The sequence below is a fragment of the Argentina silus genome (assembly GCF_951799395.1).
Source record: "Argentina silus genome assembly, chromosome: 18".
Classification (NCBI taxonomy): domain Eukaryota; kingdom Metazoa; phylum Chordata; class Actinopteri; order Argentiniformes; family Argentinidae; genus Argentina; species Argentina silus.
In genome coordinates, this window is record NC_139672.1 from 6,060,049 (window position 1) to 6,132,137 (window position 72,089).

The window sequence follows — 72,089 nt, forward strand, 5'->3', positions numbered from 1 at the left end:
ACAAAGTCAAGGAACACCTCTTAGTCTAACAGCCACAATGCATCCTGGGATATAGAGTTGAGATCAAATTACCTTAGACAGTAAGTAAAGTTGTTCTTCAAAGTACTAATATTGTTCATGTTCTATTATGTTTTTGGGAATCTAAACAATCAATATCATTGTTGAGTTTCAAGCTAGATTTTTGCTGCCTTTTCAGTTCTCTTGTAGCTTAGCTTGTTACACATACTGTACAGGAAACAAAACAAAAACACATCAGTTCCCGCTGGGATCATATATACTGAAAAATGTATGCACTCACTGCAATGTAAGTCGCTTTGGAGAAAAGCGTCAGCTAAATAGCATATATTATTATATTATATTAAAAGAAATGCCCAACACAGCTCCTCCATGTAAAACCATGGCCTTGGTACTACACCATTATAGAACCTCATTAGAGTCTGATTTATGGCCCTCCCGTGACACCGTAGGGTTTGGCTCCCAGCAGGAAGCCTGAGTGCTCCATCCGTAGTTTGACCACATAAACATGAAGGCACACATTAAAACTCTGGTCACATGACGGACCATACTATTGAACCACGGCTTGACCAGGACTCAGAGACAGGGAGGTCTATCTCTCACAATCCACTGGTGCTCCACTTCAAAGTGTCCCTGCGTCTCACATACCACTGGTGTTCCACTTCAAAGTGTCCCCGCGTCTCATAGACCACTGGTGTTCCACTTCAAAGTGTTCCAGTGTCTCTCTGCATCCCATGCTTCACCATGATATGTGTCTGAGGCAGGGTGGATGAAAGGTCATCCGTATGAAGAGGAATGATGTCAGTGTTTCCATGTCTTTGCGAGGGAGAATATCTGGTTGGACAACATTGTTTATGTTGTAAACCAAAGGACAGCACTACAATGTATTGATATGAAATTCTGAAACCTATGTAATTCAAAAAGACATAAATACACAGTTTAATGGAATATAACGTTAACTGAATGGCAAACAGAATATGAAGCATGGCATTTTCTTTCACAAAAAACAATTGAGAGCATTTATAAATGATCTTGTTTTCTGAAAGCAATTTTCTTGGAATCCATTATTAACATCAAACAATACTCAACATCACACAATGTATATATTCCATTTCTAGATTACTGTAATAGCTTTTCAAAAAGATTCCTAGTTAATATGCGGTTAATGCAGTTTCCTATGATCATCAAACAGAGTTTCTCCCCTAATTTAAGTGCTTTAGTTCTTGTGGTTAAGTAATGCTCCATAGGACCCTCCCCAGTCTCCCCCTCAGTGATCAAAAGATCTGGGTTAATCTATGTGACTAGGTCTTGGCTGTCTCCACGACAACATGATCTGAGAAAGACAGGCCTGTCCTTCCTTCATGGACTCTTATCATCAACAATGCAACCACTCATCAGTGTCTGATTCTCCTATAGAGGTCACTGTGTGTGTGTGTGTGTGTGTGTGTGTGTGTGTGTGTGTGTGTGTGTGTGTGTGTATGTGTGTGTGTGTGCATGCATGCCTGTGTGCATGCATGTGTGTGCGTGTGCATGCATGTATGCGCACGCATTCATGTGTGTGTGTATGTGTGTGTGTGTGTGTGTGTGTGTGTGTGTGTTTGTGTGTGCATGTGTGTGTGTGTGTATGTGTGTCATTCGGCTCCACAGTAATACACAATCCCTCAGCATTTCCCATCTGTGTGTGTGTCTGTGTGTTGAGTTCAGCTCCAGTGATCCAGAATGTGGCACTTTAAAACGCCACTGTCTCAGGTCACTGACGGCCCCGCCGTGTTTGTTCAACAGTGGAGGGTCCAACGGAAGTGTTCAGAGGAGACAATGAACAAACCGATGATGGTTTGAACACCAAAATGTTTGTTTGTCCATGCTAACCCTCTTATTGGATTGAGAGATTATCATAAGCAACCTTTATTTCTTTTTAGGAATATGGACCTGCAACAGTGTTATTCAATAGAAGTATTATTATACATTGCTGAAACCCCCACTACAAATGTCACCTTTCCTCACTATAAAAAAGTAGTTTCATCATTTGCATAGATATTCTAAGCTTAATTGTGTTTGGCTATTCCAAAGTGTCCAAGGGGGTCAACTATGAACTCAAAGCACATTTACATCAACACTTCATAAACATAAACCCGTCCACAAGTCTCACTGAAAACATGCAATCATCGAGGGAGCACTGCATCAACATCACAACAACAACACAGAATAATAACAGTGTGTGCAAATCACCCCATCTAGGCCATCCCTTGATGAGAACAATGTGTGTGCAGCAGCGTTCTGCAGTCAGAGGGACTGTTGTCATCTTCAGAATGTTTCAGGTCGAATGTGAACAATATGTTTCGGCGCCTGAAGGCTCTTTATGGACATGAGGAATGTCAAGTCTGTGTCCTATTAAGAATCTGTTATAAACTTATTATGGAGAGATAGAATGAGCTTATGAAAGCAGGAGGAGATCATCTGCAGTGGATTAGACCTGACAGCCTGACAGATCGCTCCCCCTCGGTCCCCACGCTACAGATTCCATAATGGCCAGGTTATTCCTTCTGTCAATGTAGTTGTCATCATTAATATTTTATCAAATTGAATAGATAGATACACTGCATATGTACTGTATATGTGTAGAGGCTGTTCAGTGAATAACCTGTATGCTAACATGATGAGAAGTCTTGCCTGAGACTCCCAGTTGAGGCTTTAGCTTAGTAGGCTAATGCTGCCTTGAGTCATGCATTGCTATACACCCAGGTTTGATTCCCCAGTTAATTACACAACCAGGTTTGAAGATGAAAGCTTCCAAAATCATCTTTCATGATCTAGGTTTAACAGCCCTCTTCTGATAATAAATAGTCATGCCAAAGTGTTGTATGATGATTGACACTGTTAAGGACTGTAGAGATTAGCTGATCTGCTTGAAGTTGTGTCTCCTTCAGCCCTCCACACCCTCGCCGTGTCAAACACTTCATTACTGATGAGTTGTGAGGCAACAGGTTTTCAAACATTTCACTGACTCCATCTCTTGGCTCTTCCTGCCTGGTTCTAAATCAGGCTTGAAACAGATGGAGGAGGACCAAAGAGAAACTCTATGACATTATCTAAACTTCATGGGACTCAGTCTTCCCTTGGCTTGTCTTCACAGAACACTCATTGCACTGTCCACATTTTAAATTGCTAGTACGTGGAGAGGGAACATACAGTAGACTAAACTTATGAGAGGTTCTGTACAGTACTGTAAGCCATGTGGCCCAGCAATTCATCTATAATAAACATTTGGTTAACATTTTGAAAATGCAACTCGAGATAAAGAGATATATGACGACAAATCAGCCACCAACTCCTCTCAATACCAATCTGTTTCTCTAGCAGGCTATTTCACAGTTCTTTACGACTGCATGAGCACAATTCTGGCTACAACCAGCGTTGCCTAATGTCAGGTCTATATTCCCCCCCTGTGTAATCCTCAAACGTCATGATATTTAGATATTTCCCCTGGATATATGCCATTTTAGGTTGTTTTTTTTTGCATGAAATACAGTGCTTTACCAGAGCTCATTATAACACAGTCATATTAACCGGTCTGGACAGAAATAGACATATTAAAGATGGAGTATTGAACAGTTGCTGCAATAGCCGTATTTGTATCTAGACTAGACCTCCACAGCAGGGGAGGCCAGTGGAGGCAGATATCGAAAGACAGACTCATTGTAATTTATGGAATGGAATGAGGAATGGTATCAAACACACGTGTGTCTGATACCATTCCTCATTCCATGCCATGCATTACAATGACCCTGTGCTTGTGATTCCATGCCATGCATTACAATGACCCTGTGGATTTCTGCCTCCACCGGCCTCCCCTGCTCGACAGCTTTTAAATGAGGGAGAGAATGCAACCAAGCTGCTTACGAAACAGACAACAGTATCATCACTGCCAGATGTTTCCAAACATAATCTCTTCAGAGTGATCCAGAGGGCAGATTAAATCTTTTTAAGCCGTGAACCCCACAAGCAGTGGAATTACCATGCTCACCTCCCTTACCATGCTTGATACTCTCTGTGGCTATGTGGCCATTTATGAATGTAATGTTCATTGCCATACCAAAACCAAAGAGTTCCAAACGACACTCATAGCTAATTCACTAACCAATTGTTACAGTATACTTACTGCATTTATGAAAAACATCAGTGTGCATGGTAACTAACTAGTCTTCCGTAGATACAACACACTACATTATGGTACAAATATGCATAACAAATGACCAGTGTTTGGGACATCATTCACTTCTTCTTCTTCTGGAGCAGCAGCAGTCACATGAAGTTAAAGTTTGTTGGCTGTGTGTGACGGTGGTGCTGACAGTGTAGTGATAGCATCACAGTAACACTGAAGGGGTCTCTGTGTCGCTCTGCCTTATTCAACCCAGACACACACTGGCTGCTGCTGCCGCTCCAGATATTCAATACAATCCAAAGCAGGATTAAACATGTCATATTTCAGGGGTGTTTGTCATCAACTTGTGGCAGCTTTCCTACCAAAGAAACCGTTAAGTGATGGGATTAGCCTGTAAGGAAGCCTCAGGGAGAGAGAGAGAGAGAGAGAGAGAGAGAGAGAGAGAGAGAGAGAGAGAGAGATGGTTCCACCTAGGGCATGGCACACTTCTGAGGAACAATAGTAAACTATACTTTAGTAGAGGACACAGGTTACTCCCAGGAGGACACAGGTTACTCCCAGGAGGACACAGGTTACTCCCAGGAGGCTCTGTCCACTCAGCCAAAAGATAAATCAATATTTTAAGAAGTTAAGCTTATTTTAAGAAGTACATCTGCTCTTGATATGCTCATTATTACACATGATATGTCTAGTAACAAAACAGAAAACATTTATGCACATATAACGCACAAGCAGATTGTTTTAATGCAAACAGTCTGTTCAACAGTAATTACATTAATGTGCAAGGAGTAAGGACAGAGATCTGAAGACCGGCCCATGTTTTGAGGCAGTAACTGGGCTGTTTTGAGGGGCATATCAGATACTGTGTGACAGAGCAATCTGTATGAGCTTAGAGGCAAACCTCCAGCATTCCTCATCCTGAACAGACCACCCAAAAAGAGCCCCACGCCCCCCCCCCCCCCCCCCCCACCCCCCCACCCCTTCCTCCGTCTCGGGTTACAAGGCACTGCTGGTCTCCTAAAGAAAATGTCACAAAAAAGGAACTTGAACTTCAAAAGGCGACTAATCTGAAGTAGCCTGAGTTAATCGTGTGCATCTGTTCCACAGCTCCGAGGGTTTGTGACCTGGCGTAGTCTCACTCCACTGGCTGCTTTACCAAGCAGTAAACAGAAATGCACAAGTAGAATGATTATAAAAATGGATGTCTGGAGCAAGAGTCCCTCTTTAAATTTGGTTGATAAAGCCACATTGAAAGACATAATGTCATTCTGAGGTTTTTAGATGTTAATGTTCCTTCCTGAGTTCCAAGATGCGAGTTTGCGATCAAGCTATCAAACTAATTCAGCCAGAGTCATTTTATACTCAGTTAAGTTTTTGTAGACTTTGATCATTCTCCTACTCAAGTCCCACTTCTAAGAACGCTATCATTGGTAGACAGCTCCAATAAAAGTAGGGAAAAGAAGGAAAAAAAAGATTTACAATAACCTTTCTTGGTGGTAAACCAAGGAAAAACAAACAAATGTTGTCTTTACACTGCTGCCATATAACACATGTCAGTCTTGTGTGTATGTCTGATAGGGACTGGATCAGTTTTGGCACCGTCTCGATCCGGCAGGGAGTCAACGGACCCAGATGGTGTCCCAGCGGCGGTCTTCAGGTTGTAGACAAGTGTTGTGCCAACACCCAGCAGGAGAGCACTCCTCTCAGGGGATGACTTGTGTTGTTTATGCCTCTGGTTTAGGCTGTTAGTCTTACATGGAGACTTCTGTCATAGCCCAGGCCGCAGGAATAGTTACTTTCTGTTTTCTATGACATCAGTTGTTCAGTTGTGGCACATTTAATCTATAAATGGCCCGTGTCATTTGTAAATTCTTCAATTGAATGTACAATACAGTGTATGTGACTGTATAACCGAAACACGTCATACCCACATAAATCGTCATAAACAAATAAACAAATAAATCGTACCCCCTCTGTATAACTGCACACACAGCACTCAACCCAACACTGTCTGCATTCCTCAGGGAACGGCAGGGGGAGAAAAACATTGACTATCACGTTTCGTCTCCAGCACCAACTTGCCAGGCAGATAGTAGTCCTGCAACATGTGGCTTGCCCTTGAACGCTACCCAAAACCACATGTGTGAATCCCCCCTCCCCCCTCCCGTCCACACACACACACACACACACACACACACACACACACACACACACACACACACACACAGACTTGCTGGTGTTACTGCTTGAGAGGGGCGATTAGGGGGGAAGCCAAAATCAAAGGTACAAATCTTGGAAATTAAAGGACTGTGGAGCAGCCATCTTTTTCCTCTGCCGGTCAGGAATGCTTCTCATTACAGGCTGGGGCTCAACGTGAACCAGTTACCACAGATGCAGATTGGAGTGGGCGTACATGCCTTTCATAGTCTCTTTAGAAAATTGAAACAAAAAAGGATCAAACCTTAATGTTTTCAGTGTGTCAGATCAGTGGGTTATAGATGTCACAGGATGCATTCTGGGATTCATACAGCACGTTGTACAGGATGCATTACCCCCGATCAGTGTAGTAGGGTCATTACTGTAAGGCTACAACAACCTATTGACATGCTTACTGGCTTATTGTCATTTGAAAAAAAAAGAAGCTCACCAAGTCCTTCAACCTGGGTTTGTGTATTTGAAGTGCTTCATACAATACTGAGCGATGAGCTGGACAGTGGTGAGTAATAGAGAGTGCTAGTGTAATGTGTGTGATGGTCAGTCGCCCCTCTTACACCCACAGAGGCACACAGGAGGCAGACGTTTCAAAGTAATGAAAGTAACCCTTCCCTGGGGGATTCCAAACGTCTTTGAAAGAGTAAGCGGATTTGGTGCAATCACCTCCAGATCAGTGGTTTCTGTCAGCTCGCCTGAGGGAAAAAAAAACCCAGGGTAACATTTGAACTGGTGTAGGTGTGGAGAGCCATGCTGGGGTCAGACATAAATCATCGCTCCTGTCGATGACAGACAGGAAACATTTGAGAGATCACAAGCCTGCTATCGCATGTGTGTGTGTTTAAAATGCCCCAAATATACATTCTGATCTCTTCTACAACACCTTTATGCACATGTTTAACGTGTGTGTGTGTGTGTGTGGGTGTGTGTGTGTGTGTGTGTGTGTGTGGGTGTGTGTGTGTGTGTGTGCGTGTGTGCGTGGGTGTGTGGGTGTGTGTGTATGTGTGTTTTGTGTGCGCGCACACAGTTTTGTCTCTACTCAAATCTCTCTTATCAGGCTGGCCAATGATTAACAGAAGAAAATACGTTTAATCATTTTAGTTTCTTTACCTTTCAAAACCCCCGGCTGACAGCCGACGGGGTCGTGTCATTGGTGTGTGTACATTTGAGGGAAAGGCATGTGATAAGTGAGTGTGTGTAGATAGAATTAAAGTCAACACCATATCCTGTTTAGTTTCACACACTCCCTCGTATAAGCTGTTAACGTTTTGGATTCACTTCCAAGCATTAAGTCATGATACGGTTTCCTCCTGGCCTGTGTTGCCATTATGAGTGATTAATTTTAGCAATAGACCTTTAACACATGTCTCTGTTGCTCATAAGGATAAGGATAAGGATGGCCTGCAGAAGTAGGTCAAAGCCCGAAACGTTTTCGGGCCCCTCTTGTGTCTCGCGGACGCTCCCTCCTCCTTTGCATCCATCCTATATGGAGTGTAAGCACACCTGTTCTCTCCGCAGTCTCTCCTTTTTCCTGCAAAAACAGCAACTGCTTCGTTGGAGGGGAGTGAAATCCCTCTGAAAGCGGCCGGCTGACCTTCTGCCTATGAGGTGTTTACGACCGCAAGTTGTGTTATAGGCACTTGAGCTATGTGACCCCCTGACCACGCTCTCTAATGTAAAAACAGTCCCCTCGTTCCTCCGCCGAAATCCCTCATTCGCTAAGCCATCGCCTGTAATACTAGATTGTGAGAATACGATGACGAAATGTCAACTTTTCATCCCCACTCCGAGTTCCAAAAGTTCTCGCATCAAGTATGAAGGCTTCAAAGTCACCTCGGCATTGTAACGGACAAAATAGCCATTAAAGAAACTGCAGACATGCTCTTAACACCTAAACCACAGTAAACACTATATTAAATTTCTCTAACTATCAAGTGTAATCGTACATTGTACTCTGTTAGTTCTACTCAGTGGTTATGATGGAGCATGGTGCTTGCACCAGGGTTGAAGGTTTGACTCCCGGGACAAACATACAGAATACGTGCAGAAGTTACTGTGAATAAAAGGGTCTGCTGAATGGCTAAAAACACATGACTAGCTCCAGTGAGATCGACATACATTTAGTGTGTAAGTGAGTTCAAAGCTGTGTGTGCCCCAGTCCCCGTTGGCATTGAGCAGTTGTGATGCTCCAGGGACAAGGCGTCTACTGTTCCAGGATCTCTCCTGTTCAGAGGGCTGTGAAGAGGAGGCAGCTGCAGATAAAACGCTCCCTGGCCTGATCTGAGTCATGCGTGAGGGGGCGAGATGGACAGAGAGGGAGAGAGAGGGAGAGAGAGGGAGAGAGAGGGAGAGAGAGGGAGAGAGAGGGAGAGAGAGAGGAGGTGGTGGACTGGTGTTTGAAGGCCAGAGTCCTGTGACTTTTATCATGTGTCTCAGCTGAAATGACCTGCTCAAGATCTGTTTGACTGTTTTTGTTAAAAGTGGAACTGGTAAAAATGTTAACATGTTTATTACTGTCTATAAACTAGTCATTATACAGTGTATTAACTAAACCCTTTACAAATCCCTTGTAAACCATCTATAAAAGGTACCTCTACCATGTCCAACTGACCCAGACAATCCAATGAAGATGGAAACCTTTCACACTTCACTTTCCTTTTAAAAGATAGTGATTAGATTGGCATTTTTTCAAGCATCTTCAAACTCAGCACTTTTTACCTTCATATTTGAGATTGCCTCAAACTGTCAAAGGTGTGAGCTATCGGCTTTGATGTCCTGATATCAAATTCCACATGACACATGCGTCCAATGATCAGTCAATATTTTCCGGGACTCACCGGTTGTCTTTAGTGCACACAGAAGGTCTTCTAGCCCTGGATGGAACAGAGGCCCCAGTCATAAACCCAGACCTCTGTCTGGTTCGCTGACTTCAGAACTGACCTCCACATTCGCAGGCAGACAGGAGGAAACAAGCAGAGCGGGGAGAGACAGAACCGATACCTTTTATCATTTATTTTCCCTCAGCAGGAGAGAGAGACAGGGCCCTCTGCAGATTAAACACCAAAAAAGGCACTCCCGGAATCACGGATTAAAGAAACAACCAACCGTTAATTGATATTTGAACACCTGTGGTGGAAGGCTCTGAACTTCGGGTTCAGTTTGATTTATATAAAGAGACATTTCAACAAGTTTCGTTGAAGAGCACCGCACCGATCATAGCCGCCATTGTTCTCAGTGTTGACTCTGACAACCATGGAAGATCCCCTTATTATTAATATTGAATGTTTTCCCCTCTGAACACTTTGTGCAGCTCCATCTCTCTTTGACAGGCCGTTATGATAACATTGTCACAGACTCTTCTCTCCATGTTGACGTATTCCTGGCGAGAGCTGAGATCTGGTCTGCATAACAAATTGGAAGGCAGAGAATCTCCAGAGAGCCCACTTTTTGAACATTAATCATTGGCTTTACTTACATTTCTGCTGTCCTAATAAACTATGGCCTCTTCCCTCTGTTTGACAATATGACAACAGAACGCGATGACACTGGTTGTTAAGCCCCCAAGGAAAAGAGTCGAGGGGTCGTGCCCACTCCAGGGTAGGTCTGGAGCTGATTACTAAGATGATGATTTGACTATTTAGAAATGGATCCGACTCTTCCAAGATTCTTTCAAGTTAAACGCAATTAGGATAATCGTGTGTGTCAGGACAGTTAATCAGGGTTGTCTACACAAAGCATGTGAATCTTCAAGAACTAATATAATCACGCTAATCATGAACATAAATGGATGTAAGAAATTAATTATGTTGCATGCCAACTGCTCATTAGCAATTTACATATAAACCCTATCAAATTAAAAGCTCAATCTCTGCCTTTCGAGCCCTCAACATGATCACTGCGGGAATTTCATTAGGTTGAGTCTTGCATGAGTGAACCTGATAATGGCTATGGGCAGGAGGAAGGGAGGGAGGGAGGGGAGGAGGAAGAGAGGGAGGGGCGGGGTGGGATGGATAACAGTGTGTGCTGTGTTTTACCAGGGACAGGCCCTACTCATTATCTCTGCTGGATGGCGAGGGACGAGAGGGCCTGTGAAGAGAGCCACTCTGATGAGGACGACTGATCTGATGGCAATCGCTCAGCTGGAACATCTGGCCCAGTCCTGAACAATGGCGAGTCCAGATACCAGGTCCTGGTTAGCTAGCTGTAAGCCCAGGCTCTCAGGGCTGCAGAGATGGCCTGATAACCCAGCCCAGTCAGGGGGGGAGAGGCTGGCTATAGGGAGGTCTTTTAACCAAGGCTGACCAGGGAGGTCAACACCATGTTGCTCAATAAAGACATACCTTGTCTATGGACGCACTCTGGGTCATGGTTAATAAACGTGCTACTATGTGGTCTAATGGGGAAAAAAGGAAGCCCTGGACTTGAGATACAGGAGTTCCTGTGTTAAAAGTGACCCGTGAGACCCCTTTGAATTGCTTTATCATTAAAGAAAGATCAATGTTTGCCTTCCATTAATTTGAGATTTACTGAAGGTCTATAATGACATGACACGGTGAAGTTGATCATTTATTCACATGGTAAACTATAAGTGGACTAAATAGATACACAGTTCATATATAAAAAGGGTAATATGATAGACAGTTGGCAATGGAAGAGGAACCATTATCCAACAGTAAAGTCCTCACTAGTCAACTGCACAAATCCAGATGTTGCAGACGGGAGGACATCACAGGAGCCTATGTGACTTATGAATGTCAGCAACTTTGATTAAAGCTTTACATATGGAAAAAAAGGGCATTAGATTTGCCTTTCATGCCCAATTTTTACATTAAATTGTTTGTGTACAGTTGTCGCCCCCCCCCCCCCCCCACCCCCCCCCCTATGAGTGTGTGATGAGATGAATGTAATTAAAGTGTTTTAATTAGACGCTGCTCTTTTCTGGGAAGCCTGTGGCAGCGCTGGGTGGAGCCTGAGTGGAGACAGGAGGTTTGTGGTCTGGCTGAGGGAACCACGCCGTGGTAATGGAAACCGGCTGTTCACCATACACATACACATATACACACAACATACACACACACACACACACACTCTCTCTCTCTCTCTCTCTCTCTCAGTATAGCCCCCCAACTATACACAGTACACATACACAATATACACACACACAATCCTCCAAACACACACACACACACACACACACACACACACACACACACACACACACACACACACACACACACACATACACACACACACACGCCACACACACACACACACACACACACACACACACACACACTCATACTCAATACACTGAAGCCAAGCATTCTCTGGTACACATGCCAATACTGTACATTTCAGACACTCCCACACCTACATAAAGTGCACACACAACACACACACACACACACACTCTCTCTCTCTCTCTCAGTATAGCCCCCCAAATATACACAGTACACATACACAATATACACACACACAATCCTCCAAACACACACACACACACACACACACACACACACACACACACGCCACACACACACACACACACACACACACACACACACACACACACATACACACACACACACACACACACACACACAATACACTGAAGCCAAGCATTCTCTGGTACACATGCCAATACTGTACATTTCAGACACTCCCACACCTACATAAAGTGCACACACAACACACACACACACACACACACACACACACACACACACACACACACACACACACACACACACACACACACACACACACACACACACACACACACACACACACAATAAAATATACACATTTGCACAGACACTTATGCTTCCACCATCCAATCAGTCCAACAAACACTCTCTGATACAAAAGCCAGAGCCTGCATCATTCACTGGGCTGTATGTTCAAACACCAGGGCCAGAAAATGCAGAAAACAGATCTTGGGCATCCACTGACATCAGTGAGGCAAGGCCCGCCTTTTCCATTAGACGTTGACGTCATTTTTCCACAGAGCCATTTCACCCGAAATTATAGGAGATCAAACCCTTCCTCTGTTAATAGTTAAGAATAGATCAATCTTGCATATTACATACAGTACTGGCTTAAGCATGAGGTACTTATTTGTAAGGATGGTTTCCTTTGGATTGCATTATGATGTGTTGTGCTATTTAATGAGACAGTGGATTTAGTTCAATAACTAGATACTGTATTCGCTAAACACAAAGTCTTACCCAAGGGACATATGTATTGAATTTATTGAAATAATGGCATTTTGCCATAACGTGATTTATCCTTGCTACTTCTCATCTGATACACATCAAAATAAAACTCAAATACCTTCAGCTCAATTAAACCGTTGTTCCTGTATGCTCATTATTGATTTCCTTGGACCCGGAATATCTACATAACAAGTGTAAATTGGTTAGCAGGACTAGAGTCAATGGCTGTGAGCAGGGCACCATCTAGTGTTTAACACTGAGTAGAGAAGGACGTTTGACTGTCCCATGATATCACTGCATTGTAAACATTCACATTCAGGTTAGATGAAAATACTTGCTCAGTAGATGTGTAATGTTAACATGAAATATACACTCACCGGCCACTTTATTAGGTACACCTTGCTCGTACCGGGTTGGACCCCCTTTTGCCTTCAGAACTGCATTAATTATTTGTGGCATAGATTCAACAAGGTGCTGGAAACATTCCTCAGAGATGTTGGTCCATATTGACATGATAGCATCATGGCTGCAGATTTGTCGGTTGCACATCCATGATGCGAATCTCCCGTTCCACCACATCTCAAAGGTGCTCTATTGGATTGAGATCTGGTGACTGTGGAGGCCATTGGAGTACAGTGAACTCATTGTCATGTTCAAGAAACCAGTTTGAGATGATGTGAGCTTTGTGACATGGTGCGTTATCCTGCTGGAAGTAGCCATCAGAAGATGGGTACACTGTGGTCATAAAGGGATGGACATGGTCAGCAACAATACTCAGGTAGGCTGTGGCATTTAAACGATGCTCAATTGGTACTAAGGGGCCCAAAGTGTGCCATATCCCCCATTCTGGTGCTATGATAACTACCCTGCCCCACTGATGTACTATTGCCTACTGTATGTTGTGGGGAATTTTTAGATGACAGCAGTTTGTGTTTAGACTTGTAGAACCATCATGTGTGATCATATCAGGGGAGGCTGGTGGAGGCAGGAATCTGAAGACGGGCTCATTGTAATGCATGGAATGGAATTCTGTCTCAGGCATTACAATGAGCATGTCCTCTGATTTCTACCTCCACCAGCCTCCCCTGGATCATGTGTAGAGTGTAAATGTACTATTAAATAATTGTTTGGCTAATCAAATAAATCATTTTTAGCGTTATGAACATGAATTTGTGAATCTCTAGCTGACTAGCTGATGTTCAGGGCCAGAATGTCCCTGACAACAGTGAGTCCGGTGGCACCACAAGGCCTGATTAAGTGAAATGTTACGTACATGATCTCTCTGTCGTATCTGTATGTTCTGTCTTAATCAATTGATAGTAACTGACATACAACATGTATCATCGCATGCACAAACAAACAGTCATTGTGTTTGTCACCTAGCTGATTATAGGGTATATAAGATGTGTCCTTCCTTTTGGAGGTTGAACAATTTCTCTGTTCTGATGCTGGATATTGTTTCCTTGTTTCAACTCGATTGTAATGCACCTGAGATTCAACGGGAACTATCTAGTGACATCCAAACCCTTATTTTGCTATGTTCATCCAAGACTGTTACTGAATTCCAAATTGGTCTCAGTCCCTTACAGTAGATCTGAGGAGATTGGATAGATATAAGTACTATGGCAATTGCTTCACCTTGTATTCTGACAGACTAGGTACAGATCAATTAAAAGCATAGGTTTGGTATAAACATGGCCTTTTATACCAATCCAATTCATATGTTTGGTGTAAACATGGGATTTTATACCAATCCAATTCACATGTTTGGTGTAAACATGGCCATGTTTGCTGTGAGTGGACCTCCCTGAGGTGACTTTAATCCTTCCTTAATGTAGGATCTTCATGATTGGGCTCAATAGAAACTTCCCTAGGGAGATCAACTTTATCTGGAGTTAACCACATAATTATGTAATATTTCTCAGGAGACATCTTTTGAAGAAATTGACACTAAGCACGTCCCGAATTGACAAACATTAACAAAAAAGGCAAAGATTCAACTCAAATGCGGTTTATTTTCAAATTGTGTAGGCGGACAATGTTATATGTGCATATATCATAATTGTGTCTGCTAATTAGTTAATTGTGCAACAAACTAAGCTACAGTATATACAGACGTCTATCATTACTGACGATAGCTTGATGATGGTTATACTGTATAACAGTAAATCTAGCCGGACGTATGCTTGGGCAAAACAGCCTCACAGACTGCCAGTCAAAGGCCCAAGACTTTGGTATAATCTGTGACTCATACTCTTACAGTGTAATATCAATCAATACAACTAAACACCCATTTAAAACACCAACATGAATATACTGAACGCAACAAATGTTATGCAGAGAATCACTTTTTTTTTTTTTTTTCCATCTTAAAAATCCAGTAAGGTTAAAGAAAAACATTTAAATGTTACATATTCCATAAAGTAAAGAGAAATAATGTTATGAGGACCCCTGTCTAAATAGCAACAATGCCTTGTGAAAAATATACTTATAGCAGAGAGAGTGAACTAAACATTTACATGATTTTACAAATGAAGAAAAAAAACAACATTATTGAACATAATTCAAAAGTATAATACAGTCCACGGAGTCTTATGAACATGCTATGATCTCCTGCTGCTCTCTCTAATCATTGTCCATGTGACAATAGGCTATATCACAGGACTGTGTATGTGTGCGTGTGTGTGTGTACGTATGAGTACGTGTGTGTGTCGGTGTGTGTGTGAGTGTCACAATCCCAAGAGTTAGGAATGAGGCCCAGTCTCTACTTTCCAGTCTCTCTGGGAAGAGTCTCCATCCGACGGGGCGACGGGGGAGAGGGGCTGCTGCTGCTGCCTGCGTTGGCTGTGCATGGTGTTCCAGTGTCGCTTCAGGTCGGACGCTTTGATGAAGGCTTTGTCGCAGGAGCCGCAGTTAAAGGGACGTTCGCCTCTGTGCTGCCTCTCGTGGTCCTTCAGGTGGGACTTGTGCTTGAACGCCTTCTCGCACATCTGGCAACCGAAAGGCCTCTCATTGCTGTGGACCCTCTCATGCCTCTTCAGATCAGGCCCTCTTATGAAGGCCTTGCCACAGACCAGGCAGCGGTGAGGCTTGAAGCCTGTGTGGATTTTCAGGTGCTCCTTTAGATGGGCCTGGGTGGTGAAGGCTTTGGGGCAGTGCTCGCAGGAGAAGGGACGGACGGTGGAGATGGGGACCTTGGGTTTTCTAATGGAGTCATCCACAGGGACAGCCTTGGCTCCGGACGGCGGGCAGGGCCCGTGATCGCGGTGTCCATACAGCAGGTATTCAAGCTTCATGTCACTGGAGGAAGACGAGGAGGAGGTCCAGCTGTGGCCGTGGGGGTCTTTGGCCATGTTGCTGCTGCTGTAGTTGTGAGGCTGGGTGCCGTGACTGGAACCTGAGCCCATGGCCTCCATCCCCTGGTCGTAGAAGCTGTTCTTCCTCACCTCCTCCATGGCCAGCTCTTTGAGGATGGCGTCCTGGACTCTCAGACCGCTGTTTATGCCGCGGTCGTCCACACAGGCACCTGGGTTCTGGTTCTCCCGGCTGGGTTTTATATTGGTTGGCTCTCGTTTCTGGGTACAAAGGTTATCCAGGAAGGGAATGCCCAGAACCTGCCCGGATGACATCATCAGGTTGATGTCCTTTTTCCTGACAGCCAGCCTAGCCGTGTACATGTAGTTTAGCACCTCTTCGAAGATGTCAGAGCGGATGAAATCCAGCTCTACGATGGAGTTGTCCACATCGTTTTGTTTCTTGAAAAGCTTTTTGAAGTAGTTGCTGCAAGCTGCCAAGACACAGCGGTGAGCCCTGAATTCAATGTTCTCAACGACCACTACAACATCACAATGGTCACCCTCCATTCTCTGTTGATTGAGCATCCTCAAAAATTGGGTTTTGTGGTCGTAATCAATATATTTCAGAAAGTCTGCCATGTTGCAGGTCTATTAAGGGTTACCCGAAAAATATGCAAATAGTCCAAGGGTAATAGATAAACTTTTATCTCTTTTTACAATAGCTAGGAGCAATTATGCAGGTAGCTGAATCTAAACAGGATTACAGAAAGTTTGTCAATTTAACTATGCATCTGTCGATTGTAAATATCTTGCAATTAAAACAGATTAAGTCGCATGCGACATCCAATCACGTCAGGCTCGGTCGACAACACAGGCCATACCTCAGTGCAAACTTCAGATTGTTTTGATGACTGCTGCTTACGTCTTGAAAGGCAAAACAACGTTGAAAAAAGACAAAGGGAAACAACAATGTTGTCGGCACGCAAAATCAGTCATGCAGAAATCCTAGGAAAAAAAAACCCTCGTATGTTGATACAGGCAAGTATCCACCGAATAAAAATCATTCCCTAACACATTACTACCGTAATGTGTAGCATCCAGGGGTTAGGGTGGCGTTTCTTTTCCGAGAAGTGGATTATAAAATCTTTGCGTGCCAGTTGTTTCGTGCTACAATGTTTCACATTTCACTGCGCCCAGCCATTTTGCTCAGCAAGCCTCCATTGGCATGTTTCCGTAACTTTATCCAGTCTAGAATACGAAAAAAACACGCAACATCGGTCGAAAATATAATCTAATATATCTACGTACTATTTTTCTCCATTGGAAAATAAAAAAATGTCAAGAAAAAGGCGATACGAGAAGGCTGAATGCGATCCTGGTGTTGTCACGCAAGGCAGCAATCGACGATCCGAGCTGCCGTTCTTCCTTTTCCTCCTGTTGTTGTGGCTGTCAGACTTTAGAGGAAACGCCAAAAGTATTGCTGCCCCCTGCAGCCCCGGAGTTATTATGTAATAAAGTATGCCACTATACTGTAAGCTTACATTAACTGCCCTTGTGTGTAACCCTCACTCCAAAGAGGCTATTTGGCAACCCGCGGCCATTATACTGTAGTTACACCAGAGAAGCTTTGGTTACTACTACCAAACGTCTTATAGTGGCTATAGTTTATATATCCATATCTATCTATATCTATATCTATATATCCATATCTATATATATAATACCCAGATTATATATTATATCTATAACAGAACCTTTGTCGCTGGAGGAGAGGATAGGACTCCCTAATTTGAGGGCAAAGAGGCCTAGCCTAGCACTGAAATGAAATGTTTATGTGCATGACATTCACAGGTGTATGTGTTGGAAACTAATTATCAACTCGCAATTATCCACTGATGACAACAACACAGAGGACCTTCAGTAATATAATCAATATTTATTCAGAAATAAAAATGACAAAATAAATCACAATAAATGCATTTGCCACTTTTTATTTGACTGTCGCAGAGACATCACTGTACATGGATGGTTCTGTATTGCAGACACTGGTGGATCTGACAGAGGGATGGCTGACATATTCAGGTATTTGACAGATCACTTTTGGCTTCACGTCCGTAGGGACGGAGTTGCCCAGTCTGAGTCCTTGGCTATTGCCACACAAAGCACTGGAATCTGATCCGGCCATGAATGGAACCAGGAGGAGTATCCATGGAAGGCATCATCACTCTTTGCAAGGTCACAAAAATAAACCTCTTTGTCTTACAGCAGTCTTGACGTCTCTCTTTTTGGATAATGCTCGAACCCTTTTTATATACGTCACTCACAAATATGCTGCAGTGGTGGAATCATTTGGTGGGAGAAGAAAATACTGAAACAATCAAAACAAAAATACTATTAAAAGTAGACATCTTGACAAAATAATTTTGCTAGTGATATACACTCACCGAACACTTTATTAAGAACATGATATTAATACTGGGTAGGGCCTCCCTTTGCTCTCAAAACAGCCTCAATTCTTTGTGGCATTGATTCCACAAGATGTTGTAAACATTCCTTTGAGATTCTGGTCCATGATGACATGATTGCATCACGCAATTCCTGCAGATTTTTCAGGTGCACTTTCAAGCTGTGAATCTCCCGTTCTACCACATCCCAAAGGTGTTCTATTGGATTCAGATCCGGTGACTGGGAAGGCCACTGAAGAACGCTGAACTCATTGTCATGTTCATGAAACCAGTTTGAGACGACTTTTGCTTTGTGACATGGTGCATTATCATGCTGGAAGTAGCCATTAGAAGCTGGGTAAATTGTGTCCCTACACCATTACACCACCTCCACCATGAGAAGGTGTACAGGTGTTCCTAATAAAGTTCTCAGTGAGTGTAATTTGCCTTTGCCCTAGGAAAGCACAGGTATGTACAGTACTAGATCATGTCGAATTTGTAAAGATTGATTTTGTTACGGTGGATACGACTGAAATCACTGAGTCAGTGGCATGGAGGAGATGGTCGCTGGCGATGAGGTTGGCACTTCTACTGCAAGGTTATATATTGTGCGCTCTAACAACAGCCTACAGCGTTTTCAGTTTTGGAGTGATGGCTTTATTTCATAAATAAAATTATGCTACAATAATTATTCTCTGAATTGTAAAACTCATCATATTCATAAGGCAGTGAAAGAATAGTTTTGCCCGTTCTGAGTTAGCGTGCACATAATGGATCGAGAACCCGTCCATTATGTGGTTCTCGATGTTTATTGACAGTTTTTTGAGTGTGTTTTCTTATTCTTTCTATAATAAATGCACAATTGCGTCCTCATGCAATATGCATTTGCAAATGATGGATGGGTCTGATTCAGAGCAGTGCCCGTAGAGTAGGAGTTGTCTGGTTCATAGCGTCCCAGGCTGCACAGTAATGTAATCCATGATGTAGCCGCTGGACGTTGGGAGTCCAAGTAGCAGGTGATATAAAAGAGTCCTCAGCCTTAATCCTAAAAACAAAGAGTGTGTTGATTAATAAATTAAACACACTTCAAAACAATAACATTAAAGGCATAATCAGTGTGGGACTGTGGAAGTGTCATGGTAACTCTCTTTCCAACAGACATGTTTAACGAACAACAATTGTAACAACATGACCACACAAACATAGCACAGCACAGTGAAAGGATATAGAATATTCAGTGATAAGAGGCAGGCATCCGACAGAGCACAGACATTCTAAAGACATGTCTAGAAATGTTAATAAATGCTCATGGCACAATGACTCTGACAGGCAGAGACTTACAGCACGCACGGCTGAGGGCAAGGCCATGAAACCTCAGTCATCATGTGTCAGGAGTCATGCAAGCAAGCATACACACACACACACACACACATCCAAAACATCTGAACTCCTGGGTTATTTCATTTAAATGCTAAATGAAATAATGGTCTTAAAAACGCCCAGAGTTAATGCAGGTTAAGGTTAACAAAAGTTAACAAAACTGACAAAATGTCCAGTGAAAGGATGCTCAAAGGAAAGAGGAGAGGTTAGAACACCAAAAGCACAGAGGAACGTTAGATGGGTTGGGATGAGTCCATCACACAGCTTCATGCCTGTCAATCAAAATCCACCAGAGGATAAACATGACAGTTGTGAAGACCAAAGTACTGAAACGCAACACTTGTGTTTACAGTTTTGGTTCTGTTGCAACCAGAACACATACAACTCTGACCTACATACACAAGAGTTGATGTGCGTCAAGGAAAGCAGAACAGGAAGTCCACAATATGGCAAAATCTTGTTTCTTTATGACGATTTACAGAAACTTCCTTATTTTTAAAAGAAAAAATTCCTACTTTTTGACACAATCATAAAAGACTGGTTCTTGTTCTTAAAATGTTCTTCTAAAATGAACTGGAAACCTCTAGTAATATATCTGATCTTACCTAAGTGATGGATTATACAGATCTTAGTTTGATTGTGGGGCACATCAAATCTTGTGTACATAGATCAGCGCTTAATCCATACAGATGGGTTTAAAGCAGACCTCAGACTGGCAGCTCAAGCAATTTGCGGGTGGTTGATCTGCAGAAGCTATATTCTATAACTATAACATCTATGACTAAAACTCAAGGTATGTTTTCAATGTTAAAATATATGCAGAGGAAGACACACAAATTATTTTAATAGTACCTCAATGCTAAAAGTGAGGAAATAAATATTTCTGTAAATGTGGAGATTTCCTTTCCAGCAGGGGGAGTACTGCAATCACATAACTTGTGGGATTTTCTGAGACTGTATGTATCTTTCTTTGTGTGTGCACATATTGAATGGATAATCTGGTCCTAAAAAGCACACCTTTTCAACTAACAGGGGTCTAAATTGAAGACCACAATAAGTTGATTAGTTGAATCAGGTGTGTTAGACCTAGGTTGGAGCAAACGTCTACACATACTTTAGCCTCTATTGCCCACCCCTTCAAACAATTCCCTTGTCAGTTACAAACTCAGCTAAGCACGACTGGTATGAGGGAGTCATGGTGACGAGGACTGTGTGATGCGTGTGTGATGCGTTTCCTGTTAGAAGCTTCAGAAACATGACTCAGTGCCAGTGAGAGGAGTGCTGATGAAGAAGCAGCGTGCAGAGGGAAGAGGACCATTCTCTGCAAGCCCAGCCGACCACAACCAGACCAGACCAGACCGCCACGCACCAAACCAGACCGGGACCGCATGTGGTTGTCGTCTTCTTACCTGGGTCAGTCCTCACCCTCCTCTGGCGTGATCTCTGTCTCTTTATGTACCACTACTTTGGTCACTGACATGTCAGGATGCTGCTCTTTGGCTTCCTTAATGGCCTGAGCCAGAGCCTAGCACCGCACACACATAGACCACCAGGAGAGACAGAGAAGGGGGGCAGGGAGGTGGGGGGGGATGGGGGACGGGAGTGAGTGAATGTGCCAAAAGGGTAGCAGCTAATAGTAGTTACATCAACTGGACAATTCAGGGTTAAGTAACATCACACGTATTAATAAATCTTTGTTCACATATCATGTTAAAATCAGACCGTATCACATTCTAACACGTTGACGCCTTCGCAGGGGAAACAGAGAGAGAGGTTAAGGGTTGGGAAAGCATTGTCTTCTTCATTCAGCCTGTTAAGTTTGTCCTCCTCATCTGCACACATTTAAAAAAAGATCATCAAAAGGAGAGTGTGAAAGTAAAAAAAATAGAGGGCAGGTGGAGAGGGGGAGAGAGAGAGGCATCATACAAAAGAAAGCATAAGAAAGAGAAAGAAAGGCAGACTAAGAGACCTGATCATGGTCGATATCTGTGTCTCCCGTGATGACGATCCTCTTCTCGATCCTCGTCTCAGATATTCCCCCTTTCACTGTCTGCTCAGACGAGGGATGGATAGAGGGATGTGTTACCATGGATACTACGCTGTAGATATATATGTAGACGTCTACAGGTCAGAGACCGAGAGGTCAAACGGACAGCCAATGACCACTGACCTTTGTGATGTGCGTGGTTGTCGTGGTGCTTGTCGTTTCCGAGGTGATGGTCTGGGCGCTCATCAGAACCCCAGGGTCCGCGTCACCGTTAGTGTCACCCTGTCAACAGTCGCACACACTTTCCCGTGACTCTTTAGCGACTCTTAGTGAATATCTAGCCTTTACGTTTGTTGTGTTTTTGACAGCAGACATGCGGCACATACCTCTGAGGACTCGTACGTGATGGTTTTTGTCTCTGTGTGGACGACAGGCACCTCCTTGGTTGTCAGCTCCTCTTTCGGAACTGCCACCGAGTTCTGGATTAGTAGCAACCAGGGAACAGAAATTAGGGCGTGGGAATAAGTTAAACGTTACAACCGAAACCTACTTTAATGTGAAAAAGTACAACGTGAAACTTAGATGACCTCATACTGTGCGTGTACTGTTAGCTACACAAGAATGACATACGGATTGTTCATAAAAAAGTTCAGCTTAAAAACCACAGTGAGCACAAACAACATTGTAACAAATACAGCATAATCAAATAAAACAAATACATGCCACATGCTTGTAAGCTGAGCAAACTTTAACAACAAATGAGCTAAATATCTCAAAAGGCATGCAGTCATGCATTAGAGTCCCTATTCAGAGAAGGAGGAGATTCTACAGTCAGGCAATGCAAATCACAAGGTTCCCATCAAGTGTGTCATTAAATTCGTTCCCTGATCTGCTCAACAACAGCAGTGTGATGGGAAAGTCGAAACGAGAGATCCATGCTCTGTGTTGCCCTTGATTATTAGTGCCAGATTGTGCCAGCCAGAAGTGATGGGACAGTGGTGAAGTTACGGGCCCAGTCTGGGTCCACCAAGGTGGGATAGGGGTTACCTCTGACAGAGGCATGTCTGGAGGTGCATGTGTGAGAGAGGCTCCTGGTTTGGGGCTCAGCTCAGTCTGATCTACTTCCTGTGCCTGGTCATCATTCTCCACTTCTTCTTCCTCCTCCCTCTTCCTGTCCGCTACATCTTCTTCTTCCTCCTCCCTCTTCCTGTCCGCTACATCTTCTTCTTCCTCCTCCCTCTTCCTGTCCGCTACATCTTCTTCTTCCACCTCAATCATCTCTTTTTCATCTGTGCTCTCGATGTCTACGGAACCTTCACCCTCCCCTTCAGAGGACAGGTCTGAAGCTTCTGCAGGGTCTGGAACACTGTCCTGGTCACTCACATCTCCCTCCGCATCCTGGTGGTCTCTAGTACACTCCTCTGATTCCTCTGTCTTCTCCTTCATGGCATCTTCTTCTTCTGAGGAGCTCCCAACCTCCATGGTCTCTCCGTTCTCTGTGGGGTACTCTACTTCATCTTCAGAGGGCAGAGCAGGAGGGTCTGCAGTGTCTGCTGCACTGCCTGACTGTTCCACAGCTAACTCAAAAGAAACCTTCTTATGTTCTTCACCAGGACCATCTTCGCTCAATGATGAAGGTGGTTCAACATCCCCTGCAGGCTCTTCAGTGTTTGTGCCACTGGCTGAGTCATTCACTGCCCTCTCAGAAGACCTAGAGGCAACCTCTTCTTTCTCTTCCTCCTCCTCACCTTCTGCTACCTCTTCATTCCTCTCTCTTTCCCTTTCCTCTTCCTCTCCTGCCTCTTCTCCTGTCTGCTCGATCTCCTCCACCTCTCCTGCAGAGGAGAGTGCAGCAGACTCTCTCTGTGTTAAAACACTGTCTGTATCACTGTCTGACTGGCTGGAATCTACCTCCCCTGTTAGCTCAGTCCCCACCGACGACTCTGACCCCTCGAACAGACCAAACTCTGGCCTGCCTGCCTCCTCTCCTTCTGGTGTCACATTAGTAGGACTGTCTCTACTTTCTGCAGTAGCAACATGATCAGATATGCTATGCGACTGCTCTGAGATATTCTCAACAACAGCCTCTTGTGTGTGTGTTATCATTATCGGCCCTGACTCAAGCTCTGTTGTGTGGGCTAGCTCCATCTCGGCTGTGTGTGTATTCACTGTGGGCTCTATCTCCTCCCCTGCAGCAGGCAGCTCTGCAGAGGGAACTGGTTCGGTCTCTGCAGAGTGAACTGGTTCGATCTCTGCAGAGTGAACTGGTTCGATCTCTGTCTCTGCAGCCTCTACGCAGGGGATATTCACCGTAGACTCTGCTGGCTCCTCCTTCGTCACCTCGGTCCCCTCTGCCTTCTCCTCCACCTCAGCTGATGTCTGTAAGACATAATAATAATTTTATATTACTGGACTACTACCAGCATTTCATTCACTGCTCTGAAAAGAGTAAAGCTATGTAAACAAACTCTAGTATGTATGTCACACCTGTTAGAAGAAGATGTGTATTGTTACTGTCTGAGTAATAATACACATTATTTTTATTTTTTTGCACAACGAACATATCAAACAGGGTACCCAGAACAAAAGCTTGACAATTCATTATTTACGGTGGCGTATCCTTAAACGTAACAGTATCCTTTACAATGGACAATGGAATAACTTAACTTAAGAAATAATCATATTTTCTGTGGCAAGCAACATCACTGCAGTGACTTATTCTCAATGTGGACCATAGAGGAAGGGTCACCTTATGTAACATGGGACTCTGAGAGGTGGAGACCCATCCCAGCGTAGACTGATGGACAGACAGAAGGAACGAAAGAAAGAAAGAGAAAGTCAGAACACAAAAGTGAACACCAGATGAAGAACACACAGAGAGAGAATGTAAAGAGACAGAGAGATACACAGTAGCTGTACTCTGGGATATGCAGCTGGGAAGAGAGGAAAAAGAAAAGATTGTATGGGTGCGAGATATTTATATTGTCTGCTAAGAATCCTACTGTTGCCAGGGGGGAGGGACATTAGAATTAGTGACGCACAAAAAAGCTAAAAACAGGCATCATACAACTCTATTCTAGCTGTTGTTACATAAGAACAGCTCATATCTCTTTTCAATAAGACCCATACAATGTTTCTGGTGTTGTTATAAAAGCATTGAGGATTCAGGAGTGAGGTGGGGGATAACTGCAGCAGTGGCACAGTGCCAGGGACCAGGGTATGATGTCACTGTTTAAGGACTGATAACACAGCTGGGGAGATGGTGCTGAGCAGAACGGTTTAAACATAAACAAAAGCAGAAAGGACCAAAATATAAACAAAAGCTCCCCCCCCCCCACCCCCCACCCCCATCATCGACCAATCGTGTGCAGGCAGCTGCAAGTTACAGTACAGTAAGCTAATGAGCCATCAACAAAATCAAACCCTTAGTGTTTGTATCAAAAAGAAGCAAAGCGTTTTGGGAGCAACAAAAACTCTAAGGTTGTCAGGTAAAAGAGGAAACACTGGGTGTTTGGCAGTTGGCACAGCAGCCATGCAGAGTGGTTACACATTTTGGTTAAACCGGAACACTGCTAAGGTGGTGGTGGAGATCAGCAGCAGCAGGTGGGTGGGTGGGTGTGGTATGCTAGGGGGAAGAGCGGGTGGGGAGGAGGGGCAGCTAGTATTGTATTAGTGTCATACAGTACCACTGCTAAGGAGGTACAGGTAGCTGATGATTTGGTTACAAAGTGAGCAGTGGCCAGGCTGGACAGCGACGGGTCAGTTTGAGCTCTCTCCAATCCCCAGGGTCCATCTCTCAGGAGTGACCCATCAGGTGTCTCCATCTCCTTCACCTCCTCACAGGACTCGCTGGTGACCTCTGACCTCTCCATGGTCTTCTCCATGACCTCAAGGGACCATGGAGCTTCAGCCCTCTTAGGCGAGTTAATAGGGTAGTAAATCTCGTCAGTCTCAGTCTCCTTAGAGGTAAGCGGGGTCTCTGTCTTCTTGTTAGGCTCCTTACAGATGGTATAAGTATCCATCTCACCAGTCTTGGATTCCTTTAAGGTGCTTAAAGTACCATTCTCCTCAGAGGTGGAAAGAGTGGCCACCGTATCAACTTCAGCCTCCTCGAGAATCAGAGGAGTCCCTTTCTCATCCCTCGTCTCCACTGAAGCATCCCTCGTTTCCATCTCGTCATCATCAGTGTCAGTGTCCTTCAGTATAATCAGTGTTCCTCTCTTGTCAATGATGGCCTGGGAGACCTCCTGTCTGACTGTTCCAGGGCTGATCTTCACTACCGGCTGGTCGGAGTCTTGGGAGTCTGGCGTCTTCTCGTCCTCTCTGAGCATCCCGTCACTGAAGACATCCTCTAGAGTTCCACCAGCAGTGCTGCTCCCCCCCACCATTAGACTACCGTCCACCACCACGCCCTTCTGTTCAGCTGCCTAGGGAGAGACTTGGCTTACTGTGACCCACCCGTTAGAATCACACATACAGTACAAGACATACACGACAGCCAACATACCACTAACACTAGAAATATCAAATGCGTCAAACACTAGAGCAAGACGGTGAGTACAGCTAGGTTTAACAACTTGATAAGCAGAAGCTCTAGAAGCTCTTTTGTGAAATACTGTAGGACAGAAGACAATGCAGGCTGTTAGAGTGCTAACCTGAGGTAAAGGATCAACATTATCCTCGCCTAAAAATACATTGAAGAGACCACCCATCTATAAGGCGGAATTGGATTTGGTCAGTTAGCGCTAAACTCATTTAACTGACGACCTTACAATGGCCTCTCCCTGTTGAACAACAACAACAACAACTTAAGAGTGGAGGAGAACAGTAGACACAACAACTCCCATGGTCTGGAGCCAGCCTCTCTGGCCTCAGCAGAGTGGGAAGGGTCTGAACAGGCCTCCTCACATGCACCAGGAGTAGCCTGCTATTTACACATCACATCACTGTGCTGTAATGGCAGGAGAGAAATCACAGAGGGAGGAGAGAAAGGGAGGTAGGGGGAGAGAAATCACAGAGGGAGGAGAGAAAGGGAGGTAGGGGGAGAGAAATCACAGAGGGAGGAGTGAGAGGGAGGGGGGAGGGGGGGAGAGAGGGAGAGAGAGAGAGAGAGACACACACACACACCAAGTGATGCAGTGCACTAATGCGTAGCTTACCTCAGTGGCATTAGCTTCTAGTTCCTGCTCCATATTGTCCACAGCAGGTACCTCATCTTTCTCCTGCAGGAAAGGAAAGAATGAACGTACAATAATTAGAAAGAATAACAAACAGACAGAACATGCATGGTACGTTCATGCACACATAGTAAGTCGCCAACGATCCTGGCATGCGAAGGACATTCATTTGTCCAGGTACTGCTCTACAGAATCACAATTTCTCTCATCTCAGGAGTGCAATGAGAACTATGATTTATCTTCAAAGACCTAAATTAATGTTACATATTCTTTCTACAGGAAATCTCTCTGGTAACCAATTTCTGTAGATTCCAAGGCCAAAATAAGAGATGAAACAAAACTATTCTTTATTTTGGCACCGATAAATCAAGGCCTCCGCTTAATAATCATAATAATGACTTTTCCAGTCCAGCAGACTGATTTCCAGTTAGTTAAATCACTCAATATCTAAGGAACAGTCACACATGTTAAGTATATTAATCTGTTATTGTAATCAAAAAGTAAAACTGAATATGAAATAATAATGTTACTTTTCCAGAGAGACAGAAACCAGAATAGACAATGGTTGAACATGCAATTTTATTAACATATAATGAGATGAAAATATACATTGTTTTCATCCTTTTTATAAAAAGATCTGCATATTTCTGAAAAAATAAAAAAGGTAAAAAAACCTCCTCCACAAGGACCTATTATGAAATTACAGATATCCTTTTCTTCCAAGTCTGTACAGTAGTTTTGGATTACTCAGAGTTTCAACTATGGCCTGTTTGAATGACCTTAAAAAGTAGTGTTGAACATGGGCTCTTGGTGATGTCATGCTCCCCACAGTTCAACACTGCGACCCATGCAGTTAGTCTGCCCTGGAGCTTACATCCTGAAGGTGGAGGGGCTCAATCATGGGGGCCTCCTCCCCCGGCTTGGGGGAACGTCCCGGGGACGAGGAGAGTCTCTTCTCCCACTCCGTCATCCCTGAGGCGTCACTGCCCGTCTCCAAGAAGGAGCGTTTCAGCTCGCTGATACTGCTCTGGTGTTTGACCAGCTCCTCAGGTGGCTCGGTGTCCTGATCAACCAACCAATCACGATACAGGGGGGTGAGGTAGAATTCCGTGCAGGGGGGAGGGGTTATGCCATGCTTTAGAATAATCACATCCAAGTGGTATATAAACAGATGAAGAAGCCTGCAAGCAAAATGTAGGCTAAGGGTATTTAAGGCTAACCAACCACAATGACGAATGAGAATTCATGCATCATGGGTTTAGCACAACACTCCCTCTTCTCATTCAGATTAAAGGATTCTCAAAGCTCCCATTCAGTCCAGTCTATTTGTTACTGTATTAATGCACACAATAGAAACGCTTTGGGCAATCACTCCAGCAGAAACATGTTGATACAGTCGTACCAACTACTTTAAAGATTATTCCACACTTTAATAGTAGTAGTAGTAGTTTGTCAAATGCTAAGTGGTCAGAACATGGCTATGTTTGTTGCTTAAAAAGGTTTCATATGATTTCCAGTTAGGACTACTCACACCAGTAGTACATGCATGCATAATGCACCATGCATTTCTTTTACCAACCTCTAACATCAGATTACTATGCTTGATAAAAACGTTCTCCCCTTTTATTCGCCTTATGAAACTATACTGGAAAGACAAGAGGAGAGAGAGAGATTCATAAGGAAAATTGTTTGTTTAAATGATATGTACTGTATAGAGAAGGTAGGGAGTTTTGTCCTCAATGACTGTGGATGGAATGATGGTCAGAATCAACTCACTGAGTCTGACAGGAGAGTTACCACAACAGCACATCCACCAAGGCAAAGATAAACAAGCAACCTCTCCTTCTGATTCCTTAATAAAACTGCAGCAAAAGAAATATGAATGTGACTGTACCACAATAAATAAATAAGACCACAACAAAATAAATGAATAGAGGAGTGCATTTTAAAAGCACTGACATCTATGCATCAGCCTGAAAGTTTAACTGAAAGGTGACAGAGTGGGCAGGCAGTGAGCTGGGCAGAGACGGGAGCCCAGAGTACCTGTGTCCTCATCTCTGAGTCATCCTCGAACTCCGACTGACCGCAGAAGGTGAGACAGGTATAGAGAATAAAAGGGGATTACAGAGAGGAGGTAGGGTGAGACAGGTACAAAGACGGAAAGGGGATTGCAGAGAGGAGGTAGGGTGAGACAGGTACAGGGACACACAGGGAGACAGGTACACAAATAAGAAAGAGAGTAAGAGAGAGATGGAAAGTGAGAAACAGATCAGCACAGAGAGGGGATACCAGAGACAGAGACAAAAGTACAGAATAGAGTCGAGAAACCCAGAGAAAGTTTGAGCGAAGGGAATCTATATAGATATAATAATCATGCACTTGGAGACAAAAATACATGTGACCTCGAGGACAGTATTCATTCAACAAACGACAACCCTACTAATTGACATGCACCCACGTCTCAAAAGTATGAAGAGAATGCCCGTCTCCCTCAACGTAATACGTCTTCATCGAGTTCATGCCTAAAGACTCCAGGAACGGCCTTCTCCGTGTACAAACCTCTGTGGCCGTCGTTTCCCCATCGAAGGCAAAGTCAGTTTGCTCGCTGTCCGTCTGTTTTGATAAACAGGTGAAACCATTCCGATCGGAAAGCAGAAAATAAGAGAGAACCCATTTTTGTCAACGTTCGGACACACACAGTCCATCAACAGGGAGTCTTTACGATCACGAATGGACGGTATGGGAATGCATTAGGTATTGCATAGGCATAGGTCGTTTTGTAAGCAATACACAGTCAGTAAAAAAAAAAAATAAGGCTAGGCAACGAAGATAAAAAGCAAAAGAAGAACAAGCAAGCATAATTTGCAAACAGACTCAGAGGAAGTTTAAACGTTACGTTTTTCAAGGCCGGTCATGTCAAATTGAACAATGGGTAGGCTGTTTACAGGTTGCAGCCAGGCTGTGTGAAGGCTTTTTTTGACTTGAATTGAAAAGCCAGATGCCTATGCTACATTTTAATCTCCATTTCATCCCAGGTAGCCTAGAAATTAGCTGGATTAGTCTACTGTGGCCAAAACATAGCAGCAGTTGAATAATTCCTGTATTGTCTTTCAAAGCCTTTGATTTAGCTGGTAAAACAGTTACCTGACTTTCAGGCCTCCTCTTTACCATCCATGTGCAAGACAGTGGAGGCTGGTGGAGGTAGAAATTGGGAGGACGGATTCATTGTAATCCCGTTTTCCGATTTCTACCTCCACCAGCCTCCCCTGGTGTAAGATGATCCTACAGTATGGATGTGGTGAGTGTTGTGCACAGCAGCAGTCCCTCTGCATTGGTGTAACTGAACGCCAGCAAACAATATATTATACAGCTATTTTAGGCAGTGCCAATCATTGGTATCTAATTATAAGAAAGCCTTGCTTTGAGAGGATCATGACTAAGCACACTAAGCAGCTTTCTTATGAGCTGAAAGGCCTTGCAAGGCACCGCTGAAATCTAAATATTTCAATTTGATTTGTGTTGTCATGTCGTCTGGCTTGAGGCAAGTCACAATGCAGAGACTGACTGGCTGACTGAGAGGATGTCTGGTGGATTTCTCTCCATGCAACTGTTGTTTTACTGTGGCAGTGACAGTCTAATAGAAGTCATGAATGTAGATGGCAAGACTGAGATGGGTTAGGCACAAAGCAAAAATATGTAGAATGACCCCCCAAGTTTGGCTTCAAGGTGTTCCGATAAAAGTGCTTCTATGTGTCAAGTCTTTTGAATGTTTCTCCAAGGTTCTTTGTTAACGAGGACCTTTGAAGCTACTTTATAGAATAACAGTTTACCGTCTAAGGTTAGCATGACTTGACTTACGTGAACAGCCCCCATTCATACTAATTTGTGTCTAACCCTTCATGAACAGTGAGTGGGAGTAGATACAAAACAACCCAGCAATGGTAGGACTTGCATGACCATCTCTGTATGCATAGGAGTATGTTGATGTGATGATGTCATCTAATGAGAGAGTGACGAGGCAAAGATGAGGTTCTGAAAGTAGGAGCACTGACATGAGTCATCAGGTCTGGACTGTACAGTTGAACAGATAAACAGTACAGGAGGAGGAGGAGGGGGGGTTACTGCACTGCAGTAGTAGGTATAGTTTCAGGCCAAAAATAACAACACACAAACACACACACACACACACACACCTCTTCCTCTGAACTGTCATGGTCAGGGTCATGTAGGCCCTGGGCAATAGAGGCGGTGAGCGATGCTGCCTTGGGCTCCAGGTAGCACAGGCACAGAGCCAGGGGGAAGGAGAGGGTGAGGGCGTAAGGGACCGAGAAGGAGGTGGAGAGCAGGAAGAAGAAGATGAAGAGGAAGCAGGGGATGAGCGACGGGGACTTGATGGGGAGGAAGTGATGCGCGCACTCGGGGAGGAAGCGCAGCTCCGACAGGTCGGGGAAGGTGAGGTAGCCGTCGTCGTCCAGGAAAGAGGAGAGGTCGGGAAGGTGCAGGGAGAAGGAGAAGAGGGTGCCGCCCCCCCGCCGCTTGCCTGCCTCTAGCCTCTGCTTGCGGGCGGAGAGGAGTAAGGCCTGCTCCTCCAATAGGGCGGCCTTGCGGTCGGCTCGGGCCTGACGCCGGCGGCACCCCGCGTTGCTCTTGGCCGGGCTGACCGACGCCGCACGCTTGCGCGTGTTCTCCCTGCGCCTCCGCCGCACTTTAGTGGACGACACGGGGGAGGAGGGGAGCGACAGCTCGGAGCGAAGGGGGTCGGACGAGTACAGACAAGGGGAGTGCTGAAGGAGGAGGGGCGAGGGGGTGTGTAAATGGCGGAGATGGTGGGGGGGGGGGCGAATACACATGAGCACACAAGTATAGTTTAGGATCAAAGGAAGGACGAGAAAAGAAAAGCTAATTAGTCAAGCGTACACAAGACAAGAAGCATCCAGTTCTAGTCTAGAGCAGTGGGTAAAGCTGGAAGCATTTGTGGAATCAATCATAACGTCCATCTAATAACCATTGAGTCAGATATGACTCCAATGATGAAATAGACAGTTACCAACATGTGTAAACTGCAAAAAACGGTCAGGTTACAGTCACGTAAAAGTGTTATTGAGACATGTTGCATTTCTTCAGTCATTTCTAGTGACCAGAGGCATCATTGAATTCGAGAGGACGGGAGTTTATCTCTATCCAACCCAGAGTGACTCAACTGATGTAAAAACACTCTCCGCGACCCTAGACTAGTCATTCGATAACTACGTTTTAAGTTCATTGTCCGATGTGAGTGAGAGAGAGATACAGGATTGGTTACCTTAGTGTCGTGTCTGAGTGGAGTGTCTGGAGCGGCCTCCAACTTCTCTGTAGCGTTAGTCTGTGCCTCCTCCTCCTCTGGCTTCTCTTCTTCTGCCTTCTTCTCCGGCGTTACCGTAGTGATCAGGTCTCCCGTGGCAACGGCCTTGGCCGGCCCCTCGGAGGAGGCGTCCTTCATGAGGGTCTCGTGGTTTTCCGTAATTGGAGCTGGACAGCAAGATGATGGAAGAGAGAAGAGAGTGTTGGAAATGGTTTGACTCAATCATATTCATCAAGTGGTCCAATCACAAAAATGGAGCAATCTTTACCCATGTCATACTTTAAGAATAACGAAATCACTTTTCCTTTGTGCTTTTAAAATGGGCCTTTATACGCTTTTGTTGTGGACAAAAGCATTTGATTTCGACTAGCTTTTTTTTTTTTTTTTTACTGGCCAGTCATCACGACCCCTATTGTAGCCAGTACTGGAGATATGAATATGCCAGCTTGTTGAGCTTTGGCAGCATTCAGGTGAAGAGAGTACTTTTTTTTTTTTTTTTTAAAAGGCTGTTTTGTTTTTCCTCAGGCTCTTTCAAACGGCAATAATGCGAGAGAACAAAGAGAACATTTGCATTTCTAAGCAGCAGAGACTCAAAAAAACATTATTCCGATGCCACTGAAAAGGACAAGGACATCATCACTATGCAGAACTGAGGTATTCTTGCCTGCACCCAGAATGATATCGTGATATCTTACCCAGCAACCTTGCATAAGCCTACTTATGGGTCCTCATGGACAGACAATTAGGAGATGATGCATAACAGGATATGCGGTATGGTATAGTAGGCTACGTACCTCCGTCAAGGCTGCGAGACATGGTGTAGCGCCTGCTGGAGGAGCGCTCGAACAGGGGAGCAGGTCTGATGATCTGAGAGCTGGCCCTGCGAGTCTGGGCCTGTGTACGCCCGCTGTAGCGGAACTTAGAACCCAGACCCAGGAACTTTTTAGGAGGGGCCTCGGGGGACACCAACCTGCCATGTAACAACCAGTCTCATAAATCGACCTCAGAAGCCCTCAGATAACAATCAATGTACTCATTAAAAAATGATACTTTATTTATAATAACTACCCTACATGCGTCTCTCACCTGAAGAAAGTGTGGTGCTCCACACAAGTCTTCCACAGCCGCTTTGCTGCACGGTGATTTGGAAGCTTGAAACCGATCGTGCTCTCAAACTGCTCAAACTACAAGAACAAGAGAAAAAAATGAATTCCAAATGGATTCCTGTCCTTAAGAGAGCAAAGCGTTCAACACTTCTCTTCCCCAACAGAAACAAATCCACTAGTGGAGTCTACTGTTGTATCTTTACCTCTCCAGGGCGTATTTTGATGTAGAAGTTGTTCCTCTTGTAAGAGATCTTGAGGACCTTGGGCCAGGCGAACCTGTTGATGCGCAGCCTGTCTCTGTAGATGAGCAGGCCACTGGAACACACCCCCAGCATGATCTCCACCCCCTCAGAGTCCTGGACACACATACAGTTAGCTTCAATACTTGTTACCTTCTCCTGCATACAATACAGCATCAATACCTGTTTCTAATGCTCACAATACAATACAGCATCAACACCTGTTTCTAATGCTCACAATACAATACAGCATCAATACCTGTTTCTAATGCTCGCAATACAATATCAATAACTCTCTCTACGGCTCCACAATAGTATATAGTCTCACCTGGAGGTGGACATATGACTACACACAGTATGAGCTATGGTCCTGATCCAATGTTCACTCAGACCCACCTCGTACAAAATCAATCAGAATCACAATGAAAAGAAAGCGTTGACCATGAAATTGTTTCTCATTTCGGTTCGATATTTAATACCATAACTCCTTTTCCCTCCAAGCTGTGCAGACGTCAAGGCAGAGATATATAGTATTGGTATGCGGTGCCAGGTTTTTGATGATATCTGGTGAAGGCAGGCAGGTGGATAATGGAGAGGGCATCTGGTCTGTTATTCTACATGCACAGCGTGTTGAAGGGTGATCAAAATGACTAATGATATGAGCATTACTATTGAGTAACAAACGCAATAATGAAATCTGTCAGGTAGAGGTGGAGTAGGTAATAAGGTGACAGAGTTCATCAGGCTCTTCAATGCATAATGCACAAGCATTGTACATTGAATGGTGCCAATGATAGGTGGATTCACTGTGTGTGTGTGTGTGTGTGTGTGTGTGTGTGTGTGTGTGTGTGTGTGAGAGAGAAAGGGAGGTGGGTGGGTTTCTATAGGATGAGGAAGGTAATCTACCTCACAAACAGTCTGAAACACTACAATAGAGAGAGCACTGCACGAATCAAACCACACACAGCTTGCACAATGGTGCCTACGCCATGCACAAAGACACACACACGCAAACACACAGAGATATGCACATGGGATGCAGCGTCTTACCTCCCCCTTAGCCGGAGCCAAGCACTCAAAGAGACTTCCTACCAACTAGGTGGTTTAATGAGAGAAAACAGAAGACAAGAGGTATGCTGATCTGATTCAACTAATGAAAGGGAATATTGACCTCAAATCTGAAAGAATGCCATGTACTGTATCCCCCACTGAGATTCTTCAATAAGATGGCTCTTTGAACAAAATAATATTATTTCATCTTTCTCATCCAGGCTGTGCAGATCATTCCCTCTAAAAAAAAAAAAAAAATCATTTTTTCATAACGGTAGGCCTAATCTACATGGGCAAATGTAATGGCTCTAATTTGCAGTGTCGACATCAGTCAGCTGCTATGGTAATCCTGCTCTCGCTGCTGTCCTAATGGCATGTTTGATCTCATGTAGCATAAGAGATCATTATAATGATTGAATCACTGCAGGCAAGCCGAGGCAGCATGACAATTACATAGAGAGTAGCAGAGCCATTATCAGACAGCCGTCCAGCGCTGGCATGTTAAGCGTGGCATTACTGTGGCAGCACAGCAGCGATGTTTAAAAGCATGGCAAGTGCCTGTGACATCCAAGCGTCAAAGTGATCCCAGAGTGAAATGGATTAGCTTGGTCAGTCTCACACAAACACATACAAAATACTTACAACCTACGTTAATACCAGTTAACACCTTGGGAATTTCTTTAGACCTCTCAAAGATACATAACATGCATCTCTATTAGCATAGCATGGAGTTGTCCCACATTACCTTGGCGTGATGCAGGTCCACGCCGAACATGGACAGTTTCTTAGCGTTCTCCAAGAAGTGCATCTCTGCTTCGGCTGGCGTCATCCCTCTGAAAGCACAGGAGACAAGACAACAGACATGTCAGACATATGAGCAAGTACAGGTAGAGCTCCAGCAGAGACAGCAATAAATCAACACTGGAAGAATAACAGTTATAGTAGTAGACTAGTGCTCTGATTGAGGACTGTCTTGTAGTTCTTGTGGTCATAAGAACTACTAAGTTATAAGAGAGTATAGTGAATAAAGAGTATAGTGATACTATAGTGAAGTAAAGTATAGACTGACTTGTAGTTCTTGTGGAGGTCCATGACCTTCTCCTCCAGCTCCTTGGTCTGGTTGGGGGCGAAGCGGAGCTCAGTGATGTAATCACTGCCAAGCTCCTCAGGGTCGTAGTCGCCCAGTTCAGACTGGACCGTGTAGGAGCCCAGCACTGTGTGGGTGGCGAAGGAGCAGGGCAGACGGCCGGACACCACATCATCCCTCAACTGGAGGCACAGGTAGTACCTGAGACGGAAAGAGAGGAAGGGGGTGAGAAGAGGGAGATGTATGATGGTGAAAATGTGTTTGGAAAATGACATTCTGTACATAGGGGTCCTTGAGACCGCAGTCAGTACATCTTACAAGATTATCTTACCTGGTAATGTCCTCAGACAACTGGGCAGGGTCTGGGGGGTAGAACTTCACATTGAAGGCAAAGTTCCATGGGCCAGCTGCAAAGCAACAAGGAGTTCAATCACAACACAAGCATCTAGCCAATGTATCTATTCTGGGTTATTAGGTGAGGAGGTTATTTGTGCTTATTTGGCAACTTACTCCTTATCTGCTTCTTCAGTTCCTTGCAAGGCTCCAGCCAATTCTGCAAAACAAGGCAATAAGCCAAAATCGTTAATAACTATGAATCTACAATTATTATTATTATTGGCAGGGGAAGTCTTACTGAGACCAATCATTAACCAATTAGTTATGAGATAGCATAACGCTAAAAATGGAAACATCTGGGAATGTAATTGAAAAGTCTAACAGATACCAGATTCTTGTCTACTGTACCTTCTGATTCTCTACGTCCCGGTATGTGATGCCAAAGTAGTCCTTCTCCAACAAGTTGAGATGGTCGCAAACTTTGTCAAACAGCAGCTGGCCCTTGGCTCGTTTCTGATGACAAAAACAAACACACCGACAGGGGTCAGGTGTCACTGTGCTACAGGTCACAATGAAGAGAGCGAGGGTGTGGCCACTGGACGATGCGACCGAGTCTTTACTTGAGACTTCATCATATATTTGCTCTATATCTATAGTGAACATCATCAGTACACTAAGGCTTACAGTAATCAATCGAGCGTCTCTGCATAATTGAGCGCCGAGTGTCATGTAAACACAGTGCGTCATTAGCTTCCGCTCTCTCATCTCCCAGCTGTAGTTCACCGACTCATTTGGCTGGGTCCCCAGGGGATATTTTTAGGTTGGTGTTACCACGTCCCCCTCCTCCCTTGGCAGTATAAAGCCCACAGAATCCTCCACCCTATGCGTCCTTGTTGCAACATCATTGGATGTGTTCAATCCAAACAAACACTGTGTATGTACGTATGCATGCATGCATGTATGTATGTACACTCCACATGCACAATGTTTATGAGGGCAGATGAGACATGCTTGCGTGTGATTCACAGCCCCTATAAAGACGCTGCCGTAGATACTTAATCCGCCAGCAACATCTCCAGGAGAATTAGCAGTCATGTCAGACTAATACTGCCTGTTGGCTCACCCTGACACAGACAGGCCCCACAGTGACACCTCAAAGCATTACGATGGGTTTACCCTAAACACAAAGTGCTAGGAATACTGATACAGCTTTTTATACCAGTTGAATATGGTGGCATGTTTTATGACAAGATAAGGGACAAACGGGTGCTTCTCTTCAGGAACGCCATCCTATACTCTCAAAATTCATACAGTGACTGTTACTCCGGCTCCAACATAGTCCAATAACAGTCTAGTGCTTATGGGGGCTCAGTGAAAAGCCAGAGTCCGTAAATAAAGAGATTGGAGTGTAGGATTACAACACCAAAACCGATATTAAAAGTAAATATCCACTAAGCTTGGAGGTACATGTACTCTAGAGTAAATAATAATAGATCAACGTTTTTAATCTTGTGGGAATAACAGTCAGAGGGGTTTTTGGGGTCGTTTAACTACTGGGGCTAGAAAAACGGCTGGTTAAGAGGCGATAATTCTTCTGTCACAGACTGGAGGAGAAGCTCACTGCAGCATTTTTCCCACAGGGGGGAGTTGAGCTTTCAAAACCAGACAGTTCTGGAGAGAAAATAGCCATCTCTACATTTGGAATCATTTCAAATAGGGTCGAGGGGGGGGGGGAAAATACTCCCTACTCCAATTACCCCGAAGATCTTCCTCATTTGACCTCAATGGCATCACTGTGAAAAATTGTGTTAGCTTTAACTGGCCTGCGTGTTGTGGTTGAACCTTAGCAGTTTAGCTGGCCTTAGAGCTGATCTAAAAGCATAGTCTTAAGGCTCCCCTTTGCAGAGGTTGGGTGAAGTCTAACCTGAAAGCTGATCGAAGGTCAGTTATGTGTTTACCGTCACTGTTGGTTAAGGGTATTTAGGGAGGGTAAGCTGATCCTAGACCTGTGCTGAAGGACAACTTGTACCCAGGGTGTCTTGGCAGGAGGGTGGGGGGGATTACAGGGTTGTAAACAGATGGGACAGGGAGACTCCTCTAGATGCCCTCCTACTGCCCCTCTCACACAACTCTTACTCACTTCCTCATCAACCCCCCCACCACGTAGCATCTACCCCCCCCCCCCCCCCAAACACATCTCATACTCAGCCCTCGCCCCACAGCTCATACTCAGCCCTCCTCCTCTTGCAAGTCTGCAGTAAAATGGTCAACGATTACAAAGATGAAGGCTTATCTTTCACCAAACTGACACAAAGTGGAGTAATTTTGACATTTTCTCACAGTTGTGCAGTGCAGTTATAAGACATAACAAAACAGGCGCTTGCACCTTTGCATATTTTGAGAGAGTCGACACCATGATTAATTTGCCAGACAAGACAATGCAACTACAGTAGAGCGCAGGGCTCTGCCCAGGATTTATGAACAGTATGACGCTGGATTGCATTATCAAAACCCCACTCCTTTAGTCATGTCAAAATGTGTAAAAAAACATCATAACGCTTCTGTTTTTAATGATGTCATTGGTGATCAAAGATTTGCCTTGAAATGTTTACATACAGTAGTGGCGCTGCAAAGTTCATAACGTGGCGCAGTGCCACTCTTGCATTCTTTGGTGAGAACCCTGGAGTGAGTCTGCAGTATGTAGATGCTACAAGTCTATGGATGCAGTTTGCTTCCCATCCCAGTTCCCTGTCTTCAGAAGTCCTGCATGCAGTGCCCACTGCGGGAGATCAAGCTGCACAGTAATCGCAGTGACACACCAAGTGTGTGACACTTATTCCTCCCACACAAAACGCTCCAATTTCATAGTCCCCCCCCACCCTCCCAAACACACAGCTAATCCCCTGTCCAAATCCCTGGTGGGGCTCAATCCGGTTAGAGGAGATTTGAGGCTGGGGGTCTGAGTCACTGGCATGTTGAATCTTCTCTCTGCTTTGCTCAGCCAACACAAACTTTGACAAACTCAAATGTAAAAGTCTTATATGGAACTTGAGATTAAGCTCAATGTAATCAAAAGGTTAAACCCCCCCGAAAAACTACTTTCACTGGTCTACAGAATGCATGCATTTCATTATGAGGAGAAACATTCATTAAAACTTCCTGACAGGCCTCTATTCAGAGGGTGACAAATAAGCCAGAGCCAGTGTGCCAGTCCCTTTACCCCCTTGCCCACCGGTACCGGTGCCCCTGCCCCCATCATGCCCACCTGCCCCCATCATGCCCACCAGCCCCAGCATGCCCACCACCAGTGTCCCCCCCCCCCCGCATGCCCACCACCAGTGTCCCCCCCCCAGGACTCACCTCCACCGTCAGGGTGTAGTCAGAGCCATCCAGTAGGGTGATTTTACACTGCATGTTCTTCAGCTTCTTCACTCCCCTCAGAGGAGACTTGGACAGACGACTAGTAGAAGACCTCTGGGAAGACAGGTCCTCCTCAAACCTCTGCTGCTCCTGGAAGACCAGAGAGAGTACGTGTGTCAGCACACTGGGGGTTCTCCACAGTCAGAAATAACCCATAACCCATAACAAAACAGTACATTCTTGCAAGGAAATATGAGAAAGACTTGTTTTGTCTTCGTCCAGACTATAAACAGTGGTTAAAGTTGTCACACAACCACACTAAGACATGACACAGTCCCAATACAGACTTGACCCTGATGATAATGAGATTCAAGAACCACTGAGAAGAGTTTAAAAGGTGTTCCGCCATTTTGTCCAAAGAAGAAAATCCAATTTTCCAGCTGACTGCAAACAAAGTACTTCAGAGTGGCTTTGTGTGAGGGAAAAAAAGTTATTCAGCTTTGAGAAATGTTGCCCTCTTGCAACAAATGGATGTGCGGCTGATTAGATTTCAGTGTCCTAAATAAATTTGAATTCCTCTGGCTGTATCAGTCAAAATGTGGAAATACTGTACCTGTAGTATAGAGAACGGAGGTACTTCCACTATCATACAAACATAACTGTGCCAGAGCTTATACTGTATCTCTGCTCCAGTGCAGCCAAGGCCTCAGAAAACACTGGCATGGTTTAAATCAATCCCTCCCCTGATCGCTCTCAGACATCTCACTGTGGAAGTCTGGAAGAGCACCTTCTATCCTCCTCTTCCCGTCAATATCAACCTCTCTCACCTCCCCCTCCCCTCCCCTCACCTCACCTCCCCCTCCCCTCTCCTCTCCTCCCCTCTCCTCTCCTCCCCTACTCTAACCTGCCCATGAATCACGCTCATTTCATGCTCTACTTCCTCTCCTCATCAAACAACCCATTTCCATACTTCATTTCACGCAATATCGAAAAAACCAACACTGTTCTAGTTGAATGTTTTATTTAGCCCTTTTTCATATTTGACATATTTCCAGAACATGACAACAAAACAAACATTAAATCATCATAACAGTGCTGCTAGAGGCACTGCAGCTACGTGACTACTCGTTGCTAATCTCCACACGCAGGGCCAATTTACATCCTAATCTATCGCCCTTTAGTTTACCGTCACAAAACCCTTGTCTTCCGACTCCACTGGGCCCCCATTCCTCAACCACTAACTCACTGCTTGCTCACGAGAGGTCGACCTGAGTTAAGCAGTCGGTGCCCCGTTGGAAATTGAGGAGATTTAGCTTGAGATCGATCAGATAATCTGTGCAGCACCATGGCACTCGGGCCAACCTTTTTGAATAAGCACTATAGATAACATCTCTCAGTCAGTCTGTCTCAGTCACAACAACTTAGACCCCCATGCAGTCAGTCTGCACTCCTCCCTCAACAGAGAGCACACTTGTTTTTACAAGCTTTAGTGCTGGAGTCTTGTTTAAAAAGAGCTCTGAGACTCCCCTATTGACCATTCACCAACCCGACCGTTCATCGTTCATAATTCATCACCGACAGCACTGTGAGCAAATGGAGAACTTTACAGTAAGAGAATGTTTGGCCGGGCTCACCTGCTCTTTCCTGGCGGGAGTGCTGTGTCCAGCGGCGGCAGGGAACTGCTCTTTGGCAGGCTGGCACTGAGGGGCCGGAGCTGCTGCTGGTGATGCTGCTGCTGCTGCTGCCTGGCTGGGCTGGGCTGCCTTCCCCTTCTTCTCCTTCCCTTTCTCCTGCTGCTGCTTGGGCTCGGAGTCAGAGCCTGATTCAGTCGTCATGGCAGATCACACTGGAATAGAGGAGGAGGAGGAGGAGGGGAATTAGATGACTCAACTAACTCATTCATGATGGCACACTTTGCCATTCTTAAACCTAGAGGGAGCTCAACAGTACTTGTGGCGGGCCTACAATGCAAAGTCAATAACACGCGTGTGCAGAATGAGATCTGTGAATGCGGTTCTGTTCTGTGTCTTTCCATTGACAGTTCAGTCCAGTCTGATTCTAATCTCAGGGTTCTCAACAGTTGACTGTTTAAAAGATCAAAGTCAGCTGGCGCCCTTACTGTATAAGCAAGGATTAAAAGCGTGACTGGTAAAGACATGCTCTCCTTATCGTCATCTGCATATTTGGACAAGGTAAGCTAAACCAATCATCTGTCATCTGGGGGATTAGGCTATACTGGAGGGACCCTTCATGTTTGTGTTTTACCTGCAGCAAATGCTGTTCATTACATCATGAGTGAGGTGCAAAGACTACTGTAATGCTGTTTTCTGGGGCAGAAAATAAGGTAAATCTACTCTGCAATTGACAATGGAAAGTACTGTACCGTCCTCTCTTTTTTTGAGTTTTTACGGTTATTGTCAACACCTAAACAATGACAGCACACAGCCGCAATCTTTTCTGACCAAAACTTTTCCCCACAGCGAGCGGCATTCCAGTAAGTATCGATTACTCAACTGGGAAATCGTCACGGTAATAAGAGGAAGCATCTAATTGCCAAACCGAGAGAGACAGACAGATGACGGATAGTTAGTTCACTTTGGGGCCCCTGCAAACCATCCCGAGGATCCAGGCTTTGGGAAGGGGAGACCCATGCCAGACCGCACCAGCAGGGCTCTGGGGCTCTGTGGAGTGTCTGGGGTCTGTAGTGTAGATGCTTGTCATTGCTGATCTTGGCCTCTCCCTCACTAGAGCGCTATTTATAGGGCAATGTTTCCCCTTGGGCGGGTGGGTTCAGGGGAGGATCTCGGACTCTCATGCATGAGGAGAGAAGAGCCTGCAAGATCTCACACACTGGGAATACAGTGTAGGGAGGGACAGACATGCAGGAATACATACATCCCACTGTAGTGGTTCAACCTAATGGGCGTTTGTTGTTCCCATGTTTGGGTCACACTGTGGGGTGAGGTAGCCGAGTGTTGTACTTGTCAAGCTCTGATTCAATGTTTGTTAGTACACTAGTGAAGTAGTGCTAGCTAGGCCTATAGCCTGCTAAGGAATGAGTATGCTAAGTTTACGTACCAGGCTACATGTACAGTGAATGCTGGCTGTGTTCCGTTGATGTTCAAAATAGGATTACTGTGTGATGCCAAATCATGCTTTGCCAAGTAACGACAATACCCACTAAAGTAGAGAGAATGTTATTTGTTTTAAAAGGGATTAGGGATGATGCTGATTTGATTCTGTTACAAATCTGGACTGTTTTCATAGAACTGAAATAAATCTATTGAAAGCCATAAGCTACTTGTTCACTGTTTCTATCCTCAGTTTGGATAGCCTCCAGGGACCCATAAATGGCTGCATAGATCTGAAACTGTGGCCTTTGAGTTGAGTTAATTCTCTTAAGAGAGAAAGCCTATGAGGTCACATCATGTCGAGTTCCTAATTCCGATCCCTGCTCCCACGAAACCTGTTTCCCAGGGAAAACAGGAAAGTTGCAGTAGTCCAGAACGATATTTCCAACCATGACAAAGCCAAAAGTATCTATCCTAAAGTGACTCTGCGAGGCTGGAGGGAAATTCAGACACAATCCTATCAAACCCTTTCCATCTCTGAATTGAGTCATTGAGCATGTAGGTCGGAGTTGACTGGAGGCTCAGAAAGCAGGGTAGAACAAATTTACCCTCTGATTCTCATCAGGAACCACTGCTGGAGGGAAGGAGGGAGGGAGGGAGGGACCATGGCCAGAGGGAGGGAGGGAGGCCGGACAGACAGGAACATGTTAGCACCATAGAAATGGAACAAGAATACTAGTCTCTATGGTTATCACTGACACGTGTCACTGGAGACAGGCACTCTTCATATAGGCACACAATGGCATACAAAGGCCTACTGGACAGCAAACACTATGGCGATTCAAAATGTTGTACAAATGTAGTCGTTTGGCATACAAGGCGTGCATTCAGGATACACAGATTCAGTGTAGATCGCCAGATATTCACAATGACTGGGAGCGCATTAAAAATATCAAAATGCTCTAAAGAATTCTAGATTCATTTAATCTATAAGCCTTTCTATAAATGGCTTTTACCTAAATTGCTGCCACGCCCTTTGACAGCCTTGTGTCATTCACAGACCCCATGTAGACGGAACCTAATAATGAGAGTGAAGAGGCCTTTGACAGGAAGGGACTAACCATCTGCACAACAGAGACAGTCTCTCAGCGCAGTGAGCAAAGGCGGTTATGTCATTACTACATAAATATATCATCCTCTTATGCAATAAGATCCACACAAATATACTCTATTGAACAGTAACGTGCACAGGAGGTTCGGTAAACATCTGAAATGACTTAAAATATGTTTAAAAGCAGGGTGTGACAGATCAGAAACAATACACATTCCAGCAGATCAGTCAATGTTTATTATCCCTATGAACACCTATCTACATGCCAATTACATAACGATTCATGGCAACTGAACACACACACACACACACACACACACACACACACACACACTGTACTCTGTCTCTAACATCATCAAATATGTCACCATCCCCCTTGCTAGTGGGTCTGATTTGAAGGCCCATTCGTGATTGTAATTCACACCATTGGACTGGCACCTACACACAGAGAGCGGATGCAGAGTGGGACATGGTACCATCCATAGGCGCTGAGTTGCTATCAACATTGGGGATATGGTAAAAGTGCAGTTGAACACACCACAATGATAAACCAAGTTAGGAAATTCAGTTGATATACTCAAGAAGCACCAACACTCAACCATGCTCAGTGACTGTTATTATTGTTTCAGTGTGTCTTTGCGCTTGATAAGTACCCGCCCTGACGCCGTAAACAGAGACAAACGGAGAGCTCGCTGCTGTACACGGAGTGCATAATTGAGGGGGCAATAATGAGGGGGCAATATTGGTACCTAATGCCCCCCACCCCCCCCCGTACCATCTGTGCCTGTGTGTTGTTACGCAGAATGAGCCACAGCTGGTCACATCTCTGCTCCTAGGCTTTGGGGGGGGGGGGGGGGTTGAGTTGACAAGCATGGCTACTTGTGACACGTCCAGACCCATCCAGGCCCATCTGAACCTCCCTCTACGGCTGGAGGGCGGACAGCTGCTGTCACACATGAAGGTAACAAGATACGAGGTTGTTGGCCTGGACCCTCTGTCAAGACAACTCCACCTCTCTCCTCCCCTAAGTCCTCGAGTGTCTCGTGTCTCGTGTCTCGCCAGACACCAAAGGCTTCTTCCCCTAAGGTCGTCTTAGGACAAAGTGGCTGTGGACAGGGACATTTTAGAGAGGCTCGTTGGTTGAGGCTGGGTGAGGCCCAAGAGTGTTCTACTGAAAAGAAGATATTCAGCAACATTATGTTGTCTACATTCTTGGCATTATTATCACTCCCCAACCCTACTTGTGACACAGACCTAGTCGTTATCTCAACAGGATAGTCCTGCCAATTTATTTCCCACAGATGAAAAAGATCAACATGCGAGTGTGAAAAATTAGCTTAAAACTTAAGAAAAAAAAAACAGACAAAGTACTAAAGTGTTCTTAGGCAGAGGCCGAGACATGGATTCAATAGCGTACAGATGGTTTATACCGTTTTATGAGATTAGGTTTGGGTAATCGCTAAATCAGCTGTGACTTGATTCCCTGTCTGCCGCCCAGCATGATATTGCATGTCACCTCCAACCTTAAAGGATTGGTTCGGGATTGTTCAACTTATAAGCAGCCATCTGACTATAAATTCAAAAATCCTGAATGTGGTGCAACAATGCCATTTTCAATCTCATTATTTCCAACAATGATTCTATTCAGCTAATCAGACAAACAATGGAATCAAATGATGAATGTATTGGGGTGTTTTGCCCAAAGGCTGTAGCCTGTTACAGCAGACCTCAAGGCTCTGATGTGAGTTGCAGTGCTGTGTGACCTAAGATGCACTTTCAATATGAACAATATGACACATATACTGACAAAGGCTACAATGTAGCACCTTTCACGATGCGTTTTCAAAACACCATAAGCTCTTACAACGGATCTTAATCATGAAATTGTCAAGTCAGCCACTGACCATAGGTGCTAGGCTACATACTAGCACGTAAAAAGACACATCCAAACCACGCCCACCGCATTGCAGATCAAAAACACTGAAATATATAGAATGGGCATGAAAAAAACGAATGTAACAGTTTAAGGAAAATGTTTGCTTCATGATATTGTAGGATATCGAGACCGATTCAATCATCTCATAACTAGAGGCTACTCAACGTCATTCAGTTAACATCTATGACGAAGTCAGTTAGATTTTCAAAACAAAATGTTTCTGTGTTTACCGGTGAAATGGATTGATTTGATATCATATTATACACGTCTGGATCAGATGTGTCCATGTCATTAGCTTAAAACAATCTTCTCGGGCTACAGTATAGCGCGACAAACCTCTTGGCTACAGTGTAACGTTGCTCGTAAATAAAATTCTGACTGCATTCATCAAGCCATCGTTACAATGTTGCGCACATTAGATTAAAATGTAAATTAGATAGCAGGGCGACACTACGTTGTGAACAGCACTGGAAGAAACCTATCCTGCAATTGACTTACTAACCGATGACTGAAGAAAAAAATAAGGAGAACGTATTTTGAAGCCAATTTGATGTCATTGTCCGCCAGTGATGTGGTCAGGAAACCCTTGTCACGCAAATAAATAACCCAGACAATTCAAATACAACACGCACTCTACTCTCATCAGACAAAGACAGAATGATACAATTCCTGAAAATCTAGACTAGATGTTCTTACCGGTTAAATGCTCTCTCTCCTTCGGTTAGATGTGCGAGCAGGGGATTCGTATTACAGTAGTTCCTGACAGCAGTGGTTTTCGGCGGCTGCTCCCGTCTCTACCAGCCTATCAAACTAGACTGTCAGACACAGAGCCCAGCATAGAATTCTGGGATAGCAGGACAGCCAGGGCAATATTTTACCAGTCCCTAACAGAGGGGCATTTATTGGCTGATGTTTGTGCATTGTGCTTGGCACACCACATGCAGAGGGGAAACATCTTAATTCAAAGGTAGAGGTCATCTTATGACATCTACTGAACTACAGAAACATGTGTGTGAGACAGGAATCACAGTCATACACACCTCACTATTCAGTTGTGTTTGACAACATTTGCACTGCGCAGGGGCACATTCCTGTGCCTGATCCCACTGCTTCTATTTTAGAGGCAACCACTTAATCCTATATTCTCTCCAACGCACACACACACACACACACACACACACACACACACATACACACGTTTTTAATTAGTGTTTGGTTTGCTGTCTCAAGGGATTTGTGGGTTTTGCCTCCCAGTGGGAATTTGACCCTACTTTTCTAGCACAGTATGGTCACTCTTGACTTTTATCCCATCTAATTGCTTTCATGTTGCTGAGCATATGCATGTGTGTGCGCATGCATACACACACACACACACACACACACACACACACACTTTCTTTTAACATGTGCCTAAGTGCATATCTAAACTTTACTCTCCCGTAAAACCCAACATGTGCTGGGCCAAGCTTTGTAGTAATAGCACTGCTGCAATGCTGCTGGATGCCTTGTAAAGTGAATGCATAATCAAATACGGCCATAACGATTTCAGTAATATCTACTAAAAGTATGTTCAAAGCCTAGTAAAGTGGCAGATACAGTAGTTATTATAACATAGCCATATAGCTTACTACTAACAGCTATATGGATATCACAGTCTCAGAGATCTAACCCTAACCCTGTTGAGACGTTTTTGAGGGTTAAATAGGGGGAAGGAGGGGCACGGTTGAGAGTCTCAAGCCACTTAAGTGTACAGACGCCAGCCTTAAGTGGAGATTTCAGGAATCTCAAGAGGAAAAGCCATGCTTTCTCCACGGACCATAATGAGACAAGAAACTTCTTCACTGGTAACTTACTGTACAGTAACACGCACACGCACACGTGCACATGCACACACACACACGATAGCTTGTTATTAGCAAGCTATCTAGAACAGGTTGAACAGGTTAAACACAAATTGCCCATCATGATCCCATTGTTTCAAGAGTTTGCTCATGACCTGCTGTTTGTAACGCTTGCAATGCAACAACAAGTTTAAAAAGGGAACTGCGGCTGAGAGACCATCTTGTCTTTCACATGCCTCTGATGTGATACGTGTCTGTCAGCACCTCCAGACAAGGAACTGGTTAGCATAGCTCACAGCACTGACATAGCCCACAACACTTTATGGTGGCCCTGCAAACTGCTATTTAAAAAAAAATAAACACTTAGGGGGATTAAAGGCACACTTGACGTATGTACTTAGTCAAATGTACCCGATGAGTTCATGACTTGCTGTGTAAAGAACTAGGCAACTGCTTCCTTATGAACACTTGAGAATCACTTTACAGCACACGAAAACTTTATGTTTTTGTGGCCTGTAGTTTTAGCAATCGACTCCGCTATTCAACGAGATGATAACCAATTGAAACAGTAAACACTGGAACTTTCAAACAGCAGTCAATCACTCTTTAAAGATAAAGCTACTGGCTTATGGACAGGAGAATAGTAGTATCATTAGGAGAGTAGTAGTAAAAGTAGCCTACTAGCTCCCCCTCAGCATGGAAAAAGTGATCCCATTTGTTCCATCAATCTCTCTTACGATGCTCAGCTGCTAAGATAAGGGTAGCCAAATATGTCTGCCACAACAGCAAAATCACGTCACTAGAACCAAGTGACTAGTACTGCATTATCTGCAGCCATAACGCACAATAACCAACCTGGCCTTATGCACAGTTTACGTTCTATAAGAGAACACAGAACTGTGATCCTTTGAACCTTTCCTCTAAAACATCCCATCGTCAGCAGAATGACTAACACCAGACCGACAGACACGCATGTGATCCCTGGACTACGACTCAGGCTCTTCAGGTGCTTGTGTCCATTCAGACGTTCTCCCACAGACCTGCTGCGTCAGTAAAACAGAGGGAGGGCCTCTCTGACCTCTAAATATGGTTGGCTTTGACCTTGGTCGCGACCCACATGTTTTTTTGGAATACCTGATGTTTGGCCCATGTTCTTTTTTTTTTTTTTTATATTCCTGATGTTTACCACGTTTTTTTTTTTTCATAAATACCTGATGCTTACCTCTGTAATGCCTTATTTTGTTTTATCATTTTTTTTCTCTTGATGGGTTAGGACACAAGGCTAGTGGTCAACCAACCCAACATCACACAGAGCCATAACAAAACATCACATAACCAATACATTTCAGTGGGTACAAGATGAAAAGAACACCACAGTGATATCATTTTAATTGTTATGATCAGTACATACTGGCATTTTATCATTTTGATGCTCATCCCTTTGCTCACGCAAGACGTGGCAAATTGCCCATGTTGATTAAATTAGAACAACAGAACAAATGCCAAGGCCTGGAGGAAAAACAATTGCACTCTGAAAAGCAGAGGAGCACAAAAACATTGCTTTACTTTTGATTGTCTCTACACAGTATCAGAGCTGCTTCTATTAAGGAAATAGATGCCAGACGTTTCTAATGCAATCACATGGGCGATCCATCTGATGAAAAGACATTCACAGACACCGCTTGTTTCTTTGGTTAGGCCCTTGGCTGGGCTTATGCTTCCCGCTGACTGCTTCAGCTCAGAAATGTACAGTTTGACTGCTTGGGGCCTCAGTTCAGTGAGTATGCAATGATTACATGCCAAATTATGGTCTGATTCTGGCTCTTCCAACTGGCCCAATGTTCCCCAATCAACCCCCTACCTACCACCCAGACCACCTCTCCTACTGTGAGGTCATGTTTTCTGATTTGTTCTCCAAAGGCAAAAGCATTTGTAAGTGTTACAAAAGGTACTGAATTGGACATGGTTCATTTAGCCTGAGGGGGCTTTTTACACCCTCAATAAGATCCTCTGTGTCGTTTAACATCCACATCAATATGCGGTTGAAATGCTGATGAGCAAGATCAATCATCTTGACAGTAAACTGCTTGGCCTTGAACATGCGGCAGTCACACCTTATCTTCAGGCAGGGGCCTTGAGCCTCATAAATACGGGGACTATTCCTAACCTTTGGAAAGTGGTAGGCTGATGATGGTGGCCCGCATGTGCTCATGATTGCAGAGGAGGCATTTTTAGACCCATGGGAGGGGCGGCACATGTGTAGTGAATACAAATCTTGGAACAAACAGCAGTTTCTTTGAATTACCCAAACTTCAAATCGTACTGTGGATGTTATTGTATGAGCTGTCCTTAGTTCCCTTCCCTCCATCAAGTTCTCAACGACTATCTGTTACAGTACATATCAAAGGAGTAAAGAAAGACTGTAGGGGCATATAGTAAGCCACAGAATAGATAAGGTTTAAACAAACACTGCAGGAATCATATAGAAGACAAAGTATATTCCAGAACAAAGTTCAAAAACATATTTAAAAGGCAGTCCAGCAAAGTGACTTCACAATGGCACACTCGAGGAGGCCTTCAAAGAAACCTACCACAACTCTCCACTATAAATACTCTTTGATAACAGAGGTGTCATCCACAGCCCGATGGCTTTATAAGGCAAAGAGAGGCCCATGACACTCAAGTGATCAGTCAGAAAGTGGGCGATCACCCTCTCCCAGCGGGCTTATCGCTCTGCCAGACGAGATTGAGCCAGATTCGTTATCTAACCGTGCCTGAGGGTTTTGCTATCCTATGCACAGCGCTCACGTGTGTCCAAACCACACTGGGCGAGGCAACTACCCTGTGGGAAAAACTGCACACCTGGCAGAGAGCAAGCTGGAGGGGAAGTCTAAAGTCTGTGCTGATGGCACAATTCTGGGATGGCATCACCAGCTCAGTCCCATCGTGTGTGTGTGTGTAATTCCTCCCCACTGTGGCTTCTCCCTCTCCACAACAGATTGCAGAATGGATAGAGGACTTCATTTTTTTCAACCTTTGTGCACCTTATCACTACATCATGATAACGACAGATTTTTATAGACTAGTTCATTATCCCATCTGACCTTTGACCCCAATCCACCACACCCTCTCTCATGTCACACAGACAGAAAAGTGTGACTTTGCCTCCTATGTAAACATGCAAGGGTCTAGAAGCACTGCGTCAGTACATTCTACACTGTGATAATATCATTGATTCAAATGCCTGAGATAATCTGTGACAAGTAACTCCACCTGGAGTAAACTCCATGTCTCAGAAGCCTACTGCTCCCCTTTCTCCTCTGTGGAGGACCTATCGTAGGCCTAATTACTATGTGAATAGTACTACTACCACTAATCTGTAGTACTAATGTTTTTATCTACCAATAAATGTGATGTCCTATGGACTTTACCCACTCGTATCTTCCAAGGACAACCCACCTCAGTGAAAAAGTGGATCTTTGGCCGTCCATTGAAATTCATAAATCAAGTTCACATCACTTTACTTTTCATCAAAGACATGGATCAAGTCAACACAATGAGTTTGACTTGATCACTTAGCCACATCTTATCCTGACAGTCTCCATCTATATCTATATATCTATGTCTATACTGCAGAGTATCCTGACAGACATAGATATATAGATATAGATGGAGACTATACGGCAGAGTATCAGATGGGGAGAATACAAGAGACCCCTCACTGACCCCTTCACACTTTTCTGCTTTTTAGAAACAAGAGGAAACACATGCTCAGAGAACAAACCAAAGTCACTTCCCCTTTCCAAGCTGTCTGCGTTGGGTCCCACATAAAGACTTCCACAGTCTCGGTCAGATGAGCATGTACGTAAAGGAAAACACATTCAGCCTGCTCAGCAGTTTAAAGGACAGAAAGTGCTCAATGTGAAGGAATTTGCTAAAAGTGCTGATTTTTTACACAATGTCACAATCAGGCTAGACACGGTAATCAGCACGTGCATATGCTTTGATGAACATAAGAGAGCATTTCTACGGATTAGTATATAATGTACCTGGACTGAATATATCCTAGTCTCACCACAATTATACTTTAATACAATGTTTGAATCTGTCAGAGGTGGTTGATAAAAGGCCACCTGTGATACCAAATATCTGTGTGTTTGTACCACATACTGACAGGCACATCCATTCTGTTATAGACCTCATAATAGAATATCATTCTGGTTAAACAAAAAGTGTTCCTGGCTGGTACTCACCATTGCCGTTCCCATGTGGGTAGTAGACAGGTACCAGCACGAAAGAACCAGGGTTGGAACATGGCAGTTGAAAATGAAACAAAAATTACTATTAATATCTCATCATTATTCAGCATTCTTTTCCATCAGTTACCCCTATTTCATTATTCCAATATTGACAGTGATTTATCAGTTTTGCTAAAATATTCTTGAACCGTACTTTATGACAAGAGGCTGACCAGTGACCAGTTACATGTTCTTATCTACAAGAAATTTGGATGAGAGAAGTGTTTTAGTCTTTTAGAGTAACCTACTTTAGGATAGCCAAATATCTATAGGCTGTGCTGAAACTAAATGTTCAGGACTAAATTCCCAGCAAAAAGATTGAGGATGCCTTTACAAAACTTAATTTAAAAAAAAGATTAAATTTAAAAAAAAGTTGTAGGCCTACTATAAACGTTTCAAACTGTGACAGAACATATGCAGCATTCTATTTTTTCCTGAGCGACATGATGAAGCAACTCATGACAGGAAATAATTGAGCGTCTCTGACCTGGTTCAAATTAGACTATGGTCTGACTCTGAGCCACTGGTCTGAGCAGTCAGCGCAAGTTTCAAGCGTCGCTGTCGCTCCTTCTACAAGCCTTGAAACAAACGTCATCGAACAAACAACAGCACTTTACCTGACTCGAGTCCTTCGCAAGAGGCACCCGTACAACCCTGTCAAATAACTGACGTGACAAAGCTGTCACAGGCGAAAGAAGCTCCAGACGGCGCACTCCAGCGAAAAGGGTAGTAGAAATGACGGGACCACCTGTGATCTTCTACTTTCGTCCACCGACGGATTCCAACGACTGTTTACAGCCGAACGCTGAGACAGAGCTATCCCCGCCTCTCTTAGTTGTAATTGGTTCCAACTTACTCAAAATACGCCTGTCCGTGCAAAGTACGCCCTCAAACGGCTACAACACTTTTCAGACAACAGACTGCCACCCTGAGGTCGTTTGCAAAAAACAATGTTATTATTTGACCGCTAGGTGGCCATGTTAGACTGAGGTAGAAGGCAAATGGAGGTGTGAAACAGGACGGATAGATGTCTCCTTGTATCACAGTAAATGGCCCTTTTTCAATTGTTTGAAACATGTTTCCTCGCAACCGCTCCTCCGTCCTCCACTCACTTCCTTCTCAAAACGCATTGGAGTAGAAGATGTAGGTTCCTCCCCTTGGATATTCTCCTCCAATGCTTTTTGAGAAGGAGCGAGTGGATGATGAAGGAGAGGACGTGAGGAAGCAACTTTCTAACAATTGAGAAAGTGCCAATGTGTTCTGAGAAAAGTAGGGTATGTATACCTACTTAAATTGCTGTTATTGTACAGTGTTATTTTTGTTATTGTACAGAATTGTACAAAAGTATTGCTGTTATTGTACACTATATTGTTCAAGCAAGGAAAAACATTGAAAACATTCTATTTCTTGTCACAATTCTTTATTTTGTTTTGTAACTGTTGTATAAAAGCAATATAGCACTCAAGTCCATGCTTTATCATGAATAAAGTCACAGCTTCTCGTGCCTTATTGCTTAAGTACAGTACATAAGTACTGTAAATTGTTCAAGCAAGGGAAAACATTGAAAACATTCAACAAGAGGTCAAAGTTTATTAGGGTTGGGTTTCTCATTTTATTCAGTCATTAAACAAGTGTGCACAACAGGGTTAAAACCTCATCCTCAATCCATTCCTAATCTGAATGTTATTCTACCTGAGATTCCATATCTGGCTATCCACATAACAACATTTTCAAACTTTTCAGTGGCAGTTTGATTTAGGCTACACTACCATTCATAACTACACAGCTACAGTTTTGAATCCAAAAAAGTTCAACTTTCTGTTTTAATTACATGGTAGGGATTGTTCAAATCAAATCAAATCTAATCATTTTACAAATACAGTAATGTCTATCTAACTTTTCCTAGTACAGTATTGCTGTTGCTACAATTAAAAAATAGAATAATAGACTCAGACTTAGAATAGAACCTATAACTGTTTTTCATGGCTGTGTCTCTATAGTTTCCCACAGCATCCCCATCAATTGTCTCCTTTCATTCATAACCACTCATGTGGAAGGAATCGACGGTGAAAAATACACATCTACCTAGACCTCTGAGTCTCACCTGTCATGGTCACGAAGGAAATTAGACAACAAAAATAAGAAGCTATGTGAGAGTTTTAAAAGACCCAGCTCTGGTCTAGAGTTCTGTCAAGGAGGAGTTGGGTGTGACTGGAGCTCCCTCTGCCTGAGCTGCTGCTGCTACCACAGCTACATCCTGGTCATTGGCGGCCAAGCAGGAAGTCTCAATATCGGGGGCCTCGAATGACTCCCCTCCCAGATCTGTCAGTTTGATGTATCCCTTACTGTTGGAGCGCTCTAGACGAGGGCAGCTGAAGCGTCTAGCCCTGTCACCTTGACGACAGACGGACACGGAGAGGCTGCAGCGTCGCGCAGACCTGGGCTGATCGGAGAGGGAGTTGAGTGATAAGCGTGAGCCCATCGACTTTGAGACGGGAGAGGGGGGGAACAGCTGCATTTGAGGCCCTTGTGGAGGAGCCTTTAGCGCCCCCGGTTGTTCAGCTGCGACCATTGCTATATCCTGGCACTCCTGCGGAGTGATCAAGCCAATTGTTGAGGAATCCTTCGCTTTGTTGTCCAAAACAGCACTGCTACAGTGGCTGTAACCTGCCTGCTCCTCAATATCATCTCCTCCTACAACAATGCTAACAATCTCACCCTCTGCGTGTCCCTTTGCTTCCGCCCTCTCTGACTCCTCCACCTCACAGTTATTGAGTTTGATGACAGGGAGGGTGAACGCGTTAACGGAGGAGGTGACGATGGAGGTGGTCTCCCACTGTTTGGGCTGTGGGGTCTCCTCTGCGCTCCTGGTGTGGTCTCTGTAGATACTGTAGACCGTGTCAGTGAAGGTCTGAGCCTCTCTGGACCAGCTACGTGGCCTGCTGGCCAACGACGTCCGTCTTAACTGCTCACTGCTCCCTAACAACTCTCCCCAATGGCCTAACGCAGCGGAAGGCCAGGAGCTGCGGGTTAGCATGCCGCTAGCGTTGTGGGTACCGGATGTGACTTCCATACTCCTCGACTGCATGTAGTTCACCATGCCGTTGAGCGGTGAGTAGTCTTTTGTCCTTATGCCATGTAGATCGATGACTGTGGAATAAATGTCCCTAAGGTTGATGATTTTGGTCGTCTTGTCTCGGTTTTCATGCAGCACTGCATTGGCACAGATGAAAAGGAAGATTCCTATTCCCATGACCAGGGGCCCGAACACTTTCAGATTGTCTGAGTACAGGTAGGTATCCAAAAACTCAGACAGGAATCCCGATGAAGGAGGGTTATAGACACTAGTATTGACAAGACTCTGGTTCACCAACCCTGTCTTGTCTGATGTAGGCTTATTGCTTGTCCAGTTAGAGGACATTTGTGGGCTTTTGGAGTAGCTCATCCTGCCGTTTGCTTGTTGCCCAGGCTTCTGTAGCTCTGGGGACCCTGACACATGGCCGTCATGGGGCCAGTACCCCAGTACAGCCATAGTTATCCCCACCATGAGGACCCCCACCCCCACCGCGGCCACCACGCCTGCAGGAGAACACAGGTTGAGTTTGCCCTTCACCACAACCACGTCGTTCTTCTTCCTCTTCTTGGCTTTCCTCTTCCTCTTGTTCTCCGCTCGGTTCTTAGAGCGAAGTGAGTCCTGACGCCTGTTTATCCGCAGCAGACCGCCCGTGGCTATCATGGTGACGATTGGACGATGGGCTTGTCACTCAACCTGGGGGTGGGAAGAGGAGTAAGGTCAGTTGGCCATATCAAGATAATTATCTACATCCATTAAGAGGTTACATATACATTTCAACCACAACATCTTGGACATTACAGTTATATACACAATATACACTTATTGTTATTGTTACTTATTGTTACCAAAGGGACTACATATGTTTTGAACCAGTAATACTAAATAAATCATGTCCATCTATCAGTGTTGAATTCATGAGTCTTGTGTTGTTACATAAGAAGAGATGAACAACATGTCAGTTGGGAACATCTATTTTCAGTAGCGAGACATCAATCCTCTAAAATCATAATGTGTCCAGACAACAACTATCCAGCAGGCATGCTGCTTCTCCTCCCCCCCCCTTCCTCTCTCCCTCTCCCACTCTCCAAAGTCATCTGAACAAGAACACACATGCCTTTTTAATATGAGCTCTGTAGAGCATTCATGAGCCCAGTTGTTTTATTCTGTTCCAGTATATCTCCCACAGTCTGGTGAAATTCATAGTGCAGAGGGCGTCGAAGGTACCGGCACACACCTTTAGTGGTTGCAGACATTTGTTGATGAGTTCCAATCACAGATTGAATATTAATGAGGATAAGACTTGCTTAATTACCGACCCATGCATGATTCACCCCTGACTCTGCCAGTAGGTATTTAATTTGACTAATCACTCCTAATTATGTATGCCTTAGGGCTTAGATTCATGAATAAGTTATTCCACAAATTATTTTCAGAGCAGCAATTAGGGCACTTTTTCACAGAACGATTAATAGTTTGATTGTCCATCTTGACAGTCAATAATTCAATGCAAGGGGGCAAAATACATGCTGTCAAGGAATGATCAAAAAGCTAAAGAGCTAATCTGGTATGCTACATATCTTAATATCCTCAGAGCATCGTACAGTATAATAGGGGTAGGATCAACATCATCATCAGTCATGCAGACAGATGCACATGGCTATAGATCTATATTTCAGGCAGCATACAGTATGCAATAGGCACTCAACTGCCCCCTGGGAACAGACAAGTCAACCCTGCACTGATGTGAGAATCTGTGTGGGCGGATTTCTTTGGTTTGGGAAAGAGAGATACGGCACTGGTGTTGACAGCTCTGACAACTGTCCCTGTCTGATGTCTTGAACAAAGGAAGATGGACATATTTCCTATGCAACTTTCACAGCAAGAAGCTGGAGATTGACGCTTCGTTTACGAAATATGAGATAAAAACATTTGCGTTTGGCAAAGTCGCATGAATAATCTATTGTTGAGATTATCATGTATCTGTTTCTCTTCCGTTCGCATGACTGCGATCCAAAGCATGAGACAGTTGCCGTGCATGGGGAAGGCCAGAGGGGAAAGGTACTGGATTTCTACTGATAATGTCCAGAGCCACCTTTCCTGAGGTGCCTCAAATATAAACCAACACACAGGATATTGCAGCTCTCGCTTGCAGTTCTTAGAGACTTTGATGACAAACATGCACTTCTCCCTATATAGCCTCCGGTAATCATGTTTAGTAAATTAACACATTCTGTGCGCTATTATGAAATTATTTGAGGCAAAATTGCATATATTTTATCTGTAGGCCTAATTATATATGTCTATTTAGACTTTCAAATGTATTTAGAACAAAGAAGGATTTAATGTATATTATACGGATGAAGATCAATAAACAGGATTATAAATTAGAAAAATAAAGTCAATAAAGCGACACTGAATGTCTAGCCTATATAATATACAGAGGTTTTTGGTAGTAGAGATAGTGAACTTTAATTTTCTAGCTGTATTTTCTTCCTTCAATGATCTCATAAACAGCATATGAGAAAACAAAATACTACAGTGCCTTCAGAAAGTATTCATACCCCTTAACTTTTTCCAAAAAATTTTGTGTTATAGACTCAATTTAAAATTGACAAAATTAAAAGAATTTTCCATCAATTCACACACAATACCCCAGAATGAGAAAGTGAAAACAGGTTTTTAGAAATTTCAGTAAATTTATTAAAGTTGAAATACAGAAATACCTCATGTACATTAGTATTCAGACCTTTGCTATGACACTCTTAACATTAGCTAAAATGCAAAAATGTTATCAACAAATCACTCAATAAGTTGAATTGAGTCCATCTTAATGCAAGGATAATAGTTCATGTCATTTTGGAATTAATATATTTGTTTTTATAGGGTCTCTGATTTGCATAGGAATCAATTACACACTTTGTGGATCAGGTTGTCATTACAAACTGAGCAAATGGAGAGGAACAAAACTCAGACCCTGAGGCCTGGGGAGACTTACAACCTTTTTTGGGTGAATGGTGGAGAGGAAAAAGCACAGTCGATGGGACAACATCATCTCAGTCACTCTACAAAATTGGTCTATAATCAAGTGGCCAAAAATAATCCCTTAATGGAAAATAATCTCTCTCATAACCATAATTGTGTTTGCAACAATGAATTCAAGTGATACAGCAAAGAAAGTGGCTGGAAATGTGTTTACTACAAAGCATTAAGTTTGGTGCAAATCCAGCACATGCAATGCAGTTTCCGCACTCTCTCTCGTGTGAAGAATAGTGGTAGCTGCATGAAGTTATGGGAATGTTTCTCACTGGCAGGGACTGGGGAGTTTGTCAGGATCAAGAGAAAATTATGAAATGTGCTGGTATTGACATCCGAATCTACACAATGTGTAATTGATTCCTATGCAAATCAGAGACCCTATAAAAACAAAGATATTAATTCCAAAATTACATGAACTATTATCCTTGCATTAAGATGGATTCAATTCAACATATTGAGTGATTTGTTGATGACATTTTTGCATTTTAGTTCATTTTAAGAGTGTCATACCAAAGGGTCTGAATACTTATGTACATGAGGTATTTCTGTATTTCAATTTTAATAAATTTACTGAAATTTCAAAAAACGTGTTTTCGCTTTGCCATTCTGGGGTGTTGTGTGTGGATTGATGGCAAATTCTATTCAATTCAAATTCTATTTAATTTAATCAATTTTAAATTGAGTCCATAACACAACAAAATGTGGAAAAAGTAAATAATTTCCGAAGGTACTGTATATATCAACTTAACAATGGATTTATTGCCACTTCGATTATCTTTATGTAGTCACAGCCATCTTACACTAATGCACTGTCACTGAAACGCCCAAAGGACTTCAATTTACAGGGATGAAAGCGCAGACCTCAATCGGAAGATCCACTATAGTTCCCTAGACTCATTCCCTTCACTGTGTGTTAACTTATTATTTAGAAGTAAAATAAATACAAGAATACAGAGAAATAATAAAATAACACATGGAAATTCCTATGATTGTACCAATGCAGGTGGGAAAATAGAATAAAATGCGACTATTCAAATCGTCAAATGAAATCTCTATGTTACCTGCGATACTTAAGTTTTTAAGTATAATCGATTACATCCTATGTTTAAAATGAACTACAGTGTAAATCTTATAGATTTTACGTCTTACCAGGAAATGCTTTATGATCAAGCATCTTCAAAAGCTCGCATCGTCTTTGTAATCCACGGGCTTCAGCTGTGCTTCCCTTGGTGCGCCACTTTGGTACCAAAGCTGGAAGAGTGGTTCTCAATAGTGCAGTGCTTCACAATATACCACAAGGGGCGGAGCAACTGTATTTATGTTGGCGGTGATCATTGGGCAATTTGAAAATCAATTTCACTTGTCGAAGTGAATTATGTCTGGAACATTTGAGAACTGTTCAGACTTGTTTTTATTCCACCCCGAGACTTAATTTCTTAAATAATCTCATTCCAACATTTGATGAAATAGAACTGACATAGCACTATATTCATGCATTCACTACACATTGCTGGTCTGCCATTATGTACGTGTGCTCCAGTATAGCCCTTTAGTATAAGTTGTTGAACTCAAAACACTGAAATGTGACAAGCTCCAGGTCTGTTTAAAGTGCTCAGAATGGAGACGGAGGGAGATACATCATTGGCCAGGAAGAACATGAATAACAAAGACTTGTGTTGATACTCCAGAGATTTGACTGTGAAGTTATGACCCAGAAATGTGTTTTGTTTACGGCATAAATTACTGGTTTGGAGTGGAAAGAGCTCCACTGTGCACAATACTGTTAATTTGAACTATACATGTAAATGGGAAATAATCTGTAGGTTTTACAGATACTTAACATTAGAGTTCTCTTTAAAGCGGCAACCTGGGATAGGCACATTCATTTTTGGACTGTTAAATCAATTATATAGACCTATAGCCATTGATTAACACTCAATTGTTTGTAAAAAAATAAATTAAAAAAAACCTATATAGCTTCAAAACATGGTTAAAACTATCTTCTTGATCTTATGGTTGGTCAGTTTTGGCATACATAGCTCAGTCTATGAGTTTGAAAGTGGATACATTTCTGTTTACCGAAACAAGCAGGGTGACCGCTTTCTTGTTGTTTGAATCCCAGATTGCCCCTTTAATCTACAGCATAGTATATGGTATTAACCAGTGTTGTGGATTGGATTTACAGTACTAACCACTGAACTACGCTGAATATACTGTGCAGAGTTAAGCTCATGTAAAAAAAAAAACGAAGTGACACTCAACAGATGTGTCTTCTAACATTTGACACAAGAGTACTACCAAGCTCTGATATACACCAACAGATTACACAGCCGTGCCGATTACGACACTCTTTTCATTTCCAATCTTCCGATGATCAAGCTATTTTCCCCTTGAACAGATCTGAATCAGTCTAACAACCCTGCCCTGTAATTGCCTTCAGACTAATGTCTTCTTCCCCCTTTCTTATCTTTAATTCAAACAAAAGTCTGGTTTCACTTCGCCACTCTCCAAATGAGGTCTGGGACTCTACATGCTCTCCCCCATGTCTCTCAGTTGACACTTGCAAATGTGCTCTGTGGCAAAGGCTAGCCTGGCACCTGTTCCACTTAATTAAGTCGATATGCTGAAGAGGAGGGAAAGTTAGCAAAGTGCACTATGTAGGGCAAATGGCAAATGAGGAAACCCCTGGTTATTATTCTCACATCTTGCCTCTGAATGGCCCAGATTGTAATGAGAGAGAGGGCAAGGGGAGATGATGAAGATGTCAACACAACGAGAAACACATTCAGAGAGAGAGAGAGAACAAATATTTGACTGTGGGGTGAAGGAGCACTAGATTGCAGAGTCTTGCAGAAACGTTAAATCGTTTTGATTTGTACAGATTTTCAACGTGCCTTAATGACCTTCCTCTTCAGTACTTCTAATCATTCATTATCAGGGCATCTGAAGGTAATTCAACTCACCTAGAAGCCTGGTGATGAATTGGAGGAGTTTGCTCCCATTGACATTTACAATTAAAGACAAGGAATGTATGTGTGTCCCTGCGTGTGTGTGCGTGTGCACTCTTTATGGATTCTGATACTGAGAACAGAGAAGTCAACCATGCACACACAATCGCGTGCCTGCTTGCGCGCGCGCGTGTGTGTGTGTGTGTGTGTGTGTGTGTGTGTGCATGGTTGACTTCTCGGTTCTCAGTATCAGAATCCATAAAGATGACTGATGGAGCGTCGTTATGTGGAGATGAATAGAGCTGATATCTGATCTGCTCATAAGGCTCTTTGTTACTTCCTGATCAAAAACTGGATCACTGCCACAATGCAGTACAGTGTAGCTGATCCTTTACCTGGACACATCATGCCTGAAGAGGACACTGTTATTCAGAACACTTATGCTTGTGTGGATTGTAAGAACATATATGAACCTATATGAATGTATGAACATATACAAACATATGAGTGTATGAACATGTAATTCCTCTCTGTCATGTTGTAACCCCAAATGAACACACGCTTTGTAATCAGAACACAAGCAGGTCATGACATTTTGTCTTCCGGTTGTCGCATTTCTTGAGCTGTGAAACGTCATCCTCGCCTGGGAGTCCTGTGGATAATGCCTTTAAGATGTGAAGACCATCTGGAGGCAGCAGGGGTCTTCCCTTCCCTTCACTTCACAGGCAGGGTTGGGAGGCTGTTCTGTAATTGGGAATATGGGGATTTGGTGGATTGCCAGTTAAGGATCAACCCCCCAGAGGAGAGCCACCACAGCACTAATTGCTATAAAAGTCAGAGGTTTCTACAATCCAAGAGATAAAAGCCACAGGGAGAGAGTGCAGGGTACTAAGCGCATTAAGAGATGTGAAGAGATGGCGGTCCATCAATTAAACATTTCGAAATAGGCATTCTGTCTCAATTATTCACATAGCAATGCAGTGCCTGGCTTCCATTTTAATCAGGCACTACTGTGACACAAAAAAGGTGTTTAAGAAATCAGAGTCAACGTCAAAATGGCTTCATTGTCACATACTGTGCTAGCAGAGCAGTCATTGTTGTCAATGATGTGAACATGTGATCAGGGGATTTTACTCCTGTATGAATGTAAGTGCCAATGTAACCAGATCGCACTGAAGGAGAAACCGGCTTCTGTTCCTATGCAATGCGAGAAGAGTGTGTGACTTTCATATTCGTTAAGTTTGGAGCTACGCTCCTTTAGTCAGTACCTTGAATTGGGGGATGCGTTCTTTATTCTTCATCTTCATGTACCTCATTCTTTATATTCTTAACATTTATCATAAGCCTTTGCTAGAAGGGGTGTTGGAGATGTTGGCTGTTGCTCTACCCCAGAAACGAGGTACTGACTAGGTAACCTAGAACAAAACCTTGGGATTATCATCAGTGAATATTTAATGCAATAAAATATTTATGTATGTATTCTATTAACCTTTACAAGGTAAGTCAACTGAAAACACGCATTGTCATTTGCAATGTGAGACATGAGAATAACCCAGAATCAGATCATCATGTTATGGTCCCACTGTAAGAAGGTCCTATTGATGAATGAACACTCTCAGGTTCATCTGCTGGCTGGTGTTTGGCCTAATGAGATGCATGACAAAGTGGTGACCAATACGGGTCATGGAGACGTATGGGCATCTCTAGTCCTTCCGTTTCTATGTTCAGCATCGCTGTGTCTCTGACATCATCTGGAGCACAGGAAATGGAACGGCCATATGGAGCAGAAGATGAAAGAGTATTAGCCAGGATGCTAAGGAGGGGATGGGGGGGGGCAGGACAGGCCTGAGAGCAGCAGGTGGACACTTGTTCTCCGCGGGGGGGAGCTGGTTCCCACAGGTGACCTTGTTTCGTACTGTACCAATGAATGGCGGGAGCGCTGTGCTGTGGCTCAAACCACAAATAGAACATTAATACGGTACCTCATCATGGCTAACACCATTAAAGAACATCACAGAGAAAAGATGCACTTTGCTTTAATGAGAGTTAACTCGAATGCTACTAGGAAAAGATCACCAGAACATCAAGGTTGTAATTTGGTTAATAATGTGGCGTATTACAAGACTATCAAACTTTGATGGTAATGCTGATGTGCAACATCAAACAGCTCAGTTTCTCACAAACTGCCGGATCATCCTTCCTCTCGTCTGCGTTGCTACAAAGCGGTTGTTTTTTTCTGCTGTGTTTACTTCGACTGTCATCTCTACCAGTCAGTCAGGAAGTTTCACAAGGTCGGCTAGCTCCTTTCTCCTGGCTTGCAGCATCGGAACACTGTAGAGCCATGATTTCACTGGAAGGAAAGCCTGCTTTGATCTACCATCCATGATAATATAGGTCACCTCTTCAGGGAGGAACAACAAAGAACCAGTGTGGCGGAAAATACTATTCAACTCACCTCTCTACTTCATTATAAACGAGAAGCAAATAGCCCTTCAGACAGACCATATACAGCCAGGCTGATCTTTGGCATTTTTAACACAACGGTTCAACGTCTCACAAAAGAGGGAGAAGAAGAAAAAAAAGAAGCAAACTTTGAAATGTGAAATATTGAACCTGTCATTTCCTATTCTGTTGCTTGTATGTGCAGCCTTGTTCAGACGGTGTAGCCATGGCAACAGTTTCATAATGCATCGTGAAACACCTTGGAAGAGGTTTCTTTTTATCTGGGCTGGATGGGAGCGAGGAAACTGAATGAGGAGAATGAGTCAAATGAGAGGGCTAGAGTGCCACTGAGAGGTAGCACTCCAGAATATATTATACAAGACATATCTGTCTTCCCCTACAAAATGATGTACCTCTCTGAAAGGTTATTGATAGGGTAACTCAACAATGATGAGACTCAAAGACTCACATATAGTGACACAGCAGAGATATAGCAGAGATTCTGATCTTTTCACCAGCAGGTCATGTGGTTGATAAAACACCTGTCCCTCTGCAGAGAGGCCAAAGGAATTACCTTTCACAAAAAGGGCTTACATGCCTTATGATGACTTTGTAGAATTTCACACTGTACAGAGTCTGTACATCAGCACTAATATTCACTCCAGACATAAGACACGAGACTGACACCATTGGTGAGGGATCTGAGTAATCTGAGGGATCAGCTTTGCTGTGTTCAGAGCTCAGTGTACGAAAGCTTGTTCTCCTGGTCCTAGAGGACGAACCCAGTCATGTGTGATGTGTAGCAGGCAGGCACTAGCGAGCATGATGGGGATGGGGATGAGGATGGGGTGGGCATGAAGCAGGGGCAGGGGTGAGTGAGATCCCATGCCAGGAGCTGACAGGACCAATCAGTGATGAGCACAAGCACCATCCATGCATGCTAATCAGCCAGTCAGAGTAGCCCGGGCTGAGGGCACCTGCAGGGGGTCTATCGCCACGGCTACAGCAGGAGTCACGCAGCATTACCTGAACAGGTAAGCCAAGCGTGAGGAAACAGGGTTAGCCTCTTCACATGTCTGTGTCCAAGGTGTCCTTGAGAGCAGTCTCTGCATTTTAGAATGCCGAAAGGCAAGGGTTGACTGTGTTTGACATTTTATTGTCCGACACAAAAGGGCAGTTTACTGTGTTTGACATTTTAGTTTTGCGTTTTTTGCTAATTTTATTGGGACACAACTTTGGAAAAGCTTATGAAACTAGCTCAAGTAGTTATAGTTATATACTCCAGTATATATGGTCCTCTGTGGCTCAGCTGGTAGAGCATGGTGCTAACAATGCTTAGGTTGTGGGTTTGATTCCTGCTGGGACCATATATACTGAAAAATGTATGCACTCACTGCAATGTAAGTCGCTTTGGATGAAAGCGTCAGCTAAATGGCATATATTATAATAATAAAGGACAGAATGCTTTCGGAAAAGCTCATGAAACTAGCTTAGGTAGTGAGACTAGGCCCAGTTTCTAGGATGTGGAACATATTCCATGTAGTTAAGTGTATTGACTTTTCAATATGGTTAAAATCAATCAATTTAGATCTGTAAATGTCTATTCTATCAAAAGTGTTTCATTTTGTAGGTCAACGTTACATAATCTCCTTTTTTGACACCCCTTTATCTGCAGTGTTTTTGAGGTCACCCCGGCTTTTCATATGCAAATGTATTAATCAACATTTTCCGACGAATTAAACCTCTGAGCGGCTCAGACTCATTGGTGTTATCAGGCAAATTAACCTTCGGTGGTGGAAGGACAGCTCTGAATCATGATGCTGTGGCTCTGTTCACATTAGAGTGTGTCTTCCATGTGTGGCCTAATGAGTTGTCATCTCCATTGACAATACTTTCCTCTTGAGGGAATTTAATAATCAAGATGTTACATATCTGACCTGCAATCAGTGCCATAGTAAACAAAACAAAAAAAGGAAAAAAAAAATTCATGAACTTATGCATATTGATACAGATATCTAGCAAGTGTAGTCTTCTATCCTCTTTCTACATGGGGTTCAGGCAAGGTTCATGCCATTGATAGATGGGGATACAGTAATTCAAAGCTATTTCTTAAACATTGACCTCACTTTTAAAGATGCAATCTCTACAAAGTGCGCTACCCTCCACTTTTTTGCTAAACATCTTAGGGATGGGGCTGGAGAAACGTAACCACTTTCAATTTCATAGACAGAGCTATGGATGCAAGGACTGACCATACACGAGATACAAATTATAGTTTTAACTACGTTTTGAAACTATACATTGTTTGTTTATTGCCTACAAACAATTAAGTAAAACAAGCTTATGGGTTCTGCTGGGGTAAGACAGTTGAACTAAGCTCATGAGGCATTTCTAAATTATATTTTTCAAGCAACAATGGCTATACATATCATTAATTTAAGTCAAAACATGTATGTACAGTACCAATTAGATTGCCCCTTTAAAGATGAAAAGATTGCTACAAAACTGCACTACAGAGAGATCAAACAGCCTCACTTTATCTCCCCAGATCGGGCTATGCACAGCATACCCAACAAGCCCCACTGTACAGTAAAAGTACAACCCTGATTATATCACTAAACACCTCGGCTTGGCAAGCAGCTGGCTAACTAACACTGTGAGTGTATGCTGGCAGGCTGCCTGACATGTTGTCTAAGTCACAGAGACATACCTATTATCACCTTGTGGTGCTGGAGAGCAGTGGAAAGAGAGAGAGAGAGAGACAGAGAAAGAGAGAGAAAGAGAGAGAGAGAGAGAGAGAGAGAGAGAGAGAGAGAGAAAGAGAAAGAGAGAGAGAGAAAGAGAGAGAGAGAAAGAGAGAGAGAGAGAGAGAGAGAGAGAGACTGTCCTGGCCCAAGTCCAGAACTGGCCAGAGAAAGTGCCTACTCAGTCCTTTCTCTCTCAAACACATTTCGGGAGCAGTGAAGGGGAGTGGGACAGTGACAGATCTGCTGCTTTGTTTTAACTGCATTATCGACAGTCACAGCACCGGAGGGGTTCTCGCTGTTGTTTATCACCCCAAAGGGACCAAACACAACACTGTTAATGCCCATAACGCCCTTGCAGCGAAAAGTGAAAACCTCATCCTTAAATACAGCAATGCCTATCAGTTTACTGTGTGTTCAGCGTAGATTTAACCTTCTGGCGTAAGTTTCCGATACGCACATTCTCAACTAATCTTTATTGACATTGGGTCCCTGTACAGACACAATTAAGAGAGTGACAACTAGATCCTGCACACAGATCGAGAGACTATTATCTGGTTGTCGGTCTGTATCTCGTCATTTGCTGTCTGCTGTTCTTCACCAGGGGCCTAAACACAAGTACGGCTGGAGTCAACGGTAATATGTTCCAATCGTGAGAGGAACTGATTGCCTGAGTGGACTGTCAGAGCTTCTGCAGATGAGTAATGACAGTGTCATCATGTGCTCCTAGTTACATTGTCAGAACGCATCCATTATTGTCAATTGTGTTGTCTTCAATCTCACAATACCTAATAAATATATTGTACCAACAGAGGAGGCTGGTGGAGGAAGAAATCGGAGGACGGGCTCACTGTAATGCATGGAATGGAATGAGGAATGGTGTCAGACACAAACAATGAGCCCCGTCCTCCGATCTCTACCACCACCAGCCTCCCTGCACAAGGTACAGTTGTAGGTCCTAATACAGATATGCTATCATGCACTCAGTCAGTGTCTCCTGAGATACACCTGTTTGCTGTCGAGCTGCCATGTAAACCTTGTGTACACAAAGACATAATACTGTGCGATGGAGGACAAAGATAAAAGAACTGACTCCCAATCACTCCAGCTCCGCAACGCCATTACAGCACCATGGCAACAGATGAAGACGTGCAGCCCTCTCTGGATGGGGCCACCGCTGGTTCGCTCTCCTCCTCCGCTGACTGGCAGGAAAGCTCCACGGGGCTGCTATGGCAACAGACTGATTATATGCAGAGGGGGCTGTCGCTGCCACGGCAACATCAGGGCCAAGCCATTTGTTACAGAGAGTCTGAGGAAATTAGATTGACTTTGATGAGAACTTGACCTCCGGCTGATTCCCAAAGAGAGTTTAGTTCTAGGAATGGAATCTCCAAATGAGGATCGATGTTCAATAGACTAGAGAGGATAGATGTTTGCATTTCTGATGGCTAGAACTATGGTGGGGGATAGGGTGATATCTGTAAATTGATATTTCTTTTTTTTATTAAAATGGGAAATACTATTGTCTTGTGGTATAGCAGTTCAGTGGGTCTAGGATAGATCTAAGCTGGTATTCTACAGTTTGTTCATGTCAGAATATCTCTGAACTCCCCCCCACACACAAACGCTATAGAAATGCTGTCAATGTGACATAGAACCACTTTGACAGCTCCGTGACAGTAGAAGTTAGTGCTCTGGAAATGAAAATACATCCATGACTCTGCTGGGACAATCCTTTTCGGTACAGACATCTCTGTCTCTTTCATATGCATGAAGATGGAAGAAAGATGAAATATGGATTTGCGGCTGATGTGAGAACTCGACAGGGGCACTTGTGTGTGCCGAGTTGGTTCATTGATTGATCTCTTGCTCCCCAAACGCTCGATTGTAGGCTGCAGCCCAAAGCAAACACACACACACACACGCTCCTGAATTAGTTGAGGTCCACCCAAACCAGCGACCATACCACTGTAATGGGAAAATAGTAATGCTAATGCATATAACAGGACAAGGTAGTTACACAGAATGGAACGGGTTAGAGAGGACAGAAGCCTATAGCCAGAAACATATTATGACATATTTGGCAGTGTCCACTTGTAAATGGAAAAAGCACATTTGAAACTGAGATGTGACGTTATGTTATCGAGATAATTAATAATTAATTAAGTTTCCTCCTCTGTTCTCTGCATTATTGAGGTGTACAGACGTGGCTGTTTGTTCGTGAAGAAAGAAGGCAGACAGAAGAGAGAAGCTGGAGAAGTACTGTAATGGAGAGAGAGATCGAACCAGAGAAAAAAACAACAATCATGTCTCTGGAGGAGAGGGAGAGTTCTGATCGCTTCAACCTTTGACCTCCTGAGTGGATTTACTGGACAGCAATATTGTGTCAGTGTTTGCGGCTTGCCTGGGTTGCCTGGGATGCAGCTAGTGTGTTTAGGCCGGGAAAACATATTATTATACACACACACCTTTATTATAACTAACTACACACTGAATATGAACCTTGTACTGTTTGGTTAACAAAGTAGAGCTACAGTCCAACAATGTGGAACCATTTTAAACGTTACAGTCGTTCTTGTTATTCATTCTAGAATACTAAGATGTATAAGCAACTCATTGGACAAAGACATCTGTGAAGAATAAGCATGTAAGGCAGAGAATGTGTTAATTTAGGCCTACAGCAGCCTAAATTATGAAATCAGAGCAAAGACCACCGCCTGCAGGCATTCACTGGTATACAATTTACTCTCAAAGGCAGGAATAATGGTTCTTGCTCCACAATGTCATCTGGTGGACAAATAATGTTATTACACTCTATGCTGAAATTAGTGCTCTGCTCCCATCTCGACTAATCTTCATTTAGCAAATGAACGATGCGGTAGATCTGGCTGAGGCCCAACCACTTAAAATGCTTTGAAAAATTAACAGAGATAAAAACTGTTCAAGAGCAAGAAAAATCATGCACAAAACATTGGCAGCTAAAACCTGTGACTCACCTTGGTAAAAGACATTCCACTGACAAACAGATTGCCACACCTAATTAGAAGGCACATGCTGTCGTTAGGTCAATTGCAATCACCTGTGTGAGTTAGCCACCAATCTAGACAAATGTGTCCTGTATTGAAATGGATTGATTCAAAATGAACACAGCAGGTCTATCAGGCTAACCAGCTGAGGGGATTATTCCCATGCATTTGCAGGCCAGCTGTATGTTGATCAGACTTCATAACCTGCTGTTCACTGTGCCTATCAATGTGTGTGTGTAAGTGTGTGCCATGGTGTGTGTGTGCCAAGGTGTGTGTGTGTGTGTGTGTGTGTGTGTGTGTGAATGTCTGGATATTGGCCCAGGGAACATCTGGTGTGGATGCCCTCAGCAGCTCAACCAATATCCAGCACCTCCCAGCTCTCCACACATCTCATCTCTCTCTCCCTGTCTCTCTCTCCCTGTCTCTCTCTCACCCACTCCGTCTCATCTCATGCTCTCTTACTCCATCTCATCCCTCTCCCTCCCCCTCTCTCTCCCTCTCCCTCTCTCTCTCCCTCTCTCTCTCTCTCTCAGACCCCCCTCTGTCCATGTGTGAAGAGAGCATTACTCCAGCAGAGAAGAAATAAAATAGCAAATATAAAGGACAGCCTCCCTGGTCCCGGCAGCGCCTGCGGTCCAGACCAGCTGGAGACTTCTGGAAGGCAACAAGATAACAACCTGCAGCGCCCGTGATGATGTGCCAATGAATCCTGTCGCCGGTCCAACAGACGTCCTCCAGCGCGCTGCTGGAGACCACAGGAGCTAACCAGCTAAATGAATAAAGAGGCACAGAGAAGCCAACTACTAGAGGATTTGTGGAGCCTCGGGAGGTTTGGTACCAGAGGGGGTTGTATGTACCAGGACGCCTAGTGCGTACCTGGATGATCACTAATTAACTGAAGGGTCCTTGTAGAATGGTAGGTTCCTCTGTGGTACTAAGGCAGTGCAGCACAGCTCAGCAGAGGAGAGGGTATTGCCATAGCACTGCTGCTATGAAACCCAAAGCACTTTACGGTCAAGAACTATAGGTCAAGACAATATGAAATATGAAACTATGAAATACCATTGCATTGATTTAAGAGAAGATCAATTCATTAATATGAGAACAAAAACCACACTAATTGTCATGTATAGCAATATAGCAACCTATAATGGATAAATAAATACATAGCCTAACTAACATTAGATTTAACACCACTGGTTCAGCTAAGAGTGCTAAAAGTAAAGAGACCCTTAGAACTGTAGAGTTGTATAATAGACTATAGAACCGTCTCACAAAGTTCTGCCATTCTCAAACCTTCCACTAGGTGTCCCTACAACCTCGAGTCTAGTCGCTTTCCTAAGCTGCTTTGGCATGCAATACTACCTCACATCTTACCATTCCAGTTAAGCAGAAAAAAGACAAGAACCAATGCTTATACTGTAGATACATTTATATCTTTTTACAGTGGAATTAATTTGTCATACAAGATGACCAAAAAAGCACACAATACAATCAATAAAATCAACAAACCCATAAAACATGATTGTCACTTACTGCGAGTCACAAAAAAGTACATGAATAAATAATCTACAGAAATATGTACAATATGCACAACAATAACAAAATGGAAGTGCAAATAAAGCTTTGGATCCCTGTACAGGAAATAACGTAAGCAAATGTAGATTGTGCCGACTCTTCCCCTCCTCTGATGCGATAATCTATAAGTCATAATTCACAGGACATTTAGTAACATTTAGGCATTTTAACTCCTGCTTGATGACCTTTAATTAATGATGTTATTCAACTTTTGAGCAGAAAAAACATGATCGGAGAGAGATAAAAAAAAATGAACACATTACATTACATACAGTGTATCGCATTCCACGAGAGAAACTGGAAAGTATGAACGCTTGTTATCCGGTGAGGATCAAGGCAACAACCACAGGACCACAGGCGAGAGAGAGAGCAGGGCTGCTTTTCAATATCCCCACTAGCATACCGCTTAGAATGCATGGCCAATACAATACATCGCTTCGTTACATTTGGTACTGTACTGTATGTTAGTGAGGATATTGGACCAAGGCCACCGCCACCAGAGAGGCGGTGACTGGACTGACTCACTGCAGTGAAGAACCATTGTGCTCCTGCATTGCTCCAGATAGCTTCGGCAGACTGACTGACTGACACTGGCTGACACTGGCTGAAGTATTTATACTGTACATCTCTATGACCTTCCTCATCTAGTGGATCCAACACAGTAAGAGAATCATGAGTGTGTGTGTGTGTGTGTGTGTGGTTTGCTTCTTATCTACACACATGGACGCACGCACGCACGCACGCACGCGCGCACACACACACAGACCCACATCTGAACTGCTTTCTAGTGTAATGTCCATGTCCCAAACCTTCAGTCTCTGTTAAAGTTCTGAGTGGAGGCTCTGACACCTGTTACCCAGAGTTCAAGTACTCCAGTGCCACTTCATAGCAGAACTTGTACTGGTCCTAGAAAACAAAACAAAGACAAAAGCACATGAAGATCCGATTGCCTCACCGTCGTTCTTATTGACCTAAACATTGATACGTTACATTTGATGATGTCAACAAACACTACTTCAGGCTTGATACTCTAGCTACGATACAGCTACAGTAGCACTACAGTATTGATAACCTCTAGTAACCTCTAGCTACTACGAAGACCGTTATTACCAGTAGGTCCACCATGTTGGGTTTGTTGTTCCTCAGTGTTTTGACCGCGTGGAACACGTCCACAGAGCGCTGGTGCTGGAGCATCTCACACACGATGCTGATGGCACAGAAGGTCCCGCTGCGGCCCCCTCCGTTCCTGCAAGGAGAGACCCACACCAGGGTTAGACACCACCAAGGACACACACACATTGGTACAGTATAGGGAGAGGAGTGGGGAGAGGGAGATGGCCACTATTGGGCCCAGATCAAGGTTGAGATATACTGTACCAATGAAGAGACAGATAAATGGCTGTGTGATGTAGTGAGCATATTTAGCCAGTAGGTGGGGGTGTTTCCCCTCTTTTGCCATCTGAGTCTAAACCCCCACTAACAGGTCCAGTCCAGTGACAATGGAGCTGTGAGAGAGTGACTTACAGACAGTGGACCACGGTGCGGCCCTCTCCTCCGTCATACTCCTCCTGCCACT

General features: G+C 43.8%; 4 protein-coding genes across 4 annotated transcripts in view; all 4 read right to left on the minus strand.

Moving 5' to 3' along the window:
* Window positions 1-14,598: 14,598 nt before the first annotated feature.
* Window positions 14,599-17,310, minus strand: LOC310818582 (zinc finger and BTB domain-containing protein 14-like). The gene has a single exon (XM_083689572.1). It carries the CDS (start codon window positions 16,536-16,538, stop codon window positions 15,348-15,350), a length of 1,191 nt encoding a protein of 396 aa, XP_083545698.1. The 5' UTR covers window positions 16,539-17,310; the 3' UTR covers window positions 14,599-15,347.
* A 510-nt stretch (window positions 17,311-17,820) lies between these two features.
* epb41l3b (erythrocyte membrane protein band 4.1-like 3b) lies at window positions 17,821-51,683 on the minus strand. Its single transcript, XM_083690459.1, has 25 exons — window positions 51,619-51,683; window positions 41,041-41,252; window positions 39,407-39,556; window positions 36,455-36,559; window positions 36,221-36,263; window positions 36,042-36,117; window positions 35,693-35,911; window positions 35,369-35,456; window positions 34,624-34,668; window positions 33,538-33,690; window positions 33,315-33,412; window positions 33,023-33,198; window positions 32,190-32,395; window positions 31,081-31,671; window positions 29,447-29,500; window positions 28,931-28,966; window positions 28,467-28,532; window positions 27,750-27,950; window positions 26,870-26,932; window positions 24,021-24,089; window positions 22,097-22,189; window positions 21,894-21,992; window positions 21,693-21,773; window positions 21,133-21,248; window positions 17,821-19,388 (listed from the first exon to the last, which is right to left on the minus strand). Exons 2-24 carry the CDS (start codon window positions 41,239-41,241, stop codon window positions 21,138-21,140), a joined length of 3,024 nt encoding a protein of 1,007 aa, XP_083546585.1. The 5' UTR covers window positions 41,242-41,252; window positions 51,619-51,683; the 3' UTR covers window positions 17,821-19,388; window positions 21,133-21,137.
* Window positions 51,684-53,842: 2,159 nt separating this feature from the next.
* LOC310819216 (transmembrane protein 200C-like) lies at window positions 53,843-55,399 on the minus strand (the record flags this gene model as incomplete). The annotated part of the gene is made up of 1 exon (XM_083690460.1): window positions 53,843-55,399. One exon carries the CDS (start codon window positions 55,397-55,399, stop codon window positions 53,843-53,845), a length of 1,557 nt encoding a protein of 518 aa, XP_083546586.1.
* A 15,966-nt stretch (window positions 55,400-71,365) lies between these two features.
* LOC310819390 (receptor-type tyrosine-protein phosphatase mu) overlaps window positions 71,366-72,089 on the minus strand; it is a gene marked incomplete at its 3' end in the record, with an annotated part of 90,471 nt that continues 89,747 nt past the window's right edge. Inside the window, exons 30-32 of the mRNA XM_083690666.1 lie at window positions 72,038-72,089; window positions 71,624-71,759; window positions 71,366-71,419 (exon numbers count right to left, since the gene is read on the minus strand). The exon at window positions 72,038-72,089 is cut by the window's right edge and continues 112 nt beyond it. Of these exons, the coding sequence (XP_083546792.1) occupies window positions 71,366-71,419; window positions 71,624-71,759; window positions 72,038-72,089 (242 nt within the window). The remainder of the gene's footprint in view (window positions 71,420-71,623; window positions 71,760-72,037) is intronic.

Coding starts and splice junctions, on each gene's coding strand:
- LOC310818582 (XM_083689572.1), bottom strand. CDS start 16,538: ATGGCAGACTTTCTGAAATATATTGATTACGACCACAAAACCCAATTT.
- epb41l3b (XM_083690459.1), bottom strand. CDS start 41,241: ATGACGACTGAATCAGGCTCTGACTCCGAGCCCAAGCAGCAGCAGGAG. Junction 33,413..33,537: donor TCAAAATACGCCCTGGAGAG/GTAAAGATACAA, acceptor TTGTTCTTGTAG/TTTGAGCAGTTTGAGAGCAC. Junction 33,199..33,314: donor GAGCACCACACTTTCTTCAG/GTGAGAGACGCA, acceptor GTTACATGGCAG/GTTGGTGTCCCCCGAGGCCC.